Consider the following 54663-nt stretch of genomic DNA (forward strand, 5'->3'; position numbering starts at 1 on the left):
ATCCGTCATGCTAACATCCCTATAGTTCAGAACGCCCCTGAAAGGTACGTTCTTGGATCTTAGTTGCTCAAGCTCAGTCGCTGTGTAAGGTGATGGTGGAACATACTGTTGCGCTTCGCTAATTCTAGCTCATGAATCATAGAGGGTATCATCTGCAGCCAAATCTATAACTAGTCTATCCTAAGCCTGGACACCATGCAAAACCTCAGTTGGTACTGAAAATGGCATAGTATGAACCGGTACTGGCATGGCATCAGCCGGTGTTGGCATAGCATCTTAACCTCCTTGGTCATCATCAGAATCGTCTGAATCACTGCTAACTACATCATCGATCCTGTCCTCCTCCTCCTGCTCCTCTTCCCATTTGAAATTATTCACATCAAAGTCATTGCTTATACAACCTACTGCAGTTGAATGAAACTGCTCCTGCGTTAACTAACCGTCCAAATCCATATTATCCTGAGTTGCTTCCCCTTCGATCCCTAATTCTTGGTCATTGCCTCCAAAACCATCAATGGACAGGCCGTCCTGAACATCTTGCATCATGTGCCCATTCTCCACCACCACCTCAGCCATGGTCACATTGAAACCTTAGAGAACCCTAGTGTAGCGGGACCAGTGAGCAGGGTCGCGTAAGGGCATGCGGACATAGTGTGCCATAGTCTTCCCAGTATCGAACCTCCTCTTCAGTGTAAAATCACTGCCAAATTTTACATTCAAACGGACACAAAGGTCGTTGAAGTTAGGAGGTTCATCAAACCATTTCAATTCTTCTTCCATATCTTCAAACATATCATCTTCTCTCCTAACACTTTCTTCATACAAAACTCTAACACAACTATTTATCTGCAAAAGCATTTCAAGAAACTTCATCAAATCGTCGAAATCGTCGTACGTAATGTCCATAGTAATATTAATACATATTCTAACTATAACTATACTTACTAATCTAATATTAACATCTATACAATGCTAACTACAACAACTAATTAGACTAAATCCAATATATAACTAGACTCAATAACTGTACTAACTAAACTACATAACTTTACTAACTATATTAACTATACTTTAATAATTTTACTAACTTTATTAACTATACTAACTATATTAGGGGAGTACCTCGCTGCAGCGCGCTAGACCGGGCCGAAAGGCGCGGGCGCAGGCATCGGCGGGTAGCCGCCGTGCGTGGCCGGAGGGGGTGGCGCGCCGACGTGCGGGCGCGGCGGCCATGCCATGCTCGGCGGCGGGCTGGCTGGCGTGGGCAGACGTGGTCGCGGCGTTCGGCGTGCTCGGCGGCGGGCTGGCGCGGTCGAACGCGGGCGCGGCGGCCAGGCGGCCTTGCTGTGCTGCTCGGCCACTGGCGGACGTGGAACGCGGCGGGGGTTTTATTCGGCTCTGCCGCGCCATGGATCAGGGCGCGGCATTGCCACGTCAAGAGCGGTGGCGCGGCAGAGCCTGCCACGTCACCGGTCAGCGATTTCGGTCGCCGCCGCATCAACCCGCTGCCGCGCCACCATGCATGGGGCGACACAGCCATTTGGCCACACCAGGACAATAGGCACGATCAAAAGTGTTAGTTTTTTTAAAAAAAATCCGACCATGTTAGATTTAAAATTAGTTTCTAAAAAATATTAAAATTAAAAAAAAATCTCCACACGCACCTCGACCTCGTGCCCGCCGGCCCGAGCAAGCAAAGCAGGCACCGGTGCTAGCTGCGGTGCATCGTGCTCGTGCACGCGCGGCCTGTGGCCCGAGCAACTTGCTACTCACTCTACTGCATTCGGGTGCTGCGCCCGTGCGCACGGCACGGCCCGCCCCTGACCCCCTCCAACATGTGCGGACACGTTGGGGGCGGCGCTGGAGCTGCCCGTGCGTCGAGAGTCGAGACGACGAGACCCCAGCCGCCCCTCACGAGTCACGAGCGAGGCGCCGCCGATGGGCGTGCCGCGTGCACATGGGGGTCTCCCCTCCCTCTCCCGGTCACGCCGCCGGTGCACCTGCCGCCGCCCGGAACGGAGCGTGCGCGCGCGCGCGGTACAGGAGCAGAGGATCAGTGCCGTGACGCTGACCGTTGACCTGACGCGGTCTAGGGCCCACAAGTAGCGACGACGGGGTCATCCAGCCATTGAGTGCGGGTTTAGTTCATGAATTTTAGGAATTTGGCTACTGTACTATTTTCGTTTTTATTTGGTAATTAGTGTTTAATTATGGTCTAATTAGGCTTAAAACGTTCGTCTCGCAATTTTCAATCAAACTGTGTAATTATTTTTTTTTGTCTACATTTAATGCTCCATACACGTATCGCAAGATTCGATGTAACGACTACTGTAATATTTTTGAGAATTTGGTTGGAAACTAAGGCCATGTTTAGTTCTCCCATTTTTCAGAATTTGGCACTATGCAAAAAGAAGATTCTCCGTCACATCAAACTTGCGGTACATGCATGGAGTACTAAATGTTGACGAAATCAAAAACTAATTGCATAGTTTGGTTGTACTCTACGAGACGAACGTTTTGAGCCTAATTAGTCAACGATTGGACAATTATTACCAAATAAAAACAAAACGCTACAGTGAAACCCTATCGCCGAATCCGGCGGCGCCGAATCGGCCTCCAACTAAACACGGCCTAAGGCCTCGTTTAGATGCTGAAAAAATTTCAACCCGATGAATAGTACCACTTTCGTCTTATTTGACAAATATTGTCCAATCGTGAACCAACTAGGCTCAAAAGATTCATCTCGTGATTTCCAACTAAACTATGTAATTAGTTATTTTTTTTACCTACATTTAATACTCCATACAAATGGTTAAAAATTGATGTGATGGAGAGAGAGTGAAAAAACTTGAAATTTTGGTGGCATCTAAACAAGGCCTAAGCTCGAGCGGCAGCAGAAAAGAAGGCATGCAGACAACCTCAACATCGCACGTGGGGGTGGCAGCCCCATGCGCTCCCCCACCAACCGGACCTGGATCAGCCCCGGTGTGACGGATTTGACCGCGGGCGGGGCCACACCGGCGTCCGGGCCTTGCTGCCCGTGGGTCGCGGTTCACGTCGCCGGGCGGCGGCCCGGCCCGACACGTGCGCGCGGGACCCGACCGCGGCTGTTCGGCTCGCGCGCTGACGCCGGGGCGCACCGTGCGGGAGAGACAGGGACGAGGGAGCGGCCGCCGCGGCACACGAGAGCTGAGCAGGCGAGCAGCTCACATGAACGGCGACAGGTTTCACACACTCGAATCCAGCTAGCCTTTTCCGGATTCTTTTTCGGGGTGCTCGCCGGCTGGAAAATCTGCCGGTGGGTACCGAGGAGATTCAGGTGCCGGGGGCTGGAGACGCGCCTGGGATACGCACGTACGTAGCGCCGCCGTTTGGATCCATGTGCGCGTCGGCGCGTGTGAATGATGAGGATACCAATAGGAGCTCCGTGCGGGACTGCAATGTGGTCACGAACTCATGATTCGGGCGACAAGCGGCAGCAAAGAGTTGGTGGTTTTGAGTCTGTTTCTGACGACTGACCGCGCGCACACCCACGCACGCTGCTCTGCTCGCAGATGCTGCAGCCTGCAAATGACTGACTCAGAAGTCGAGCCTGCAGGATGACTGACCTCAGAAGTCGTAGGTTCTTGGAGAAGGATTGTTCGTGTTGTAGCTTGGAGTCGAGATTCTGCATGCGTCCAATGTTAATACAAGCATGGAACATCATACGACAGTCTATGATAGCCTCTCCCATGGAACATTATACTACAATGATATGATAACCTCTCCCTGATCAAATTTTGTTTGATCGTGGTGGTGATTGTTCGCTGTAGTTCGCTTCTACGACAAGAGTTAGTTTCAACAATGGTTTCCTTCTCAAACTCCAACGGCGCCCACAACATTGCCCAGCTCAAGCAATACTAACATCTCAGACATTGCAAAAGCTATGTATATTATGCTTTAATAGGGCTTTCCCTCTGTTAACAGGAGCATCACACATGCAGCAAAAGATAACAAAAACTTGCCACAAAATTTGTTCCATCAAAATTCAACAGGTGATATAAATAACCTATCGGCCACAAACTAGCAAAGCACAGGCACAAAGGAACCACGCGAAAGATTGACAAACAAATCAAGGTTCGCTTGCTGGTTCGCCGTCGCTGGTTTTTTGGCGTTTGTTTGAGGGTTCATTCTCAACGTCTTTGATCCCCTCGGGTTCTGGGGCTGTATTATCTGGCGCAGCACCGTTTCCTTCTTCGTGGCAGTCACCACCATTCAGAGCACCATTGATAGCGTCAGGGCCCAACAGAGAGATATGTTTGCTCGTGATCTTCCGGCCGGCTCTGACCTTCGGACCCCAGTGCCGTTCTGGGTTTGGAAGGAATCGTTTAATCTTCTTTGCCTGAGCCTTGCTGAGGGCGGCAACTACTCTTGAAAAATTTACCTATAAAAAAAACAAAAAAAGAAGGAAAAATGAATAAATAAATATTACCGTTTGCAGCCTGCATAGAGAAAAATACATATAAGGAACATCGTAGGCCCAATAATTATAGACCACATACTTCTAGCTTTGGCGATTTTGAAAGGATCGCTGTGCCTGGTGAATCACAGGGCTGTTCCTTAATAGGATGATTCTTCACCTGTGTTGAAGTTTGCAATCAATTTTGTACGGCAATTTTGAAGTTCATGTAGGCAAGACATCCACCAATTCATACTAGACACTAGATGCTGAGGAACAATACAAACTTACCCAGCAGCGCATGATGTCCCAAATAACATCCCAAGGGGCATCAGACTTAACGCCAAGTGGGTTAACATGGGTGCTTGAGATCTGATACCCTGCATTTAGAACTGCAGACCGAAACATAACCAAAGATGGAGATGTGCATTTAACAGTGCCAGCTATGTTATGGAGACTGAAAAACAATGGAATATCATGTAACTCCTGCATCAGAAGAATAACTCAAATGAAGTTAGAGAGTATACAAAATACTTCGTGAATTGCAAACCGTTAATAACTCTAAAAAAAGAATAGGTTGCCAAAAGACAAAAGTTAAGCTATACAGTCAAACTTTCTGCAAAATCCTCCCAAAACTTAGCTGCAATCATTCAATTTTTATCATGCACAAGGGGAATGAAAACAAGGCCCAGAAATGGTTTATTAGTTGCACTTGGGTAACCTATTGACTAGATAACCAAATTCTTGACTTAATGGCCTATACATCAAGATTGTATATCTCCGTTCCCAATTATATAGCTTATACTTTGGTTTTGTCCTAAGTCAACTTCTCTAACTGTGACAATTCTACAGAAAAATACACCATTATCTACGATGTCTAATTAGTTTATTAAATTCTCCATGACATACATATGTTTTGATAATGCATTTATTTGAACTATAGATGTTAATATATTTTTCTAACAGTCGGGTCAAGAACAAGTTAGAAGTTTAACTTAACACAAAGTCAAAGTGAACTATAATTTGGAATCCCCTACATTGTTTCTGACTTGAGCAGTAAACCATGATTAATAGGTCATCAAAACATTAACCTTGCTTTAAAACTCTTGCAAGCGTTATCTTCTAATCAAACTATATACTAAAGCATAAAAAATCTGGAGTTGGCCATACAAAATAATATTAGAAATCAATAGGCCTTTAACAGTAACGAGAATAACAATTTGATACTCCTCAGGCATCAATTCAAGGCATGAGAAGGGAAAGTCAAACTTAATTTTGAAACAACAATTCATCAAATTATATGAATGTTTAATGCATACAAAGTTGCATCAATAAATTTGTATTCAAAGTGTCTTTAGGATTATATTGATTTTATGGCAATTGAAATAAATTGCAAGAGAAATTTAAGGGTCAAAACCTACTGTGGAACACTTCTCCCGTACCAAAAACACATAACAATTGATGGAGGGGGGTAGGAGGTACCTCTGACACAGTAGTCAGAACTGAAGTAATTTTATCATATGCAGGATATCTATCCTTCATTGACTTAACACCTGTCAAAGTAGAAACTACCCAGTCTTGATCATGAATAGGAGCTGACCATATCGGCCCACCTATATTAAATTTCTTTCCACAATCACTGCATTCTTGAGGAACAACAGGTCCAATAGCAGGTGCATGCTTCACACCATTATTCTTCTGCTTATACAGGAAGAATAAACAAAAGGAAAGTTAAGAGTGTCAATATATAACAGAGAGAATGTTGTATCAAAGAGTTAAATGGTATGCAAAACATACCTTTGGAACAGTCCTCGCAAGACATTGAAGATGGAAAGAGTCACAGCCAACACACTGATATATGTAAGAAAGCTTAAGAGGTGTATTCTTTATTTCACTTGCAGAACTGCACATGGAATCCAAATACAATGCCACATTAGAAAAAAAGTACTTTAACCAAATATGGAACAAACTAGGCACTAGAGGGGGGAAACTCACGTGAATACTCGAACAAAAACACGGATATAAAAATCCATGAACACAGAGAGAACAGGCACAATATATCGCTTGTACCGATTTGCATGGCTCTGGTATAAGAAAAGAAGGGTTAAGGGCATGAGAAACTAAGATACCCAAAGAATGAAGCATGTAAAGTGCAGATTAACTTGATACATCATTTAGCAAAAGCCTGAAATGGAAGTAGTTATATATATTGCAATTTGTAAATCACCTATGTACCTCAATACTGGCAAGGAGGATCCTCAAAGCCATTTCGTGGCAATACTTGCCCTTGGTTGGGAATGAACCATACCTACAAAACATAATTGATTATTACACTATAAACTGCACAGATGGAACATTCCTTGAACACGTAGTACCAACATACTTCGAGTAACAAACTTCTCCATTGGTACCACAAAGAACTGCCATATCAGTGGCAGTGCACATTAATAAACCACCATCAGCAACAGCCTGTACAGCTGAGTCGAGAAATATAGATGGTGATCCATAAGGGTCAAGATCAACCTAAGAACAATGAGAAGAAAATATGGTGTAAAATCATATTAAATATAATTTGCAATGTTTATAAAAACAACCATTATCACTTAATATCATTTAATGCAATTATTTCATGGCATATCTGCATGTGACTTTTCAGTCCATTGACTTGTACCAAGAACAAGATTCACCCTTGCATAATAAATACCAGAAATGGTAACCCCCCACACCCCGACACACACAAGTGCATCATTCCAATCAAAAAGCTAATGTATACAGCAACGTTGAATCCATTGTGTTTTCATCTTAGAAAGAATAACGGTAACAAAATATCAGATGTAGAAATATTTTTCTAGAATGCCTTACCACATCAAATTCTTTTGGATGCATAAGCATGTGAATTCGAGCATCAACCAAGTAAGCTTCCACCTTACTAGCAGCGGAAGCGCCATTGAACTTTATGTTTCGCTTGCAATCTTCGACAGATGCTGAAGAAACAAGAACCATAGTGAATTAGTGAAATCAAGCGCGGAGGCGTCAATAGCAAAGAACATAAGAAGCAAGTTTAGTAAACTGTAGCATTACCTTTGTCATTATCCAGAGCAACTACCTTTCCTAAGCCCTCAACTTCACGGGCATACCGGAGCGATCGCAACCCAGTAGCAGCCAAAGCCTGGGAAAAAATTAGCAGTGCAATCTTACAAACCTAGATATTAATTGTGAGAAGAAAACTAGTTATTTGAAAAAAAAACTAGATATCAGTTAATGTTAATTTAGAAGTATACAGAAACTGCATTTCCATTAGGGATGAAATATGGGAAGGATATTCCAATCTGTCCATCCTTCCGAAGGATTTAAATCCGTCTGTAACCAAGCCTAGATATTCAATGTCCCTTTCAGATGGACATTCAAAGTTGGGTATATGATATGGATATGTAGTATTTTATTATTATCCGACTATCCCTTGACCAAAACTATTCGTTAGTACCTCTATCCAACAGACCTGATAATATTTGTGTCCGAATCTGAATCCGATAAAAAATAACTATCTGTATTCATATCCATATATAACTCCGCCTATGTTGTCTCAACATAGCAGGTCCCAAGCACTGGTAAAGGAGGAGGGTTGTGATAGGCGTGGCGAGCCAACGTTAAATCTAACCATTCTAATGGAGATGAAACCCGAAAGAAAACCATTGGGGCGTAACCCTCTTAGCGACGCGCCATATCGGAACCCGGGTATGGTGTTAAATGAGCAAGGGCCGGGTTGTCACCCCCGTGACGCGCCGTGTCGCGATCTGGGCACGGTGTCAAGTGAGCAAGGATCGGGTCGTCGCATCCTTAGTGGCGCGCTACATCAGCGCCTGGGTGTAGTGAAAAATGAGCAAGGGTCTTCACATCTGAGTCGACGGGTGCGAAGGGTAAGGAAGCTAGTCGAACCAACTAGGATCCGTTTAGGTAGTTGGAATATAGGGTCGCTTACAGGTAAGTTAAGAGAATTAGTTGATACCGCGACTAGGAGGCGTGTAAATATATTATGCGTTCAAGAGACTAAATAGAAGAGTCAGAAGGCGAAGGAGGTGGACAATACAGGTTTCAAGCTTTGGTACACAGGGACAGTTGCGAATAGAAATGGAGTAGGAGTTTTGATTGATAAGAGCCTCAAGAATAGTGTGGTGGGAATGAGAAGGCAAGGAGATAGGATTATCTTAGTCAAGCTTGTCATTGGTGATATGGTCTTGAACGTAATTAGTGCGTATGCCCCCTAAGTAGGCCTCGACGAGAGTGCGAAGAGACAGTTTTGAGAAGACTTAGATGGCCTGATTAAAGCTGTACCTAGTAGTGAGAAGCTTTTTATAGGAGGAGATCTTAATGGGCATGTAGGTACTACAAGCGTAGGTTTCGAGGCAGTTCATGGAGGTTTTGGGTATGGTAGTAGGAATCAGGAGGGGGAGGAAGTTCTGGACTTCGCGGTAGCTTTTGACCTGATGATAGCCAACACTTTCTTTAGAAAGAGAGAATCTCATCTAGTGACCTTCAGTAGCGGACAACACTCTAGCCAGATTGACTTTGTCCTCACAAGAAGAAAGGACAAACGAGCATTATTGGGTTGTAAGGTGATACCAGGAGAGTGTGTTGTTTCCCAACATAAGCTTTTGGTGTAAACAACATGTGGGAGAAGATGGCAACCAACATTCGGAAGGTGGCCTCAGAGGTGTGTGGAGTAACCAAAGGAAGTGGAGGCGAGGCTAAAGATACTTGGTGGTGGAACGAGGAACTCCAAAGGGCTATTAAGGAGAAGAAAGAATGCTATAGATGCTTGTACCATGACAGGAGTGTGGACAACATAGAGAAGTATAAGGTGGCAAAGAAGACTGCAAAGCGAGTTGTAAGTGTGGCAAATGGTAGAGCGTACGGGGATCTTTACCAACATTTGAGTACGAAGGAAGGAGAGAAGGACATTTATAGAATAATTAGGGTTCGTGAGAGAAAGATAAGGGACTTCAACCAAGTTAAGTACATTAAGGATAAAAGGTAGCATCTCTTGGTGGAGGATGAGATCCGACATCGATGGCAAGAGTATTTTAACAAATTGTTCAATGGTGAGAATACGGACACAACCTTTCAGTTGGATGACTCTTTTGATGACACCAATAGGCGGTTTGTGCGGAGAATCCAAGAATCTGAGGTCAGAGAGGCGTTGAAAAGGATGAAAGGAGGTAAAGCGATGGGACCGGATGGTATCCCAATCGAGGTGTGAAGATGCCTTGGGAATATAGCTATAGTATGGCTAACCAAGCTGTTAAACCATATTTTTCGATCGAACAAGATGTCTGATGAGTGAAAGAAAAGTATACTGGTACCGATCTACAAGAATACAGGGGATATTTAAAGTTGTACTAATTACCGGTGAATTAAGTTGATGAGTCATACTATGAAGCTATGGGAGAAAGTTATCGAGCATCGCTTGAGAGCAATAACGCGGGTCTCTATGAACCAATTTGGTTTCATGCCCAGAAGGTCAACCATGGAAGCCATTTTCTTAAATTAAACAAGTGATGGAGCGGTATAGGGAGAAGAAGAAGGACCTACACATGGTTTTTATTGACTTGGAGAAGGCTTGTGATAGAATACCAAGGAAAGTTATGCGGTGGGCTTTGGACAAACATAAAGTCACAATGAAGTACGTCAGGCTCATTAAGGACATGTACAACAATGTTATGACTAGAGTTCGAACAAGTGATGGAGACACGGATGACTTCCTGATTAGGATATGACTACATCAAGGGTCAACTTTGAGCTCTTGTTTGTTTGCCTTAGTAATGGATGAGGTTACAAGGGGACATTCCTTGGTGTATGCTTTTCGCGGACGATGTAGTGCTAGTTGATGAAAGCCGAACAGGAGTGAATCAGAAACTGGAGTTATGGCGGGAGACTTTGGAGTCCAAAGGTTTTAAACTCAGTAGAACTAAAACTGAGTATATGAGATGTGACTTCGGCACTACTACTCGGGAGGAGAAAGATATTAGTTTGGAAGGTCAAGTAGTGCCTAGGAAGGATACCTTTCGATATTTAGGATCAGTGCTACAGAGAGACGGGGATATTGATGAAGACGTTAGCCATAGAATCAAAGCAGGGTGGATGGAGTGGCGCCAAGCATCTGGTGTCCTATGTGACAAAAGGGTACCACATAAGCTAAAAGGCAAGTTTTATAGGACGGCGATTAGACCTGCTATGTTGTATGGTGCAGAATGTTAGCCTACGAAAAGACGACATATTCAACAGATAAGTGTCGCGGAAATGCGTATGTTGCGTTGGATTTGCGGTCATACAAGAAGGGATCAAGTTCGGAACGATGATATACGTGGTAGATTAGGGGTAGCACCAATTGAAGAAAAGCTTGTCCAACACCGGTTGAGATGGTTTGAACATGTCCAACGGAGACCTCCAGAGGCACCGGTGCGCACTGTTCGCCTAAACGGTCGTTTAGCCCATTTAAACACCGTGTAAACGCTACACGGTGGTGCGCCGTTTCCGTTTAATCACCCGTTTATCCCGTTTAATTGGCCGTTTAGCCCGTTTAATGGGACGTTTTGCCCGAATAATGGCTAAACGGTAGGTGACCGACTGTTTACCGTTTAGCGTTTAGGAAAACACTGCCGGTGCGTAGTGGAATCCTAAGCCAGGATAGTAACGTGAAGAGAGGCAGAGGAAGACCGAAGTTGACTTGGGTAGAGACAATAAAAGGAGACCTGAAATGATGGAATATACCCAAAGATTTAGCCTTAGATAGGAGTGCTTGGAAGACGGCTATTCACGTGCCTGAACTTTGATTGCTTCTGCTGGGTTTCAACTCTAGCCTACCCCAACTTGTTTGGAACTTAAAGGCTTTGTTGTTGTTGTATTCATATCCATATATATTTGTTCATATTCGATCCGTTTTCATACCTAATTTCCATACTATTATGAGAAGTCTCACCTCGAGGACAAGTGGTGGCTTAAGCTCTCTGGTTACTTTCCAGGAAGGTTTTGTTGCTTCTTTTGATAGATCTTCAATTTGATCTTCAGCTTTATTTAGCTCCTTTTCACAAACAACATCCATTTCATCTTGCTGGTCAGTTGACGCATCCTCTCCATTTTGACTGGATGTTTCACTCTCTTTGTTTTTTTCATGTGATGTATTCCTCTTGTCCACCAGCGCTTCATGTTCTTCCTTGCGCTTGGCAACAAAGGTCCTTAAAACAGCAATGGACATGTCTCTGTTGTGAACCTAATCAAAGCAGTAAACTTCAATTTTCGGAAATCTTTATGATGGTATAACTGGGAAAATATCCCTAACTTTGAAGTCATATGTGATTTTTCCTCAACGTATCAACTTTAAAACAATAACAAAATTGACTATCAACAAACAGTAACTACTTTCATTTCAGAAAAAAATGTTTCATAGCTATGTATCTGTTATGGGAAAAAAATCAGGGAGTTACAGCACAATTTAAAACTGTTATCTTCTTCATAATAAATACTGTGATGTGAAACCATTAGACTTTTTTTTTCCAGGTGCATAATCCAATACCAGAATATGACATGCAGAAGCAATCTACTGTTTCGAGTTTGCAATATATCTAAGCAATTTGAAACTTACACTGTTCCCATCCACTATGATAAGCAAATAGGTCGAATGGATAAATTCATTTAGCTGCACAATCTGGTAGAATGAGGTAAACTTGGAGTGGGCAACTTGATCACTAATTGATTTCCACAGAAACTCAGTTGACAGCAAGATAAACAAGACACATACACAAAACACAATTCACTGTTTGGTCTCTGTGTAATGGCAAGCTTAACCACTACCGGGCTATGTGAAGCACTAGTAAATGCAAATGAATTGTGATAACAATAGAACTAGATAAACTTGAAGCCTACAGACCCAATCCCACACCAATCACCACCCAACACTCAATTTGGAATCCTCCAGAATACCGCAAAGCAGCTCTACGAACGGTAAAGACAAATTATCAACTGGAAGTCAACAAGTCACTACAGTAAATCGCTACAAGCAAATTCAAAGGGTGCAGACTGTAAGCTAACGCAGATAAGGAACCGATAGAACAACACCCCAATTTTTTTAAAAAAATGGGAAAAAAAACAACAAGAAAAACGGAAGACGAACAGACCTGCACGGGATTATAGAAGACGGCGTTCTTCTTGTGCAAGAGGATCTCTGCCTCTCCCTCCTTCTTGATCTCGTAGTCCTTGAGCTTGTCTTCCACTTCCGCCATGTCTCCAAATCCAAAACCGAACCCTGACTGGCGTGCTGGTGCGGCGAGGGGCCGAGCCGCGGCCACCGAGGTGTTGAGCGCCCGAGCCTGCCCGTGCAGCGGTGTAGGGAGTTGGAGCGCCGCCGCCGATTGCCCGATTGGGTGCCGGGTCAGGAGCTCTGCTCTGCCTGCCCTAAGCCTAAGCCGCTAAGGCCTAATGGGCCTAGCCAGCCACGGCCAGACGGCCCAATACCTTGATCTGTTAGTACTACGAAAAAGTTCACGTAGGCTCCCTCAACTTTCGCGAAAGTCTATTTTTTTTCCCTAAACTCCAAAACTAGACAAAACACCTCCCTTAATTTTTAAAATCGTTCATCTTACCTCCCTAGCCCGGTTATAAACGGTTTTGAAGGCGGTTTTGTCTTTTTCCTTTTTATTTATTTCGACTTAATCTTTGAAAAATCATAGTAAATCATAGAAAAATTATAAAATGGAAAATCTAATTTTGTTGGACTCCACATGAGTAGATCTATATACTGAACATATAATATGATATGCTTTAGTATAAAGTTTTTGCTGTAGCTTTAGATCTATACTTTTCTATAATTAAATGGAATAATTCATAGCTGCAGTTTCTATGGTCCAATGGTGGTGAAAATTTTATGGTGTGCTAATTATTGTATGCTTAAACTGTAAAAAAATCATACTCATTGGATCATGTACAACTTAGTTATATATTTTGTTTACGTTTATTCTGGTTAAATATAAATAAATCTATAACTAAGCTATACATGATCCAATGAGTATGAATTTTTTACTACAGTTCAATCATACAATAATTAGTCCACCATAAAAATTTCATCACAATTAGACCATAGAAACTGTAGCTATGAATTATTCTAATTAATTACAGAAAAACATAGATCTAAAATCACAACAAAAACTTTGTACTAAAGCATACCATATTATATATTCACTGTGTAGATCTACCCATGTGGAGTCCAACAAAATTGAATTTTCCATTTTATGATTTTTTTGTGATTTACTATGATTTTTCAAAGATTCAGCCAAAATAAAAAAAAAGACAAAAGACAAAACCGCTCTCAAAACTGCTTATAACAGGGTCAGGGTGGTAAGATGAACAATTTAAAAAGTTGAGGGAGGTGTTTTGCCCGGTTTTGGAGTTCAGGGAGAAAAAGCGGACCTTCGCGAAAGTTGAGGAGGTAATGTGGGCTTTTTCCGTTAGTCCTATCCTATACTCCCGGCCATGTCTCCAAATCCAAAACTGAAACCTGAATGGCTGAATCCAACCAAGCTGGTAGCAAAGGGGGCACGGGCGGATCCAATTACACACGATTAAAAAAAATAAATTTAGTTATTAATGCATGTATACACTTGTGATTGGATCAGATCGAATACAAGCCAAATAGCTCAGTTAGGTTTCGGGTGCTAAATTTTGCACAGCATGGAGAGAAAAGAAGAGGCAGGCATACCCAGTGTGGTGGGTTCTAGTCGGCAGAAAGGACCCGACGAAAACCTGGCAGCTGGACGTAGCACGGCGGCGGTCGCCCTAAACCATAAACCCTATCAGCCTGTTCGGTTGGCTAGTTTGTATCGTTGCTGGTTCGTGAAGAAGTACTGCTGGCTGGTTTGTGTGAGAGAAATACTGTTCTGGCTGAAAATTTACGATCGTTTACGACAAGCCACAGCTAAACGAACAGGTTGTAGGTGAACTAGAGAAGAATTCTTTCGGTGCGGCTTACAGCAACTTCTCTCCGCGCGCTAGTGGGCCTACTAGGCCGATTTCTCTTTTCCTCATTTCTTTCAGATTCAGAAAAAATTCATCGGTCTTTAACTTTCACAAAAGTAAATTAAAGAAAACTATCACGAAAGTTTAATTTATCTCTCTCAATTAGAAAATAAGATATCTAGGCTTTTCCAACTTTTGAAACAGTGCAATTCACCTCCAAACGGTTTTGATCGGACTTTCACGATAATTCGGGTTAATTAGACTTTATCAAAAAATTCTCCTATTTTTTTAAAAAAAACTAAATAAATTTAAAAAAAACATTTATATAATACTAAATTATGTTATAATCTTAGAAATTTTGTTTTTACTTAGGAGAATATGTCGTAAAATCATAGTCTATGTTTTCTAGGCTAAGCACTATATTATAGAGCATGATTTTAGAAAATGCGTGAAGCCCGGCATCCGGAGCTCATCTAAGTTGCCTTCTTGCTCGATCATGTGCTCTTTCATGCCTATAAAACGACGTGGTGGAAGCAGTGCACCTCCCTAACAATGCTAGCCTTGGTGAGGTCGAGTACACGATGCAACAGCCCACACAAAGAGGGTCAAGTACATGATGCGACAACCCATGCAAGAGCGTGTCCTACTTGACGAGCCACCGCAAGACCGTGTTGACCAATAAAGTCATTCTTTATGTGAAACTAGCAAATATGTACTTGCGACACACAAGTATCTATCGAATAATATCTATGCACAATGATTGCTATGATAGAAAGACTGACTGATTACCTTAAATCAGATTCTAACTCCATAAACATGAATTCCTTTTTTATTGAAAGATGTTTTTTCTACCATTTCTTAAGGCATATCATAAAAGACTAAAATAGATCAATAGTGTCCAGGACCTTAATTAGGAGTGACTATACGAGCAAAGAACCCTAACCAATTAGCAATATCAAGAAGATTGGGCAGAAAATACTTAACCTTCGGTTGTACCATTGAAACCTTATAACCAGACACCGGAGGTGGGTGGGTGGGGGGGTCTCACCAACATCACAGGCAGAGAAATATTTGCAGCAGCTCTACTTCACCAGATGGCAGGAAGGTGTGGAAGAATTTGTGGTCTGCACAAGTTCTTGAAAAAGTTAAAGTTTTTGCCTAGAAAATTGCTAATAATGAAATTCCTATATAAGCTAACAAGTGTTAGGGACATCTCACTCAGCAGGAGACATGTGAATTGTGTGGCTTCTGGAAGGAGGATTGCTTCCATGCATGTATTCAGTGTCCACACGCAGCTGCTCTCCGTCAGGCCATGGAACAACACTGGCCTTGCCAGCAGAGGAGGATTTAGTTTTCACAGGTCCTGTTTGACTGCTTGTTCTTATCCGTCAGTATCCCATTGAGGTGATTGCAAATTTTCTTATGCTTTCATGGCGTGCCTGGAGTGTCCGAAACAGTACCCTGTGTGCTGGCCAGAAGATTTCCATTGAAGGCTCTGTTATTTTCCTAACACGATATATGGATTATTCTCTTTTGCAAATCGGACAAAAGACTACAATCTGATGGTAAAGGAAAACGTTGCCTGCTTGGTGTGGGTCAGCAGCCATGCCCAGTGGGGCACGACAAGAGCAAAAACGTTGGACACTGCATGATCCTGGTACTCTAAAAATCAATGCGGACGGGCATTATAATCCTAATTTCGGGTCAGCTGTGGTGGGAGTTGTTATCAGGGATGCGAAGGAACCTCCAGCCTATCACACCCTCTCCCTCCCCTCCAAACCCTAGCCGCCGCGCCCTCTACCTCCCCTCCAATCTCCAGTCGCGCCGCCGCCGGAGCGGTCCGCCGGCAAGGCCGCGCGGCCGGCCAGGATGGCGGCGGCGTGGCCCTCTCAGCCGGTTGTGTGGCGGCGCTGGACGACGCGGCCAGGTGGGGGGCGAGCGCGGCGGGCGCAGGGCGGTGCGGCGGTGGCGGACTTCTCCGTCATCGGTGTGCAGTCGCCGTGGCGGCGGACGGGCGGATTTGGGCCCTGCGGGCCTGGATCTGGCGTCCTCGGTCTGGGCTGGTGCTGTCCCTCTGCCGGTAGTACCCTGCTCTGTGTGGTGGTGGATCGTCGGCGGCGGCCGGCGTGCCGTTCGTCTGGCGGCGGTGGCGGCGGGTTAGGATTGGGCCCCCTGTGTCTGGATCTGATCTACGGTCAGCGCCGGGGATGCCCGTCTTCTGAGCGTCTCTGATGGTGACCTTCCGGTGAAGGCGGTCTTCCACGTTGGCCGGGCGCAGTGTCGACGGTGGTGGCGGCGGCTTGGGCGAAATCCTTGCCTGGCGTGTTACACCGGGCCGGCGGCGGTGGAACTTCTGTGCCACGCACCTTGTTGAAGGAGCTGCTGAAGCCGTTGGTCAGTCCGTCCCTTGCTGCATCCGCGGGCGTTCAATAACTGGGTGAAAACCTAGCCTGGTTTCTCCGGGCCGGCGGCGATGGCGCAGGCGCGTCGTCGAAGTTCTTGATCGCCAAGGCCGGGCAGTTTTCCCGTGTGGTTACCCTGTTCGGTGTTCAGCTCAAGGTGGAGGCGGCATTCGTTGGCGTAACAGGTCGGTGTTTGGTGGTTTACACCAAGTGCTTCGTGCTGTTGCCAAGGAAGAAGCATCCAGTCTTCAATGGTGGTCGGTGTCCAACGTTTTCAGTACCTTTATTAGGTCTGACAAACGTGTTTGGCGGCTTCGTCTTGACGTTGGTGATCTTATTCTGTGGAATTGACATCACGGTGGAAGTCAGAGGTCACGTAGGACTACTCAAGCTCCTTGTTGGGGATGTATTTTCTTCGGTCAATTTCTTTCTTTAATTTTTGATGCTGTAATAATTTGGTCTGATTCTACCCACGGTAGATGAAGCCGGATAGTTTCTATCCTTTATCTAAAAAAAAATGAGGACCATGCGAAACTAACAGCTTGGCCGCCTATTGTTTCATTCCAGGGACGCCGCCGAGAAAGCCAAAGCGGCCGCATGCCGAGAAGGAATTGCATTGGCATCAGATCACGTTGGCCTGGTACCCCAATAGTGTTCGAGACCGACTGTGCTGCAATTGCAAAGAAGTTGAAGAACCATATACAAGACCAACCTGTGGCCTGGTCTCTGATCCGCGATGCTCGTCTCGAAATGGAAGAACTTTATGGTCTTGACATTGTGAAGATCAACAGGAGCTAGAATAAAGTGGCGCATGAGTTAGCGCATTTTGCTATTAGGTCTAGTGGTAGTCAAGTCTTTCTTGCTTTTTTTTTCAGAGTTTGTTCAGTCTCTTACTTGTAATGACAGTACTTGATTCTTAATAAATTTTCCCTTTTTGAAAAAAAACAGAGAGAGAGACCAAGAACTGTAGGGCAGTGGTCCTACCGGCAACCAGGTGCTACGCTTATGCATGCATACACGGCGGTGGTTGTACAGTACAAAAGCCATCGACTCGAAGAAACCTCGTCCGCCCGCTAGCGCTACACACGTATACATGGCTTCCACGAGCATAGCAGCAAGAAAGAAAGTGCTGGATCAACCGAGATCGAGCAGATGTATACAAATCGGAGGGGTCTCCGATTCTGATCAGAGAGGTAGGATCAGTTATGTAATCATGAAAACAACATAATTACTGGATGGTTTAGAAAGGGGTAAAACTCGTAACTTCACACATAACGCAAGCCCAATATCACCTCCTGATAATCACCAGCACGGATTGTGATCAGAGGTAAGATCAGTTTTGTAATCGTGGAAACAACAGTCATTGGATGATTTAGAAAAGGGGTAAAATTGTAACTTACGTCTCCTTACCGATCTATTCCAAAACACTAGAACAGTAGAACATACAAGGAATACGCTATTTACTATTTTGCCTAGAAATGTTCTTATCTGCACACATTATTAACATACATCATGATGCCAACATTTGATGGGCAAGCTGAAAAAGATACACATATCACACATATACATTCAGGGATAGGATTCGGTGTACAAATAGACCGATAGCTCCAATAGTAGCCAAGGTTCGCCACTTTTCCTCAGCAAGCAAACGCCATTTTTGTCACAAAATTATCCACTCGATCCTACAGCATGAGGTTCGAAAAATACTGCTCAAATTCTTGATCGATGGTTAGCTTCTTCTCACCTGATTGATTGCCACACACATTACCGGATCCACTGTGTTAGTATCTAAATCAAGCAAGGAAATGCAAAAGGGAGGTGCATCGGAGTGCTTACTGTGATAGCCGGTCTGGCCTGTTGGCAAAATCTGAAAATCGTCAACGCCATTCGAGTAAAGATTTTCATCCATGATCTGAGCAGCAGAACCAAAGACATCGCCAGCCATTAGTTCGTCCTCCATTAGGTCATCACACTGTTCAAGCACATTGTATATCCTTTCCAGGTCGTCATTATGTGGTTTGAGCATCACATCCGGATGATGATGCTCTATATCGTGCATAACCCAGCTGTCAGTTTCTCTGGTGCCGCTGCTATGGGAAGAACTAAAAGCCTCTGATGAAAAATTGTTGCTCGAGCTACTGGATGCAGATGTCCGGATCTCAGACATTTTTCTCAAAGATTGTTCCTGAATTCCATTTTTTGAGTCCACTTCAATGCACCCACCAAATAGGCTTATAGTGTTCTCACAAGAGTCCAATTCTTCAGGTATGCTGACCATGTCCGTCCGGGAGGTTTTGTTCATGAAAATGCAATCATATCCTAAACTTTCTGTGGTTGCAGACTCATCATCGTGGCAAGATAACCGTTTGCGAAACTTGCATTTAAGTGGTAGCAACTTTGGATCACTCAGCTCATACTGTGATTTTCTTTTCTTATGAGGACTGTTGATGGCATAGACTTTTTCCATGCTGTTGGAACTGTAACAAACCGTAGCAAGGCACATTACAAACCAGAACTACATATTCACATAGACACAAAACAAGTAATCACCTAGGAAATGAAAACGGTCTCACTATTAAGCATCCATATTAGTCCTCATGAGACGCACTAAAGAAAGGGATAAATACGATTAAATACTAGAAATTCTCACATAAAACAAGCATCTAGCCACTAGTATGGTAGACTCTAATCATCATCAACAACAACAACAACAAAGCCTTTAAGTCCCAAACAAGTTGGGGTAGGCTAGAGTTGAAACCCATCAGAAGCAATCAAGGTTCAGGCACGTGAATAGCTGTCTTCCAAGCACTCCTATCTAAGGCTAAGTCTTTGGGTATATTCCATCCTTTCAAGTCTCCTTTTATTGCCTCAACCCAAGTCAACTTCGGTCTTCCTCTACCTCTCTTCACGTTACTATCCTGGCTTAGGATTCCACTACGCACCGGTGCCTCTGGTAGACTCTAATCATCATTGATAATAATAGCCATTGGATGGCAACACATTAAACCAATATTGAAGACACATAAATATATGATGCAGAGGAAAAACTATGAAAATGGATAAAGAGAGAGTAATTGGTAAATGATTTTATCACAACTGGATACAGACTAAAAAGTTGATGTGGGTACTGTGTTAAAAAATGCACAGGGGAGAGGAGAGGTGGTTCTCAATTCTCATCTCTGCAACTCATGGTTTTCGCGAGATAATCAAATTCAAGTTGGTGAAGATAATGATTTCGGCTGGTATTGCAGTTATTACCTTTGCAATTGCGTTTCGAATATATCATATCCTTATCTTTTTCTTCAAAAAGGGCGTACCCAGTGCAGAGAGCTCCCGCTCTGTGCGGGGTCTGGGAAAGGGTGTCAGTGGCAAGCCTTACCCTCGCCTGTGCAATGCGAGGAGACCGCGACTCGAACCCGGGACCTTCCGGTCACAGGCGGTAAGACTCTACCGCTTGCACCAGGCCCGAACAAATAAAATCCCTTGTTGAAGCCCTTGGTGTATGCTTTTCGCGGACGATGTAGTGCTAGTTGATGAAAGCCGAACATGAGTGAATCAGAAACTGGAGTTATGGCGGGAGACTTTGGAGTCCAAAGGTTTTAGACTCAGTAGAACTAAAACTGAGTATATGAGATGTGACTTCGGTACTACTATTCGGGAGGAGGAAGATATTAGTTTGGAAGGTCAAGTAGTGCCTAGGAAGGATACCTTTCGATATTTAGGATCAATGCTACAGAGAGACGGGGATATTGATGAAGATGTTAGCCATAGAATCAAAGCAGGGTGGATGAAGTGGCGGCAAGTATCTGGTGTCCTATGTGACAAAAGGGTACCACAGAAGCTAAAAGGCAAGTTTTATAGGACGGCGATTAGACCTGCTATGTTGTATAGTGCAGAATGTTGACCTACGAAAAGACGACATGTTCAACAGATAAGTGTCGCGGAAATGCGTATGTTGCGTTGGATTTGCGGTCATACAAGAAGGGATCGAGTTCGGAACGATGATATACGTGATAGATTAGGGGTAGCACCAATTGAAGAGAAGCTTGTCCAACACCGGTTGAGATGGTTTGGACATGTCCAACGGAGACCTCCAGAGGCACCGGTGCGTAGTGTAATCCTAGGCCAGGATAGTAACATGAAGAGAGGCAGAGGAAGACCGAAGTTGACTTAGGTAGAGGCAATAAAAGGAGACTTGAAAGGATGGAATATACCCAAAGACTTAGCCTTAGATAGGAGTGCTTGGAAGACAGCTATTCACGTGCCTGAACCTTGACTGCTTCTGCTAGGTTTCAACTCTAGCCTACCTCAACTTGTTTGAGACTTAAAGGCTTTGTTGTTGTTGTTGTTGTTGTTGTTGAAGCCCTTTATGAGAAGGGCGGGCCTGGTGCAAGCGGTAGAGTCTTACCGCCTGTGACCGAAAGGTCCCGGGTTCGAGTCGCGGTCTCCTCGCATTGCACAGGCGAGGGTAAGGCTTGCCACTAACACCCTTCCCCAGACCCCGCACAGAGCGGGAGCTCTCTGCACTGGGTACGCCCTTTTTTTTTTGTTGAAGCCCTTTATGATAAGCTTCCCTGGATCTGGGAAGATTCTCTTTTGATCCCACTGATAATGAGTAGGCCCAAATAATTCGATTGATCCATACCACATAGTTCTGGCAACTACGAAAGCAGCAAAAAAAAGTACCGATACTACTGGAAAGTACAGTTTCAATATTGGCCATACATAATCCTTTGTATAGATGTTGAGGCGGATGGACACTTAGATGGAATAGGCCCGCTAATATGCCCCATGACGAGGATGAAGTTTGGATGAAACTAAGCAGAGGTTCAAACTGACTCATGTTGAAGAATCAACAGATGAGTTGTGGTTAGGGGTGAAATGCCACTCGAACCCAGGGCTAGGTGGATCTCCCCAAAATACATTGAGGCACAAGTTGACTGGACATCTAGGGGTAAAGCGTTGTTTCAGTGCAAGCCGTGCGATCAATACCAAATCGAGGGATTCATTTCATTTTGAATTTCTATACGTGTAATTATTTCAGAACTTGAGTCTGATTCCATTTTTTTTATTCGTGACTTTTCCCTATTCCTTTGTATATATAGTACTTACGTCTCCTAAGATTGTAGCCCATGCATTATTAGAGTTTAAGGCAATACAAAAACCAACTGACACCTTTGGTGTCTGTATAGATTCTATAATGGATTACACAATGTTTTCATCACAATCTGATCTTGCAAACATCAATCATGATGTTCTTATCGTATCTGATCTCTGCAAGAGAAAGCATGATAAGATCTGCCTAATAGTAGTGGAGTTGGAGATGGGTCAAGCCTGAGGTGCAGAGCCATCCCTGGTGGCCAAATAGGAGGATCCAGTCAGCCAATCGGCCTATTTGTTGTTCTCTCCCATGCACTTCCTAAGTCATTTCAAGAGCTGCATATTTTTCAAGCATGGAGAATATATGAAAAGACCAATGCCATTGATTTGGTGGCACTCAGTTAGGACATGGGAAGCTTAGCAAGAGCTTACAAATGTACTCTCTTGGGACATCACTTGTTGATTATATGCTGTCACATATGGCCACTCAACCACAACATTTGGTGGGCCTGGGTAACACTAAAATATGAGTCCCGTTATTTTGATCCTTCTCATGATGGTTATATAACATTTGCTAGGACACAAGACTTCCACAGATTTTCACAAAATTGCTAATTCTCAAATAAATAGAAAAAACATTGTGTTTTAGGATTATAAGAAATAGAAAAGGTTGCTCTTTTGGCCCAGATTGTTTTCAGAGTTGCATATTAGCCACTAGAATAAACTAAATTTTTATGGTTAGATTGTGCAAGAGAATCTGCACATGCAGGAAACTTTTCAACTCCATTGGGAATCTTGTCAACCTCTAGCTAAATTTATGTGTCCCCAATCCTAATATGCACTATAAAACTCTTTGAGATATTAGCATGCATTGGTGAAGTAAATATTGAGGCAAAAATTGAAGTTAAAAAAAAACAGACACTAATGTTGTAATGGAACTTTAGTTGTTTAGTACTGTCAGGATCCATCAGATGGCCATTACCCACCTAAAGAATGAGAATGTATGATTGCAGTAGCTGTTTGTGACAAAGGGCATACGTAATACTCGACGAGTTTTAAGGTACTACTAGTATTAGACTTTCTACACCTAAAAAGGTATTATACTCTGTGATCACTATACTCCTTAAGTGCATTCAAGCAAGTCCCCTCTGGAACCTAGGGCGCTGGTTCGCTGCCCCGCTTGCCCTTCTCCAGGGCCAGGTCTGCACACCACCATGCCATTCAGATCGCGAGTGATTTGAATTAAGTTGTAACAACTATGGATTTCAGCATAAGCGCATGCTGCAAGACTGTGCGAGATTGGATCGGCAGTGGAACCATATTGGGGCAAGTATCAGATCATATACAATGACATGAGATCCTCAACTTGTTGTAGTTTATCCTTACAGCTGAGAACCACAAATCAGTAGGCACAATTTGCTAGCAATTCAATAGAGTGGACAGATCGCCTCATTTTTAATCCTACAGAAAGTGGGTGTTTGATGTATCCTGATCTAATTCCACCAAACTTCTGAGACTGTGGGTGGACGTTTTTTCTATTAATGGAAATTATGGGTGTTTCTACCTCTATTATCCAAAAGACATCCGCCTAACTAGTACTGTCTGTGATGTCATTTTCTTTTCCTCATCTTCGCTAGTGATAACTGATAAAGACTACAACAAAAATCATGCTCATCGTTTCAGGCAATGATCTTGTTCCGTTGTTCGTTTCATCACTCGGTAGACCACAAGCATTATGCAAAAGCACTTGATGTTATCTTTCTTTTCTCCCCCAAATCCTAGCTTGTAGTTCTTCCCAAACGTGAGACCATGCAAAACCAGAATATTATGCACAAAGGCGCGAATCATTTTGGTTCACCCTCATAGCTTATCGCTAGGCTATTGCAACTTTGCAAGGCAAGCTTGCAGATTCCCCAGTTCTGTAAAGAGACCCCAGTTCTGTGAAGAGATCTCACAGGATGAGAGGAATCACGCCCGGCCACTCATTCTACCTTAGGCTCTTGCCTAATCACTGCATGCAGAAGAAGAACAGGAGAGGAGAATCCTCTACGTTCCTAAACGATCGACAACAACTAATGGCAGGCAAATCGGGGTTGAGGGCGGCCGGGAGGTGGGAACGAAGGAGGGGGAGGGGGGCGGATGCGGAGGAGGAGGCCGCTGGAGACAGCCTCGCCGCCGCCATCTTCACGGTCGCGCGGAACTCTGACGGACAGCTCCGGCGGTGGGGGGCGTGCTCCCTCCTCGTAGTGACAGGAATGAGCCCAAGCTTGGCAGGCGGAATCATGCCAACGAATACATATTAGGGAAGCTGAGTGGAGAGGGTGTGTACTGACCAGCCTTTGAGGATGAGGGTGCACTGATTGGTGGAAGCTGCCTCCTCCGCGTTCGCAGCCGGCGGCGGCACCGCACACTCCCTCTCCGCCTTTGCTCCCATTCCGCAAGCCCCAACCGCGATCCGAGAGAGAAGAGCAACTGAGCAAGTGGTGGAAAGAAATGGGCGTCCATGTGATATGAAGGGATGAAAACACGGATATTTTCCGACCGAAACCGAATCGTTTTAGACGAGTCAAGATCTGTCCGTATCTGAGTCCGCATATCCAACATATATCGTATTCGTATTCGAATACTTAAATCATATATTTATAATGTTGTATCTATATCTGAATATTTAAATCGTATATTTATAAAGTTGATATACAATCGTATCCTATCCAACATAGTTGACACTATCCATATTTAAATCCAAATCCGAACAGAAATATGAAAACAAATATAATATCCGTCCGTATCCGATCCGTTTTCGTGCACAGATATGACGGAGGTCCGTCCCCAGTCGGCAATCCCATGGCGTCAGCTGCAACTGGATTCTCTATCCTCCAATCCCATTCCTCGGATTCTCTGCGGAGCAAGGCATGTTGCCTCCTCCAAAAAGTTTTTTTTTAATTGTTTTAAAACTTTAAAAAAAATTCTAGTCCTAGCTCGTCTTTTTTTCTCTCTAAAAAACTTCTCCCTGCCGCGACAGTGGTAGTCCGTCACTGACCTGCTGATGTGGCCACCCTGCCACGCCATCGCGTCGGGCGCGCGCCAACTCGCCTGACACGACAAGGGTGTATGCAAAGTAGTTTAGGTAGATCGATTATGTTTACAAACTTGTGTTTAAGGTCTACCCTCGATTTTGTACTCGTAAATCTAGTTGCCTGTCCTCTATGTGGTTAGTTTAGGACTTGTACTTAAATCAAATTGGTGATAGTTTAGTTAGTATGTTAAGGTCACATTACTTGGAATCAATTTGAATACTTGATGTAGTTTGCTCAAATGCTTTTGTAGACGAATAGTTTAGTCCGTTTGTTTCACGGAGAAAGAGTTAAAGAAGATGAGGACTTTGAAAATATTGTAGGCGTTTGCATTTGTGAAAGGAGAACTCCGTGATGCCAGAGTACTCCGATGCCGAACCTACAACCATCCTCTCAAATGCTAATGCCCACTTGGACTTGTTCTGCATTTGCTCGTTCATCCATGTCTTTGCCTCCTTGTTTAGTACCTTGTCAAGTTCTTTCTTTCTCTCTTCAAATTGATGCTCTGTCGGTGCTATACAAAGAGCCTTTACCTTATCTAAAACTTTCTTCGCTGGAAATTAGCTCTCATGCACCATCTATATTTTTTTTTTGAATTACACGAGTACAGACATAGACGCTCAACATGTACGTACACTCACCCCCTATAAACACATGTACGCAAACCTTACCCCTATGAGCGCATCCGAAAGACTGTGCCGACACATCTCAAGATTAACGAAGTCACTACAGGTGCCTCGCTGTCGACGGGAACGTCGCCTATCACTGAACAACGCCATTAAATCCTGTAATAAATCCAGGAAAATACGAACACCCGTGTTAAGTCGAGGACTTAAAACCAACTAAGCTAGGCTCAGTTCGCATGCACCATCTATGTTGTAAAGGTGGAAACCCATCAAGATCTTCTTTGACAGCATTTAGTAGTCCATGGTGCCGATCCAAGATCATACATATACTGCGAGACCTACCAAGCACATTTTTTCGTAGAAGCTGCATGAACCAGGACCATGTATTGTTGGTTTGTCCCTCTGCCAATGAAAATGCTAGTGGCACTGTCTGCTCCTCCGGGTCAACAGCTGCCGCCATCGTCAATATCCCCCTCTTGCCGGTAAGGAAAGTGGCATCCGTAAGTATCATTGGGCGACAACACTGCAAAGATTGTTCCGGCGCAAACCAAAACACACACTGCAGGACATGTGCTTTCTCAACAGTAGAGGAAAGAAAGTACTTCACTCATGTGAATGGGAACCATTTTAGGCAGGGGTTGTAATAAACCATTGCACACAATTTCCTCGGCACCTGTTGTTGTATGCTTCCATCTAACTGTTGTTGTAGGCTTCCTTCCTTCTAACTACTCCAATGCATCTCCGGTGGTTGCTTCCCACGCCACACTTTTCCGTACTCGGACCGATAACAGATGAAGCCAAATATGGACTCAATAAACAGCGCCATGGAAATGTCGCAGCATCCACGAGGCCCATTATGCGACGGGAAATGTAACTTGCCGTGCACTGAGAATGTTCTTGCCTGATTTCTCTCATAAACTGGGTTAATTTTATTTCATCTTAACGAAAGACAGAGCTCTTGCCATTGTGTTAAAAAAAAAGAAACCAAGCATACTAAGAAAGGACGGGGAAGAAGATTATCGTCGACCTTTTTATGCATCAAAATCAGAGAATGAGAGAAATGAACATTAGTTGTACAAGAACTCAGCGCACTGGACAGCTGGTTCCACACTCGGTTTTGTTAGGATAGACAGGGATTAGACCACATCCTTACATTGCAAGAAATCACTCCAAACCGTCACCTCCAAAACAGCGTTCCACGGATTATGTTAGCAGCTACTACTAGTTACCTATGACCTACACCTAGGCAGCTACTTACACCATGTAAGAAGCATCCTCTTCACCGTTGCCTGTGGCATGCCACCCATCACTCACCTGGTGCTTGCAGATTGGGCATGTACCTTGTTGGCGCAGCCATGGGTCGATGCAGTTTACATGAAACTGTAAAACAAAAGAGAAAGTAAGAAATCTTGCAGTGGACTGTTCCCTCATCAGGACACATCACATTAGCACTTTTTTTTTTCCAAAGAGCTCTGCCTTGCATTGAAGGGAGAAAACAGAACACGAAGTTTTACCAAGGGTAGCTCCAACACTGTTTGAAGAGCTAGGTCATAAAATATTTTTATTGAATACACAGAAGAGATAATGATAAGTTAAAGAGCTAAGCTCAAACACTTCTTTTGTATGTTGTGTTACTCTATTTTTATCTTTTTTTTTCTTTAAGTTCATATGAGCTAGCAAGTTGACTCTATTGTTAAGAGTGCTCTAAGGGGTAGACACGCCTCAATAGGCTAAAAGACAACCCAAGCCCTTGAGATAGACAAACCACAAAGAATCAGAAACAAAATGCACATGAAGGCCTCTAACACTAGTTTTGAAAAGCACATTGTCGTTGTTCAAAGTCCTGTTTTGTGCGTAGCACAATCGATACAGGCGTGGAGCAATCATTTTGGAAAATCCGCCGATTTCTTTCTTTCCACAAATTCCACATGATGTAGATGCATAACCCGTTGAAGTGTCATCTTTTATCTTCTTTCCAAAATCCCACCAATTTTTAATGTTAGTGCAATTTGCAACCTGTACATGCAGAGGTAAAGAGCAATGCCCCCACACTAGCACCCTCCTCCAGACATCAACCGCGAAGGGTCATAACAGACACATATGGAGGCCCGTCTCCTGTTCCCCATGACAAAGGGCACAAGAAGTTTGATGTGGCCATCCCCTCTTTGCTAGATTATCTACTGTTAGGATTTTATCTTGGATTAGGGTCCATGCGAAGAACTTGCATTTGTTTTCTGTCACTGCATCACATTAGCACTATATTGGACATATCTTCGAAGCGTTGATTTTCATGTATGCACTTGTAACAACATCAGTCCTCCATAGGACAACACAAGCTGACTGCTGACATGCGCCTGCACTGCATACACAGGCCTCAAAAGCTAGGCCATGCTTACGGGCAAGGTTATAGCAGGTCTTGTACAATAGTCTCTTAGGTTCCTACCAACCTTCAAATATAGGAAGCCAATGGCGTGGCGAGACAGAGTGGGGGAATCGAGATCACACCTCTATTGCCCCTTAATCCTATTTCACTTGTGATTCCTGGTCTATATTGTTGTTTAGAAACATGTGATTCCTGATATTATAATCAGGCGTGGGTAAAAATATGACAAATTAGAACTCTATGGGGCAAAGAATGAGAAAGCAAAGGAAGTTATTGATGTGTCAAGTAACCAGTCAAATTTAAGTTTGCTTCAAAAAATTCACAGAATTTCAGATCTGAGTGTAAAGAATATAAACTACAATGACACACTCCCTACTTTCTGTTCTGCAGAATCAACAACATAGCACCTCACACTGGTGCATACTCCCTCCAGTAGTCCAGTCAGAAACAAGTGGTGGTTTGATTTTAAATTCTGGTTACACATTACTTGTTATATTCTAAGTGTGGATATTTGAAAATTATTTGGGTAGTTTTGTCTCGGAAGTTTCATAAACTATTTTTTTTCTATGTTCTATAAATATTTTGTAGCAAGAAGTATCATTCAAAGTTGCACTTTGGAGAATGTGTCCAATAAGTCACTTATCTATGAAGGGGTAGCATGAAGCAAGTGGTCAACCAAGTGCAAGATGTAAACTGTAGAGTAAGATATGATATATGCAAACAATAACAGTTAAAAAAACTTTTATCTTAAGTATGTCACAATATCACAGCATTCATCCACAAAATGTGTTAAGTGGACCAGTTAATCCTGTTGGTACATCAAACATGATTCTGGTTTCACGGCGTTGTTTTAGGATGTTAGCTAACATGTCAAGTTACCATATCAAACTAGAGCTAAAAGGTGCTGCCAGGATCATTTCAGAAAGGAAACAAAACCGAGATCATCTGCTGTTTCCATACAAGGAAAACCAAGGGCAAGATAATGAGCATGATTACCTGATGCAAGCATGGTAGGCTTCTCAACAGATCACCCACCGCGACTTGCTCTAAGCAAACACTACATGTTAGTTCATCCTCTGGAGTTTTGCTGGTTCCATCTGCTTTTAGACCATCCTGCTTTTTCTGCAAGGCAGAATCGAGTTATCATCGTGGCCCAAAGTCTGAACCATGCATGTGCTACTGCACAGACGCTGATGGTGATCAGTGATCACAGCAGCTATGTGATTCTAAACACTAGCTGTTACATCAAATAAGAAAGTGTAAACTAGAAAATCCTCGACTCAAAATATCATATAAATCCCAAAGCTAACCAGAAAACAACCAATAACTTCAATAAATGAGGGCTGAACCAAAAGTGTATTGCCCAGTTATACAGATATGTAAAATACATATATGTTAATCTTATCTTTACAATGGAATATTATAAGAATATCATTGCATATGCATACGAATGACAACTGTGACGTCACAAATAACATGACTTTTTAACAGCCTACATGATTGAATATAAATAAGATACTTTTCAAGCGACCACACCTTGAGAAACAAGTCAGTATTTATCAATTACCTCATTGCCAGACCCAGTTGAAGAAACCGATAGCTGAGATGGCCCATCACTATTGAAAAACATTCGTTAGAAACACATCATAGAGACAAATTACTCCATGTCTCCATTTCAGAATTAAATGTTTGGTCATGTGTTGATGATGGGAGATACTGGAACCAACTTGACATGGCCATATGAACAAATCAACCCAAAGGATAATTCGCCTTACCTTTTTCGGGCAGGGGCATTCCCCTGCTGCGCCTGAACTTTATATTTGAATACAGGAAGAGAATTTATTTCTTCTTCACTCATAGAAGGAGCATGCGGGCTATTGTCAGCATCCAATGCTCTCAGAGTGTCATAGTCTGAAACAAAATGATTTCCATGGCGCTAAGTTTTCAGGAAACACTATAAACCATCAAATGAGTCGAATGGAATGTATTGGCACACCTAAATCGTCAAATTCACGATCAAGAAGAGCCAGTTGAAGTCTAAGGCTCTGTAACCGTCCTCTCGTAGCAAGGGCAATGGTTGGCGGTACATGCACACGCAGCTCAGTGTGGCCAAGAAAACTGTTGGCAGCTGCAGCATGAGCAAGCTGCTGGCACGTGGCATACATTCTAAGGCTCGTGGCCATTAGGAAGACTCCCAAGACAAGCCAAACCTACAAGAGAAGAAAATATTGCGCAATCCGACAAATACGTAGTTATTAAACTGTTCCACAATTGCATGGTTTGTACGAATAAGAAACCAACTTTAATCGACTCATGGACACCTCGCACACAGCATGAAAACTTACCAAAAGATTGGGAGACATCTGGTGTGAGTTCAGTACCATGAACAAAACAAGAACTGCCCAAGAAAAAACACAATGTTAACCAAAAGAATAATCTTTAGCAGCTCAACAGTATTGGTAATAGACAGGCGAACGGATTACCAGTTAGAAGAAAAGCCAAGGAATTGCTATTCACCGGCCTGCTCCCTGCATGAATTCGCTACACGCAAGTACATATACGAATGGGATCAGACATCAGGACAAGGAAACCGGCTTAAGCTACACTACCACCAGTTACATGTTAGCAGAAATGCGTGATCGGTTGAGCAGACAGACACTCACCATGGCGCGGCGCTCGGGGGCAAACCCCGGGAAGCCACCGGCCTCGATGTCGGCCCTGCTCCCTCGGAACACGAAGCTCATGGTGCCCACCAAACGCTGCCACCGCCACTCTAAGGCGCAAGATTGGCTCCAAACTCCAAAGCCCCGCGCAGCAACGAATTTGCCCGTGAACCTGAGGCACCGATAAATATAAATGAAATAAGCGCCGGAGAGCGACGCCCCAACCGAAATCCCAGCTAGAAACTCCGTCAGGCCAAGCGATCCGGTCGCGCCGTCGCGGGAAGCGAAATGCCGGGATAAACCCTGAAGCTTCCGGAAGCTTCGCCCAGCGCACGGCTTGGGCGCTGACCGGACCGAATCGGAAACCAGACGAGGAAGGCGAGGGGGAGTTCGAGGAGGGCGCGCACCTGATCGAAGGCGAGATACCTCCCGCCGCGGCGTCGAGCCAACGATTCGCTCGCTGGCGGAGGACGAGAGCAGCAGCGCCTGCAGCCTGCAGATGGGGAAAAGAGAGGGGGGGCTGCAGGACTGCAGGAGCTAGAAAGGCTTCTGCGGTTTCGAGTTCGTGCGCCGCGGTGCCGGGCACCCTGTGGAGAGTGCGTGGCATTATCCGTGCCGTCCGTTTCGTGATGGACGGCGCACTTGGATCACGATAGCTAAAATTGAATACCACCATCCTTAAATTTATCCAAAGTTATAGAAAAATACTAACCTTTGTGATATAAAATAAATATTATTAGAATAATTATGAAATATAATTTCACAATAAGTTGATTCAAATATATTAATATGAACACTATTGCACTGTTAATTTGGTCAGATTTAAACTACTTTAACGAGCATGAATATCATAGCTACATTATTGTCATAAATAACTAGCCCATTCCTAGCAAATTTCATGTCAATTCTTTTTTCCCCAACAGATAAAAAGCTCCAGTAATAGATGCACCGACTATTTTAGAGTACGCACATCAAGATTTGTTATGAAGTTGTTCCACGCTGAAGTTTGTGGAGTAGAGTAAGTAAAACAGTCCTAAACATGCCCTTAGATCATGGGAGCTGAAAATGAATAGTGTCCTCTAAATTTCAATAGAGCATACACTATCCCAGGCGCATGAGATAAGTTTTATAAGAAGAAACCTAAACGACCAAGAACAAAACAGTTGCTGAAAATAGCAAATGTATAGTTTTATTTGTGGATGAAATTGTGCTATTCATGTCGCATTCAAACTTTTAACATGTAAAAAATGTGTAGTTAAAGTTTGGAACATTGGACTTTATATAGCTCGAAAACATTCGCTTACTCCTATTTGTGACCGGAGTGAATATAAATTCATAATAATAACTATGTCTATATCAGCTTGTCACGGACTTGTATACCTCATCGCATAATATAGAGTATCCTATAAATGTCTATGCAGCCTCAGGCCCGACAGCCCGACACAAAACCCTCAAATTTGGCCCGGCCCAAGCACAGCCCGGCCCCGTGGTGTGCGGGCCCAGGCTAGCCCGGCCCGGTAGAGCAGGCCGTGCCTGGGCCTTACCCCAGGCACGGCGTGCCAGCCCGACCTTTAGGCTATGGCCCGGAAGCGGCCTGGCCTCCCCACCTCCCCTCCCCACGTCTCAACACCAACGGCCCAGCGGCCCAGCCCAGCAGGCTCCCCCCTCGTATATAAACGAGCGGATGTGTCGGGTATCGATATTAGGGATACCCAAAGTAAGAAAGTTAGCGCCCACGCTAATTTTTCCGGATGGCTCGAGGCATATTAAAATGTCTCGCCCGACCACAAGGCCGCGGGCTTCGTCTCGTCCGACCTCGAGGCCATGGGCTCTGTCTCGTCCGACCTCTTGGGTGCGGTCTCCATCTCGCCCGACCCCAAGGACACAGGTTCCGTCTCGCCCAAGGCTGTGGGCTCCGTCTCGCCCGACCTCGAGGCCATGTGCTCTGTCTTGCCCGACCTCGAGGCCACGGGCTTCGTCTCGCCTGACCCCTTGGGTGCGGGCTCCATCTCGCCTGACCCCAAGGACGCAGTTTCCGTCCCGCCCAAGGTCGCGGGCTCCGTCTCGCCCGACCTCGAGGACGCGGGTTCCGTCTCGTCCGACGGGGACCCATACTGCCGCCAACCACTCCAGGTCCAAGCATATGGCCTAGGTCAAAACTCTGACGTTAGGAAAGAGGCTGGCATGCTTCGATGTAACCCGTGGCCATGACACGCCATACCTGGAGATTTACATCAAGAACAGTGTCGGGTGTGCCGATGCTATTCTGCCTAATCCTCGTACGGACGCTAACAGGCGCGTTAGTTCACCACGATGTCCGTCGGGATGGGGTAGAACGCCATGATCGGCAAATGATGCCTGCACATGATGCTAGTGACAAATAGGGCAGCGACATGGAGCCATCCCTGTTGACATCTACAGGATCGGCGGGACCCGCATGAAGGAGAAGAAGGACCCGATAGCCCTGGAAACATTCTTCTCTCTCGTTCTTCTCCTTTTCCTCCTCTATAACCCGCGCTTTCCCTTTGCCTATAAAAGGAGAAGCAGGGCACCCCATGAAAGGGGATCTGAACATAAGAGCACGACATGAGCACACGGCTGAATGGCAAGCGAGCTCTCAACACCCGTTCACTCCTTCCACCAGAGACTTGGGATCCTCTCCCTCTCTCGCCTGTTTGTAACCCCTACTATAAACCAAGTGCCGGTAACACGAGCAGCAGCAAACTGGACGTAGGGATATTCCCCCCGAACCAGTATAAACCCTTGTGTCCTCCAAGCACATCATCCGAGCCAGACGTGCAAATACAAATTTACTCATCGATGGTCCGAAAACACCGACAGGATGCAGCGCCCTCCCCGTCCCCTCACCCCGAACCCTAATCCATTTCACTCCACCCACCACGTCGCTCTCTTATCTCGCACTCTCACCTCTCCGACTCCTCTACTGGCGACTAGTGTCTGTCCTCCTCGACTCCGGTTCCGGTGACCTCGATCCGCCTGTCGTCGGTGAGCCACTCTCTTCTCCTCCTCCCTCTCTGCCTCTCCCATCTCCCTCTCGCTCGCTCCCATCTAGATCTCAGTGATTATGTGAGTTCAGGGTTCGTGTCACTATTTGTCCCTCTTCCTCCGCTCGCCGTCCTTGCTAACCGATGTGTCGTCTTCATTGGGTGACCCTCGTCTTCTCCGGCACCGGGCTCTAGTTGCACAGGTAAAACCCTAACCCTAACCCTCCTCTTCTTCCATTGATCTATTATGATCTGATCTTTTCATCCTCCTCCATCTCTTTGCGTAGGTCGGTAGCCGATGCGTCGTCCTCTAGCTATGGCATAGAGCGACCAAGGCGGCCCCACGCACCGTTGAGGAACAATGCTGGAGAGCCGTCCGCCATGGTGGCTGCTGATGATGAGGATGACTTTGATTTACATCTCTGGTGATGATGAGGATCACTGCATATGAGGATGACTTTGATTTACATCTCTGGTGACGTGACCAAAAACTAACCTTTCTAGTACTTTCTATAATGGCTAGAGATATTATGTATGTTCCTATTTCTACTATCTCTTCATAATCATATTTCAGATTGACAGGAAGGATAATTGAAGAGCGGCGACAACGCTTGTTACCTGAAACTATGGAGATGCTGGCTTGCATAAAGAATTAGGGAGTTAGGAGAAAAAAGGTTGCAGCATGCTGTTGACAACCAAGAGTTGGAAGACTCCTTCGAGAATCTCTATCTTGATGAAGATGCATCTGGGGCTGCTTCTGCTGGCACATCTGGGGCTAGCATATCTGCATCTGCATCTGCATCTATGGCTTCTGCTGGTACTTAGTGTTTGTGTGAGACTTGAGAGTTATGAGAGTGTGAGACTTGAGACTTGAGAGTGATCCTGCAAGCCATACATGTAAAAAATAATAGGCATAGGGAAGAATCTTTGGAGGCCCAAGATGATCTAGTGTTGCTAGTCCTTCCCCTACCTCTGCCCCCACTCCATCTCTATCTGCTGCGGATGCTGCTTGTGAGCTCTCAGCTTATCTTGACAGTGACAATGTCACTTCATACGAGGATAACTTTGATTTACTTCTCTGGTGGCGTGGCCATAAACTAACCTTTCTAGTACTTTCTATAATGGCTAGAGATATTATGTCTGTTCATGTTTTTACTGTTTCTTTAGAATCATATTTTAGCTTGGCAGGAAGGATAATTGAAGAGCGGCGACGACGCTTGTTACCTAAAACTGTGGAGATGCTGGCTTGCATAAAGAATTAGGAGTTATGAGAAAAAAGGTTGTAGCATGATGTTGACAACCAAGAGTTGGAAGACTCCTTCGAGAATCTCTATCTTGATGAAGATGCATCTAGGGTTGCTTCTACTAGCACATCTGGGGCTGGCACATCGGTATCTGCATCTGTGGCTTCTGCTTGTACTTAGTGTCTGTGTGAGACTTGAGAGTTGTGAGAGTGTGAGACTTGAGACTTGAGAGTGATCCTGCAAGCCATACAGGTAAAAAATAACAGGCATGGGGAAGAATCTTTGGAGGCCCCGGATCATCTAGTGTTGTTGGTCCTTCCCCTGCCTCTGCCCCCACTCCATCTCTATCTGCTTCTAATGCTGCTTGTGAGCTCTTAGCTTATCTGGACTGTGACAATGTCACTGCATATGAGGATGACTTTGATTTACTTCTCTGGTGGCGTGACCACAAACTAACCTTTCTAGTACTTTCTATAATGGTTAGAGATATTATGTATGTTCATGTTTCTAATGTTTCTTTAGAATCATATTTCAGCTTGATAGGAAGGATAATTGAAGAGCGGTGATGACGCTTGTTACCTGAAACTGTGGACATGCTGGTTTGCATAAAGAATTAGGAGTTAGGAGAAAAAAAGGTTGCAGCATGCTGTTGACAATTAAGAGTTGGAAGACTCCTTCGAAAATCTCTATCTTGATGAAGATGCATATGGGGCTGCTTCTGCTAGCACATCTGGGGCTGGCACATCTGCATCTACATCTGTGGCTTCTGCTGGTACTTAGTGTGTGTGTGACTTGAGAGTTATGAGAGTGTGAGACTTGAGAGTGATCTGTTATCTGTATCTGAGACATTTGAACAATGATGGAAGACTTAATTAAGAGTTGTGCTGCACTCCTTTTCTCTTTCTAGGGTTTCTCACAAGGGTGAGTTACCTAGAAAGATTTTAAAAGAGGCAACATTGCATAAACAACTCATTTATCTTAATTGTCTTGTCTGCTTTGGTGCTTTTGGTTAGAAGTTATAACTTAGAATCTGTGATAAGTTTGGAATGTTATATTTGTGATTGTGAATGAGTTCGGCTAATGGCTTGTGAATGAGTGTGAATGAATCTGTGCAACTATGAAAATTGAGAAGAGTGTGATGAGAGCAATATTTTGAGGTGTGTTAAGGTCAACGAGCCGTAGACTGGCACAGCACGATTTTCGACCCGTAGTACCGTGCTTGGGCTGAAAGCCCGACACGAGGCCCGTGAAAGCACGGCACGAAAGACTCGGCGTGCCATGCCGACCTGACCCCTGCAGGCCGTGCCTCGCCCGTGCCCGTGCCGGATCGAGCCGGCCGAATGGACAACTATTGTATCCATAACTATGTGTATATCAGCTTGTCACCTGACTTGTACACTTAGATCGCGTGATAATACAAAGTTGACCACAGCAGCAGGTGATCGGAGAGACCATCTCTAATACCTGGTCTCTACCAACGATTTCGTGCCCTGCTGCTGTGTGCCATCAATGCTACAGACGCCTATGCTCGGGCGCCGAGGCGCTGGGTGGCGAGGTCGCAGCGCGCGGCCGCAAAGCCAACGCGGCTATTCTGGAGGTCGTACTCCACCCAGACGTTCTGCTGGTGATGGTGTCCGATCACGTACGCCGACACGCCCGCCATGTCCGAGTTCCCGAACGTCAGGCACCACACCGCCTCGGCGCCGCCTTCACCGCGACGCTCGCCGGGCACCCTGTACAGGAGCTTCTCCCCGCCGACCGCCACCTCCGCGCCGCGGAGGACGAGGCCCACCTCCGGGAGCAGCTGGCTCGCCGCGGCCACCCGCGCCTCCGACGCGCGGAAGCACGCGTCGAACGCGCCCTGGAACACGAAGTCGGGCTCGCCGAGCGGGGCCAGGAGCGCGGTCGTCTGGTTCAGGAACTCGCCCTTGAGCGGCGCGTAGGCGTCGGCGAGGAGGAACGTGAACTGCGTGCCCGAGTCCACCATAGGTCTGGCCCGCGCCCGTGTGATCCGGCGCGAGCACGGACTTGGGGATGGGGAGCAGCGCGGTGCCCACGCGGATGCCCTCCAGCTGCACGGAGTAGGCCACCCGGTCGAAGTACGGCAGCGGCTGCGAGATCTCTATCAGCGGCGTGTAGTTTAGCTGCGGCGCCGACAGGGCGGCGCCGTCGCCGCCGAGGACGAGGAGGACCGGGCCCGTCCCCTGGGGCAATGCAGTAGGCGAAGCGCAGGGTGCCAGTCTGCGTCACGAAGGACAGGCTGCCCCGGTTCATGCCGAGGAGGCCCATCGCCGCCTCCGAGGAGTTGGCGGCGGCGGCGTTGCCGTTGGCAGTGGCGGAAGACGAGTAGGAGGTGATGCAACCGAAGAGCGCGCGAACTGGCGGCGTACCGCCGAGGAGGAACGTGTCGGCAGCCAGGACGCCGTCGGCAGACGAGGCGTCGGCGTAGGAGAGGGACACGCGGCAGGAGTTGGACGGCGGCCCGGCGCAGAACGGCGGGACGGGGAGGTCGCGCCCGCGCCACTGGCACTCGGGCGACGAGCAATGGGCGGCGGCGTACGTTGACGACGCCGACCCGTTGAACGCTGCCGGGGCCCGTGGTGGTGCGGACGCGGACGGCACGCGGCTCCCGTTGCAGAGCAGCCAGGAGAGCTCGCTGCCGGTGTCGAGCACCATCGTGACGTTCTGCGGCGGCGCGCCCACGGCCACCGGCACGGTCAGCCTGACGTCGTGGCGGAACCGGAGCCTGTTCGCCGCCGGTGACCGTGTAGGCGCCACCACCAGCTGCTGCGCCCTCAGCGGGAGAACTGTCCCCACGAACCTGGCATCTCTGCACGCCGCCTCCGCCCCGTGGGCAAGGAGATAGAGGCAGAGGAGAAGGATCGGCTCCATGGCATGCAGTCACTCTCCGTCTTCTACTCTCACCGCTGACTGGCCGTCACTCACTGGCTCCGGTCCGGTCCTCCTCCTTCCTACTACTAATGTCAGCGTCTCTTTTCCACCGGCATTCGTACGAATCACGTGTCAGTGCTTTTCGTCTGATTCGGTGTATCCGCAGCAAGCATTGTGTCACATCTCGCATTCTCGCTTCGTCACAACAGCCTCGAGTGCTCGTTTCGACGTTTCCTCTGTGCTCGCATTCACAGCCTCTATTCTCCCATCCGATTTGCGATGCAGCGGGCGGTCCGCGACCTCAGTCATCAATACAAGTAATATAACCTCATGGACACGGCTGTCCGTCCAGGTGGCGCTGCTGGAGCTTTTTTAGAGATAGGCTCCTGGACCTGGGGGCTGGGGCTCCCGCGCTCCCGATTTGCCGTCCATCATCGGGGAGTTTTGGAGGCGAACGAGTGGCTTTCAGTTTCAGGGCAGCTGCCTCGCCATGATCTCTCGTTAGATTTGTCGAAAAGACCCTTGGTATTCGGTGTAGCGCGCGCCAGTTCATCCTGCCCGCGGTTGAGAAACCCGTGGTCGACAGCTGGAGAGTGGACACCTACCAATACAGTGACTGCAATCACAGCCACAGGAAACTTATCTTCCTGTGCTCCCCCTACCTCCGTGTTCGGCTGCTGAGAAAATCTACTATTGCCCAGCGGGTTATATGCATCGTACGTCCTTGAACTTATCTTGTGGTGCCATTTAGACCCACAAACTCTCTAATCGTACTTCTGGCATTCTAATATTGTTTAGGTATGTCACTTAGATCCATAACTCATCGGATCCAGGTTTTTACCGACGTGGCGGGGTCAGAGCGCACGTGAGCCGCGCGTGGGCCTGGTTTGGAACGTCCAAATTAGCAGAGAGGCCCCAGTTCTTGGAGTTCGGGCAGCGGCGTCGGCTTGGAGTTCGGGCCATGCTCGGGGAGGTGTCGCCGGAGGAACAACACCTCCGCATAGAGAATGCGCGGCTCAAGGACGAGCTGGACCGCGTCTGCGCCCTCGCCAGCAAGTTCCTCGGCTGCCTGGCCTCGAGCTCGGCGTCGGCACCAACGGCGTGTTCTGGCTCGGCCCCCTCGGCGCGTCCGCGCTGCAGCCCCTCCCCGACCTAATGGGCGCCGGCGGCCTGCCGGGCTTCATGGGTTCGGCGGCGGCCTTGTGCCTGCCCGTGGGCATCGGCGCCCTCGACGGCGCGATGCACGGCGCGGCCGACGGCATCGACCGCACCGTCCTCCTCGAGCTGGGGCTCGCCACAATGGAGGAGCTCATGAAAGTGGCGCAGATGGACGAGACGCTCTGGCTCTGTAGCCCCGACGGCGGCGGCGACCTGGAGACGCTCAACTTCGACGAGTACCACTGGGCGTTCGCCAGGGTGTTCGGGCCGAGCCCCGCTGGCTACGTCTCCGAGGCTACCCGCGAGGCCGGCATCGCCATAACCAGCAGCGTGGACCTCGTAGACAGCCTCATGTACGTGGTACGCACCTGAGGAGCCATCTGCTCCATGTTAATGGCCTATACTACGTACGTGTTGTTCCATTCCTGCGCCGCTGCCACTGGCACGATCCAGCTGGTGAGTCATCCCATTCGTCTCGTGCTGCCATATGCTCTCGCACGCACACGCCTATACTAGTAATATACTATACGGCTGCTCAATCGCGTACGCGACGTGACGACGTACGTACGTGCTCCTAGGATCGATGCATGCAGATGCACGCGGAGCTGCAGGTGTTGTCAGCCGCTGGTGCCGATCCGTGAGGTGCTCTTCCTTCGGTTCTGCAAGCAGCACGGCGAGAGGGCTGTGGGCCGTGGTCGACGTCTCGGTGGACGCCATCCTCCTCCCCGACGGCGGCAACCACCATAGCCACCACCACCACGCGCAGAACGGTGGTGGCGCCGCCGGGTACATGGGCTGCCGCCTGCTCCCCACTGGCAGCATTGTGCAGGACATGAACAACGCCTACTCCAAGGTACGTACTCCACCCCGGCCCGGGCCGTTACCATGTGGCGTCTATAGTGCGCGAGTTACGCCAGCATTTAGAGCGGCCCGCGGCCCAGTATTTTATGCTGCCCCGACGTGTGCGCGTAGTACGTGGGCGAGCGAGTCCGCGCGGCGCCACTGCTGCGTCCTGCGCACGCACCAATCGATGCTCCCAGGAGCGGCAGGTCAATGCTCTCCAGACGTGTGCGAGGCAGTTTGGTTTCCGTGCCGTCTGCGGAGTGCGGAGGCTCAGACGCGGTGGCCGCCGTCTGACCCGCAGCGAGCTTGACCTGTAGCAGTAGCCTAGGGCATCACATGACCAGTTTTGAAACATTTGGATGCTTCCGCTACTGTACGTGCGTCGAAATGCTATCTCGGGCGCAGATGCGGGCCAGCTCGTCCTTGAGACGGCGGCGGCAGCGGCGGCGGCTTGGAGTTCGGGCAGAGAGATAGACATAAAAGGGATGAGGTGAAGGAAGGGGAAATGGAGGATATGAAAAGAACTGGGGGGCAGTCTTTGCTAATTTGGACGCCCCAAATCAGGCTCACGCGCGGCTCACGTGCGCTTTGACCCCGCCACGTCGGCAAAAACCTTAATCCGATGAGTTATGGACCTAAGTGGCATACTTAAATAACATTAGAGTGCCAGAAATATGATTATAAAGTTTGTGGACCTAAGTGGTAGCACGAGACAAGTTCGAGGGTCTACGATCCATATACCTCTTTCCAGTTTCTCACAGCAGCTGTGGGCTGTGGCCTGTGGCCTGTGGCCTGTGGCGGACTGGCGGTGAGGCCAAGGGGGCTCGCGGGCGCTGCCTGGTGATCCCGGAAGCCACGCGATCGTGATGACTTCATGAGCCAGATTGCAGACGGTGATAGTGACTGCCGGTGCTCTGAGCTGCATCGCATGTGACGTGCTCTGCCTCTGCTTGACCCGGGCATCATGCGAGAATGACGCAGCACTTTTACGAACGAACAATTGGACCTGCAGGCTGCCGGCGGCTTTTTTACCTTTACCAAATTCCGATACGTTAAGGGAAAGCAACAGGCACTATGGCAAGCACGGTACGACACAAACATGTGGGCCAATTGAGAGTTCTGACGTGAAATGTGCGGACATGAGAAGCTACTGAGTGGTATACTACTGGTATCATGAGAAAAGCCACGCAGAGAGGACATGTTCCCATTCATTCACACCTTTTCGTCGCCGGTGCTTGTGAAATTTGGCCAGATGGACTCGGACAGGCAGATTCCAAGTAGTAGCAAAATGCTATTCATGCATCATTCTACTGTACAGGCGTGGGAGCGTGGCTCGCCCGGTACATCGCACTCAGTCAAAACGCTGCAACTATCACCAGAATCAGAATCTACACACGAGACGCTGGGTTCGTCGTATTCAGTTTTGTTCTCGCAAATGATTAGCTTCTGCCGCTTGAGACATGTGTTTTTTTATTCGAGTACAAGCTCTAGTATCTAAACTTACGCATCGACCCACACCACACGCACGCACACACACCAACAACTGGAATTAGGCCCCATTTAGATCCAAATTTTTTTGGGTTTTGGGTACTGTAGCACTTTCGTTTGTATTTGATAATTAGTGTCTAATTATGGACTAATTAGGTTTGAAAGTTTTGTCTCGCGATTTCTCACCCAACTGTACAATTAGTTTTTTTTCCGTCTACATTTAATACTCCATGCATATGCCATGAGATTTGATGTGACGGGTACTACGTAAAAAATTTTGGCTTTTGGGAACTAAACGGGGCCTTATTTTAGGACCTGCTCCGGTGACAAACGGAGTCGATCCCAGGATCGAACTCGCGTCCGGTGGTTGGCACACCAGCGAACAAACCGTCCGAGCTAGCGCTCGGTCTCGCTGGAGACATGTGTTGACCCGACACGAATGGCTATTCCGCTTCTTTTCAGTAGAAGCGATCATCATGCACACACATGGCACACCAATCATGCACAACTGAAGGCTGGTGCCAGACTGCCGGGGGGAATAAGATACCGTCGCTTGTGCAAACTTCTGCTCCACGGAGCACACATGGATCTGCACGGCAGGAACACTCATATCCAAGCATAGCATTCTTTAAGTTGTAATTGTTCAATCCTGCAGCATTGTTTGGAGACAACTACACCAATGAAGCACTCAATCTTGGAACCAACAAAGTGGAGTAGGCTTTCGGAAAACATGGAGCCTCACCACAGCAGTAAGGACGCCGCAGGACCATTGCTTCAGAAGCAACTATTATAACGCAAACCATTGGATCGAGTGCACTATATTATGCGGTTTAACAGCCGTCAAATTTCCGAAAGGAGCACCGAAACATGGGCCCAAAACTGAGTCCATTGCACAGAAACATGGAGCTGGAAGAAAGTTCATCTCTTAGCTTATCAAAAATATTCTTGCCGGGAAGGTATACAGAACATCTGAGTACTTCAGCACTCTGTGTGATACAAATTTGGCACATAAACGAAAAGAAGGCAATCTTTACCAATGCCTCTTAAAAGTCAGGAATGGGAATAAGGCATCGCACAGTGAGCAGTTAGAGTTAGGATGCTCATTCGGCAGCAGTCCTTTTCGTCGAGCACTCAGAGTGATGCGCGAGAACACTGAAAGTTCTCCACGACCAGGACCACCACCAATAGATTCCAATGCACTAAGCCATCCTGCCAAATGTTTCCCTGATAGTTAAGCCAGCCTAGGTACCTAACAGAAGGTCCTTACCTCGAGTGAAGATGAGCACCCATGATGGTTGAGAAAGGCAAGGCGATTTGCTCACTGTAGGATGGGCTCAGATGGGTCCGGTCCTTGACCTGATAGCTGTCATCCAATCTCGGTCACCATGGCCAAGACAGAATAAATGGAAGGTTGCACGAACAGTGGGCTGTTGAATCAACCGACATTCAGAGAAGTTGATTGCTCAACAACCAAGATAACACATTGTCTTAATACAGATAACAAAACTGCCAAGTTAGGGCGTAACTGAGTTTGCCATAAAATGCTAGTGGATGGACAATTCGATAATGATGCATAAGCAAAAACTGGTAGGGTAATGTTCCTACTGGCGGATGCCCCCGCATCGCCATACACTGTACTGTTGTACTGTGAAAGCCTAAAAAAAATGACCATCACCCTTGTCAGCTGGACTGCTGGAGAGCCCTGCGAAAGGTAAGCAGATCACAAGGACCACTGAAATTCTTCATTGTCAACCTGCAGGCATGAGAAGCATGGGGGGTAATCATCATGAAAAGCATACAGCAGTCCGGAAAATATGCCATTAGCAACAGATATACTTTCATAGACTAACATTTCTGGAACAATTAAGCTGGAAGAAAGCAGCAAGACAAAGAATCATGGTGCAAAGGGTAAAACAAACAGCTGAGAAGTTAAAAAAAGAATATCAGTCACTGGATCTGGGTGATTACTCAGGGGAAACAATAAAGGAAGGAAAGCTAAACAACTAGTTGTCAGCTTATTACAAGTATATCAAAAAATAATACATGACAACCCCAACAAGAGGGAATGATAAGGACATAAACTAAAGGAAGGAAACAATAAAGGAAGGAAAGTTAAACTAATTGGTGTGTGAGCAGTGACCTATGACAAGTATATCCAAAAATAATACATGACAACCCCGGCAAGAGGGAATGATAAGGACATAAACTAAACATCAACAAGCTTCACTAACAGCAAGTGAATCGTTGTCATGGACTATGATCCAAAGTTAAGAAATGAGAACAATCTCTTGTTTTTACGGTGAAGATATTCAATTGGTGTTTAGTTTTTTTCCCCACCAGCAGACAACAGAACCCTGCATCGATGCTGTTTCAGCATTCATATTGTTACCGAAAAGATGTTAAAGAAGCAAACAACAAGGACATGCACAAGCATGACATAGCAAGTTTTTCCGAGGCTAAATGGTAATAAAGGTAATCAAGTGAGCAAAGCAAAGATTACAATATAGAGAATTTTATGCAGTTTCTCAGATATCCTTCTGCTTTTAAGTAACTCCCTAAACTGCCACATATTCATATCAGAGTAGAGGCACTATAAAACAATAAAGCAGGCATGAGGTGATCAAGACGAAAAATGAAGCTTTTTTCCCCTTCACAAGTACAACATAAAGCCATGAACATATAGGGCTTGAGTTGTGATGAGTTTCTAGATTGAAACCACAACTGGAGCAAAAGCAATAGCTATGCTAATTAATAGAACACAAATATCATTTTCCACCCTTGACATTGATGAGGTAATCAAACACATGCCTCCTGACAAAGCCCCAGGCCCCGATGGTTTCAATGGACTCTTTATGAAAAAATGCTGGAACATTATAAAAGAAGACATATACACTTTGTGTTTTGATTTCTTCAATGGCAATCTGAGTCTAGAAGCCATCAACAATTCATTCATCACACTGATTCCTAAAGTGCACAATCCTAAAAGTGTTAATGATTTCAGGCCCATTTCTCTTCTAAGTGGGGTCATCAAAATCATCACAAAGCTCTTGGCTAATAGGCTGCAAGAAAAAATAATACCGCTGATTCATACCAATCAATATAGTTTTATAAAAAGCAGAACAATACAAGATTGTTTGGCCTAGGCTTATGAATACATATATCAGTGTCAACACTCCAAAAAAGAGCTTATTATCCTGAAATTGGACTTTACAAAAGCTTTTGATACAATTGAACATAACACAATCTTGTTGATGATGAGGAGCTTGGGGTTCCCAGAAATTTGGATTAACTGGATTGAGAGGATTCTGATCTCTGGTTCTTCCTCGATTCTTCTGAATGGTGTGACAGGTAATCATTTCTATTGTCGCCGAGGGGTTAGGCAAGGTGACCCCTTGTCACCACTTCTTTTTGTGCTTGCTGCAGACCTTCTACAGTGCATTGTGAAATGACCTAGGATGCCGCCTAGAGAGGGGGCGAATAGACGTTTCTGAAAATTAACACCTTTAAATACGGAAGCGATTAGTAATGGGAGTTTCCAAAATGGAAACTCCAAATAAGAGTAATACCACCCCTCATAAGTTAGCCACATAGTATGTAAAAGATATTAAATAAATCTAGAGAGACAGACACCTGCAACCAAAGAGTTAAATCAAAATACAATTAAGTTTTGCACAGGCACCAATACCGGACGTGTCCGGTATACACGTGTTCAATGGAATGGTCACAAACTTGCTTCTTTCAATTTCAATTTTTAATCCATGCTGCAGGTACCTACTAGAAATGATATGATATACAGAGAACCTGCAGAAGAGCTAGAGCAACACAAATATCAAAAGAAATATGAATTGAGACACGATATTTGTTTTATCGAAGTTCGGACTCGGTTGAGTCCTACTCTCCGTTGAGGGGGCTGCGGGCGACCCAGCGAAGGTCAGCCCTAGAGGGTACCACGAAGGTCACTCTAGCCAGAGTCTTTTCCAACTCCTTTTTCTCCTTCCACTAGTTGATTTCTTCCCTTGCGGCGGCGGAATCGACCGTTACAAACTTTCCGAGGCACACCATAATCTCTTGGGTGCTCTCCGACGACGCCTAACCGTCTAGGACAGAAGAGTCCAGGAGTAACAAATCCAAATCAACTATGCCATGTGCTCTCACGGCAACTTCTACCTTCCTGACCCATGCAGGAAGGCTTTAGCTAGTCAATTATGTCCTCTCTTCGCTGCCCACCTATGCCATGTGTACCTTGGAGGTGCCGGTGGCAGTCATTGAGTATATTGATAGAGCAAGACGTCACTGTCTTTGGTGAGGTTCAAACTCCAATGCAAAGATGAAACCACTGGTGGCCTGGAGTAAATGTTCAAAGCCAAAAAGAAAAGGACGATTGGGAATTATCAATCTTAGGAGTCAAAACAAGACTCTTCTTTTGAAGCATCTGGACAAATTTTATAATAGGAAGGATATCTCATGGGTGAAGCTGATCTGAAATGCACATTATTCCCAGGGTTAGGTGCCACATGCTTCGACAGATAAGGGCTCCTTTTGGTGGAAGGATGTCCTAAAATTATGTGACATGTTAAGAGGAATTGCGAAGTGCACTTTTAGATATGGTTCCACGGTGCTTTTCTGGTCCGACCTTTGGAACGACAACATCCTGAAATCCAAATTCCCAAGGCTCTATTCCTTTGCCACGAATAAGAACATCCCAGTCCCCAGGTTTTTGTCTAATAACACTGGAGGCCCAAATTCTCTTGCCCTGAGCAGGCCTTCCAAGAATTCCAAAGTCTCCAAGAATTAATTCAAGATCTACAGGTCGATCAGAATTCAAAGGATTCCTGGGAATACATTTGGGGAAGCAAGAACTACTCCTCATCAAAGTGCTACAACTTTCCTTACAAGAATATACAACCCCCATCCCCTTTTCTCTGGATTTGGAACTCCAGATGATGCAACAAACTTAGAGTTTTTTTGTGGCTCCTCTTGATGAACAGACTAAACACAAGGAACATTCTGAGAAGGAAAAAACACAAGCTTCAGGAAAACAACTACAATTGTGTTCTATGCAGCAACAACGTTGAAGAAACTGTTTTTCATTTGTTCTTTAGCTGCCCCTTTAGCCAAGCCCGCTGGCAACACCTTGGTATAAATTGGGACTGCACAATGAATTTCTTCCGGATGATGCAGCAAGCTAAGGTCCAACATAACAATCCCTTTTTTATGGAGACCTTCATCATTGCCACCTGGCAGATTTGGAAGCAGAGAAACAACTTTATATTTGACAGAGGCCGGTCGTACTTTGATTCTTGAAAAAGCTCTTTCTATGAAGAAGTTAGATTACAGACCCATAGATTCAGTTCTGTTAAGAGCTCTGTCTTCCTTTCTCGTACAACTGCTCTAGTTTAGCTCTGTTGCCCACCTCGGGCTTGCTTCCCTTTTTATTTCCTCTTGTTTAGAGTTGTTGTTGCTCTTTTCGTTTTATAAAAAGTTTACAGTGGGGGCTTCCCCTGCTGTATTTTCCGCTCAAAAAAAAAGAACACAAATAGCAAGGATGCAGAACTTATATCATCATTGCAAATTCACCTTGTTACTTATTTGAAAGCATGCACAGAAGAAAGATAAGCAAAAATTTCACAGTTAGGCCAACTACTGCGTATGCTGTATAACTCAAACAAGATGGCGGGCTACAAGGATGGACGTAGACAAATATATGCCTACTACAAGATGGTGCAGTTCATCATTTCTGCCAGAGATGAAAATGTAGAACATGACACCCAGCACTTTAATTTCCACGTATCAATAATAGAAGCACTAAACAGTAATTAAAGAAAGATGATAGGAAAAATTTCTTTATAAAATAGCAGCTAGTGTACCACTAGAGCAAAGCTGCAACCAAATTTGTAGGATCCATCTGGACATGTGTTGTGAAGCGTAGGCAAGTGCAGTGGTGAGAGCTGTCTCACTGAGTCACCAGATCGCAAGTTCAAAACAGCCTCTCCGCAGATTTTACGGGAGGAAGGCTTGCCTCGGTTTTTCACTTCCCCAGACCTCACTCATGTGGGAGCCTATTCAAGGAAAATTCATCTAATTTAAACTGCTTTCCTATATTCAGACACTTTGAATAAATTCTTATATTGCCCTTACACCATGTGCACCACCCCAAACATGACCCTGCACTAGTTGAACACACTGAAAAGACCAGTCTACTATTGTGACATTTTTTAGACATAGAAAATATATTTGAGCTGGCACATTTAAAATAGCATGGGGAGTGGGGACTAGAGGTTTCCTTTTCTAGGAGAGGAAACAAAAACATCAAAACTGCAGGAGAAAATGGACAGAAAATTGAAGACAACAGTCCTGACCACTTACTAGTTAGCGATAGGAGCACAAGCTAGGGTAAACTATGACCATTAAGCATAAACATGTGCTCGGCTGGCAGCTGTTATGACTGATCCATGACATGAATACTTAAAATTGAAACAATGAAGGGATGTGGCTAGATGCACAGAAGTAATACAATAGATTTTGGGGATTTTTAATGTCAATATAGGATATAACAGAATGGGAATTCATGTTCAACCAATCCAGTATGTACACAAACAGTAGGGATGCGAATACAACAATTGTTCTCTCTACCTACAATATTGACAAAGATTGATTTCCTCAAAACATTCATTGCTATTCCTTTCTTGAAGGTTTGCACTTGTGTGTTTGACCTAATTTGGTTGTAAAGCTTACTCCAAGATGTTTCTCATAGCCATCTCTTAATAATTCTCAAACGAGACAAAGGAAGGGGGAGTGCCAGGCCTTCATTTACATCAAAAGCCCCAAGAAATTATAATCTGGGTTCCATTCTTACACTAGCCCTAGTTCTTCAGTGCTATCAATTGAAAACTTGTTACCAAGGAAAACTGTGCTCAGCCACTACGGGACTGCGACGAACTCGCTGGCTGACCAAAACAGCCAAATAGATTCCTAAGTAGGCGGCGAATCCGACCTTCACCACCATCCACTTGGCCATCTCCCTCTGGCCATGTCACCCGCCTTGGCCCAACCCCGTTACTGAAGCCGCCATCCAGCTCCGTGTAGACGACCGGGAGCTGCTCTCTAGGCCCACCGGCGAACCTCCCTACGGCAAATCCACCGCGTGGAAGTCGCCATATGGTGAGCCCAGCATCCGCCTCCGCATCTGGGGTGGCTGCGGCCGGAAGCTCTTGGCGGCAGACGGGGCAGGAGTTGCGGAGCGAGAGCCAGGGAAGGATGCAATCCTGGTGGTAGACGTGCTTGCACGGCATCTCCCGGCCAGCGGCGCCAGGCTCAAAGGCCTCCTGGCACACGGCACAGTGAGCACCACCTCCGGCGACCGTCACCGACGGCATGGACTCCACCGCGGCCTTCGACGCCGGCGGACGCGGAGCCGCCGCCTCCAGCCGCGAGAACTGGTCGAGCAGGCGGTGGAAACCGGACCCCATGAGGAGGTGCTGGACGTCGCGGGGCAGCGGACGCAGCCCTTCGCCCGCGCCGTCGTCGTAGTAGAGCTCGAACCCGGAAAGCGATCCGCCGCGGAGCACGATGACCGGGTTCATCGTCCCGCGCCGGCCGCTCCCGCCGCCGCCCCGCGGCGGCGGCAGCGTAAACTGCTCCAGGAAGCCGCCGTCGCACTCCGGGCAGACGACAGTGGACGGAGATACCCTCACGAAGCGGCTGCAGCTGTAGCACCAGTAGGACACCGGAGACGACTCCATCCCCGAAATCGAAGACCCCGACCAAATCAAGCCGGAAAACTCTCGCGCTCACTCCAGCCGCAAATCGAAGACGGCGGACAGACTCAGATCCAGGAGATTTCGGGGAGCGAGGCGCCGAAATCCCCAAATCGAGCTCCGCCGGCTTCGAATCGGGGGTTCGGGGGAGGGGAGACGACGGGACGGGAGGGGAGGGGAGGGGAGGGAAATTGTGGGGGTGGGTGAGTGGGTGGGGCGGTTTTATGTGGGACGGCGTCTGCCGGAGCTGTGACGTCGCGTCTGACGGAGACTGCACGTGGATCGCGGCGATTGGGAAGGTTACGCCGTTAGCTCGCTGCCGTTGGTGACGTTGACTGGTCTGCCGGCCGGGGAAGTCAAGGGGAAGGCGGGGAGTATACATGTCCATGCAGCACCTTTTTTTTCTCGGCCCAAGCATGGCACGGCCCGAGGTTATGCGGGCCCAGACCGGCATGGCCCTATGAGACGTGCCTAGTCCGCACCCTAGGCACGTGGGCTGGCACGGCATGGTCCGATAAATAACACCGGTCCGGTACCAGGCCCGCTACTAGGCTAAAAGGCCAAAATCATTACAGCCCAACATAACTCCCAACCCTAAGTCATCGGCCATCCATCGCTCCTTCCCACCCGCGCCGCATTCTTCCTTTCCCCTCTCATGACTCACGCTCACGCACTCGGCACCTAGCGCCGCTTCCCACTCCGCCGTCTCCCGTGGGTTCTCCTCGAGACCTCGACTTGAGCTGCTAGACAGCCGCAAGGACGCCGGCGTGGACCGCTGCACCGGCCTCGACTCCCTCGAGCGCGGAGGCCCCGAGGGCACGACCACGGGGCACCACCACACCGACCGCAAGGACGCCGCCCTCGAACGCGCAGCGGACGCCACGAGGGTGTTACCGACCTCGAGCACACCCACATGAAGGCGCCACTGCGGGCACCGGCCTTGGCTCGACCTCCGCCTGCCTCCGTCCTTCCTTCCCCTTCCCCCTGCTGAAAACCTAGAAGCGGGCCTTGGGCTAGGCACGGCCTGCTAAGCTGGGCATGCTTTACGGGCCGGCCCCTTCGGGCCGTGCCCGTGTTGTGCCGAGCCTGGCTGACCCGTTGGCCATCTACAGTGGGGAGCCCAGGATGGGTGGATCGGTGGCGGCCGGGTGGGTTTAGCAAACCGCCGCGCGTGGATGGAAGGACGGAAGAAGGGAGGCTGGCGGTTTTGACTTGCGCGTTGAGAGGCGTCAGGTTTAAATTTAGAGAGAATTATGTATTTGGCACTAAAACAAATCGATCTTTCATATTTGGCACTAGAAAATTTGAACTTCCTTATTTAGCATCGAGTTGAATTTTTCTTTCGTAAATGGCACTGCCATCAATTTAGACCAGTAACGGTGTCAAGTGGATAGCAAAATGACATAAATGCCCTTGATTGTAGCAAAAGTCCATGGTGCTAAATAGAAAAAAATAAATAGACATGTTGTCAAGTAAGAAAATCATAAATATCATAAATATACTTTGAACTAAAATATGGATTTTTGATAATTGAAGACTGCAAATAAATAATTAATAAATTTTAAATTGGTAATAGCAGGTACAGATTATGCCCCTCACTCTTTCTTTCATCTCGGCCACAGATCAAGGATGCATGGCTCAGGATGGCTGCTGGGTGAAATACGCAACTTATATTTTCAAAGTATTTATCTTTTAGTTTTCTAAAAGAAAAGGAGAGTATATGCCGTGATGACCGTACATCCTGGCTCAAGACATGGCTCGGCCGGCGTTTGACGACGAGCGCACGTGGCCGGCGGAGCACGTGGCCGGGGCAATGTGCGGAGCTCGCGACCGGGGAGCTCGCGGCCTAGGCGCGCGGCGCGCGGAGCACGCGGTCTTCGCGGAGCTCGCCCGGCGTGCTGTTGCTGCTGCTGCTCACCATCGACTGTCATCGCGAAGCTCGCCCGACGTGCTGCTGCTGCTGCTTGCCATTGGCGGCGCACGGAGCTCGCGGCCTGGGCGGCGCGCCGAGGACGCAGTCGGCGCGAAGCGGGTGAACTGGGCGGCGCACGGAGCACGCGGACATCGTGGAGTGGGCGAGCTAGCGAGCCGCCGCGGCGACGGCCACATGGCCATGCGGGCAAGCAGCACGTTGGTCTGGGAGCTCCGACGTCATGTGGGCGAGCAGCAGCAGCACGCCGGCCGCGTCCTCCGCACGCCGCCCAGGCCACGAGCTGCTGCTGCGCGCAGGAGAGGCCGCGTTTTGCGCATCACAGCCACCGCTCGCCCCACGCCTAGAGCCACATGATCGGCGTCGCGTCGAGCTCCAGCGCCATCGCGTCATCTCTGGACAGAGAAGCTGCTCGACGACGTCCTCCTCACCGAGACGCACGCTACGCATGAACGGTCATCGCGGAGCTCGCCCTGTCGCGTCCCCCATGTCGCGGCCTGGCACTAGCGTCGGCGGGCGAGACCGCCCCACCGCGCCCCTCGCGCTGCGAGCTGGGGCCAGCGTTGGTGGGCGAGGGACTCCCAGCGCGTCCCCCGTGCCTCGATCTGCCGAGTCCGGCGCGAGCTTCGCCATGCGTCGGGGCACACAAGGCACGGCGACGAACACACAGGACACGGCATCGGGGCACACAGAGCACGCATGAGGGCCGCCCTTGCCGCTACCACCCATACCGCCACGCCTGTGCTTGTGTGCTGTGCGCTGCAGGAAGGACGCGCCCCCTTCAGACCGCTGCCGGTCGCCACCGTTGACGAGCACGCAGGAGCCACGGGCGCGGACCCGCTCGGCCAGGCGCGGCCACGAGGAGGTGTGGTGCCAGGTGTGGCCACAAGGGAGCACCGGTGCCTCCGCGGCGAGGCAAGACGTGGCCAGGAGGGAGCACCAGCGCTGCGACAGGGCCCGCAATCTGGGCGGTTCTGCCTCCCGCCGAGCAGTCGAGCACGGACTGCTCCATGCCCAACAACAGTGCGGCGTCTCAGGCCCTAGGGAACAACGCGCGGACGCACCGATGGCCAGCTCGCCTGAGACCTCGAGCACGTCGTCCTACTTGATAGTCTGGCCCTGCACATATAGGTCCTCACCCTGCGGCCTCCTCGGGCCTCGGCTGCCCCCGGCTCCTGTCGATCTCCAATATCCACCACTTAGCACGTACGGGTGCTAGCTAGTGAGTGCCTCGTGCTTGACAACTGGAGCAGTGGCGCGCGGGCCAAGCAGAGCGGAGGTGCGAGCCCCGGTGCTAGTCTGTGCGAACGGTGGCGCGGCGCATGTGCGTGGGTCGACGTGTGCGCGTTCGCCCAGAGGGCGGCGGGCCGAACGGTGGCGCAGAGCGTACGTCCAGCCGCGAGGAGCAGCAAGCTATGGTGGAGCACCTCACCGGCGGCCTGCACGCTTGCCTCGCGAGTCCGCGAGCTCCTGGGCAGGAGACGAGCCGCCGGGGGCATTTTGGTACTTCAAAAGAAACATGATGGGTCAAACGTAGTCAACTGACGGATGGATGTTTTAAATGGACGGTAGTGTCATTTACGGAAGAAAATTTTAACTCGATGCCAAATAAGAAAGTTCAAAATTTTTAGTGCTAAATAAAGAAGACTGATTTGTTCAAGTGCCAAATACATAATTACCCCTTAAATTTATCATGGTTTTGGTTTGACGCCGGCCACCAGTTTAAAACCGAGAAACAGTACGACTACATGGTGCAGGATCCTCTTGAACTTCCAGAGTATAAATTAATTAAACTTGTTGATCGCAACCGATATTAACATGACATAAACAAAAGGATGGACAATGATACATGACTATTCTTTGGATGTGAGTCGACTATCAAATCAGCATGGCTTCATATGATTTTTATGGTTAAATATGAAACAGTTTGACTTGGAAAAAACTGTACTGATATTTTTTGATAGAGATGTATCACGTTGTTGCTTAAGATATTATTAACTAGCAAATACCCCACACGTTGCCGCGGGTCAAACGAAGGCACTGTTTCGTTCAGTACTGGATTTTGTTCTGTATATTTGCTGTTTGAGGCACTATTAAAATATGTATGAAGACAATAGGATAAGTACCTATTTTATAATAAGTACACAAATAAGACCTTGTCATCTGGTATCATTCAATTGTAATTCTGGCAAGTTTCATAGAAGGAAAATAGATCTTACTGGGAAGCGTTGTCATTTTAAGGGATGCCAAATGTGTAAAGATAAGCATATAACAAACATGTATTCAGTGTATTCAGCCAATACAAAATACAAATAAATCTTAGGCAGAGATGGAGACTGGCATGCTACAGTCAATACAAAGACGTTCACTCTGAGTATTCAGTGTCGTAGCCACTGGGACATCCACTTCGAGTCTTCCAACAGCTTGACAGACTAAGGTACTTCCATTTGCTAAAATAGCAGCACGTACAGTCTAAAAAGTACAATAACTGAGTACACTAAATCTTTTTTTTTGAACGCAATGGCAGAAGCTCTGCATTTCAATTAAGATAGGAAAGAAAGTTTATGTAGAAGCAAAGACAAACGAGATTAAGGTTTCATCCCCCCCCTTCCCCATACACCTGTGAGCTAAACGTACTCAAGAGCTCTATTCCTTTGGTGTATGTCTTCCTTTATCCTTGCGGCTACCTGCGGCACCGTTTGTATCAAGTTGTCAAAAATTCTTCTATTTCTCTCCTTCCATATATTCCAGAAGGTGTAGATAACTACCCCGTTGAGCCGCCTCCGCTCAGATCTTGGCACTTTTGCCGCCGCGTGTTCCCACCATGACTTGATGTGGGTGGGGTTTACCTGGAGTTGCTGTTGCAGTTGAGTGAAGTTTTCCCACGATAAGATTTGATCCCAAACCGCCTTGGCAAAAGGGCAACAAAGGCATAAGTGGAGGCTTGTTTCTAAGGGCCCGTTGCACATGACACATTGTTGTTGGTGCGTCCACCCTCTCTTTTGTAGGTTACGAGCCGTTAGAATTTTATCTTGCACTAAGATCTAGGCGAAGATCTTGCATCTGTTCTCCACATGCGCTTTCCAAATCAAGTCCGTACGGAAGGGGGTTAGTGAACCTCTGAATTGGATTTTGTATGCCGAGCGGGCGGAGAAATTTCCATCATTCGTCCAACGCCAGGTGATGGTGTCCTGGACGCCCTGCTGTAGGTGCACATCCTGTATTCGTATCCAGAGGGATACAAACTCCTCTATGTGGGTAGCCAAGGTGATTTTCGTCCCCAGTTTACGCATCCAATTGTTGTTCCGTTGCTCTTTTTGCACCGTTTGGTTAGTCCTTGAGACTAGCCGAAACAAGTTCGGGGCTAGATACTTAGGAGCCTATCCATGGAGCCAACTGTGATGCCAAAACTTTGTCTTTGCACCATCTCCCAAAGATATATTGATTGAGGAGTTGAAGAGGAGGCGGTCATCATCAGAACACGGGAGCTCCGAACCGCTCCAAGGCTTGGAATCGTCCACCCATTCTTGCCAAATCCATCGCAACCGGAGAGCTCGCCCAAATCTCTCCAGGTCAAGGACGTCTAAACCCCAAGGTCTTTTGGTCTGGTAACTGTTTGCCAGTTAACTAGGCAGTGTCCGCCGTTTGCTTTCTC

General features: G+C 47.0%; 4 protein-coding genes and 2 pseudogenes across 4 annotated transcripts; 1 reads left to right on the forward strand and 5 right to left on the reverse strand.

Annotated features, from left to right (window-relative positions):
* Positions 1 to 3914: 3914 nt before the first annotated feature.
* LOC136501758 (tRNA (guanine(26)-N(2))-dimethyltransferase 1-like) lies at positions 3915 to 12910 on the reverse strand. The gene is made up of 12 exons (XM_066497298.1): positions 12610 to 12910; positions 11415 to 11705; positions 7520 to 7607; positions 7301 to 7422; positions 6822 to 6961; positions 6674 to 6746; positions 6434 to 6522; positions 6236 to 6341; positions 5921 to 6136; positions 4730 to 4924; positions 4542 to 4619; positions 3915 to 4423 (listed from the first exon to the last, which is right to left on the reverse strand). The coding sequence occupies exons 1-12, from the start codon at positions 12712 to 12714 to the stop codon at positions 4112 to 4114; spliced, it is 1815 nt and encodes a 604-aa protein (XP_066353395.1). The 5' UTR covers positions 12715 to 12910; the 3' UTR covers positions 3915 to 4111.
* A 5490-nt stretch (positions 12911 to 18400) lies between these two features.
* LOC136501768 (uncharacterized) lies at positions 18401 to 24436 on the reverse strand. Its single transcript, XM_066497307.1, has 3 exons — positions 24279 to 24436; positions 18682 to 19322; positions 18401 to 18589 (listed from the first exon to the last, which is right to left on the reverse strand). Exons 1-3 carry the CDS (start codon positions 24377 to 24379, stop codon positions 18528 to 18530), a joined length of 804 nt encoding a protein of 267 aa, XP_066353404.1. The 5' UTR covers positions 24380 to 24436; the 3' UTR covers positions 18401 to 18527.
* A 2205-nt stretch (positions 24437 to 26641) lies between these two features.
* LOC136501778 (E3 ubiquitin-protein ligase SDIR1-like) lies at positions 26642 to 31232 on the reverse strand. Its single transcript, XM_066497316.1, has 9 exons — positions 31099 to 31232; positions 30692 to 30863; positions 30512 to 30569; positions 30374 to 30426; positions 30025 to 30238; positions 29804 to 29939; positions 29596 to 29644; positions 29025 to 29150; positions 26642 to 27025 (listed from the first exon to the last, which is right to left on the reverse strand). Exons 2-9 carry the CDS (start codon positions 30770 to 30772, stop codon positions 26900 to 26902), a joined length of 843 nt encoding a protein of 280 aa, XP_066353413.1. The 5' UTR covers positions 30773 to 30863; positions 31099 to 31232; the 3' UTR covers positions 26642 to 26899.
* A 5119-nt stretch (positions 31233 to 36351) lies between these two features.
* LOC136501790 (aspartic proteinase PCS1-like) lies at positions 36352 to 37934 on the reverse strand (annotated as a pseudogene).
* Positions 37935 to 38800: 866 nt separating this feature from the next.
* LOC136467029 (homeobox-leucine zipper protein ROC6-like) lies at positions 38801 to 42114 on the forward strand (annotated as a pseudogene).
* A 5754-nt stretch (positions 42115 to 47868) lies between these two features.
* Positions 47869 to 49253, reverse strand: LOC136501797 (E3 ubiquitin-protein ligase RDUF2-like). The gene has a single exon (XM_066497335.1). The coding sequence runs from the start codon at positions 49061 to 49063 to the stop codon at positions 48236 to 48238; it is 828 nt and encodes a 275-aa protein (XP_066353432.1). The 5' UTR covers positions 49064 to 49253; the 3' UTR covers positions 47869 to 48235.
* Between the last annotated feature and the right edge of the window lie 5410 nt (positions 49254 to 54663).

Source organism: Miscanthus floridulus, chromosome 1 (assembly GCF_019320115.1).
Source record: "Miscanthus floridulus cultivar M001 chromosome 1, ASM1932011v1, whole genome shotgun sequence".
Lineage (NCBI taxonomy): Eukaryota > Viridiplantae > Streptophyta > Magnoliopsida > Poales > Poaceae > Miscanthus > Miscanthus floridulus.

Coding starts and splice junctions, on each gene's coding strand:
- LOC136501758 (XM_066497298.1), bottom strand. CDS start 12,714: ATGGCGGAAGTGGAAGACAAGCTCAAGGACTACGAGATCAAGAAGGAG. Junction 6,342..6,433: donor GTTTTTGTTCGAGTATTCAC/GTGAGTTTCCCC, acceptor TTCCATGTGCAG/TTCTGCAAGTGAAATAAAGA. Junction 4,424..4,541: donor CAAAATCGCCAAAGCTAGAA/GTATGTGGTCTA, acceptor TTTTTTTTATAG/GTAAATTTTTCAAGAGTAGT.
- LOC136501768 (XM_066497307.1), bottom strand. CDS start 24,379: ATGGGAGCAAAGGCGGAGAGGGAGTGTGCGGTGCCGCCGCCGGCTGCG. Junction 19,323..24,278: donor ACCCTCATCCTCAAAGGCTG/GTCAGTACACAC, acceptor GGTTTGTTACAG/TTCCAACAGCATGGAAAAAG. Junction 18,590..18,681: donor AGGCCAGACCGGCTATCACA/GTAAGCACTCCG, acceptor GCAATCAATCAG/GTGAGAAGAAGCTAACCATC.
- LOC136501778 (XM_066497316.1), bottom strand. CDS start 30,772: ATGAGCTTCGTGTTCCGAGGGAGCAGGGCCGACATCGAGGCCGGTGGC. Junction 30,239..30,373: donor AGATGTCTCCCAATCTTTTG/GTAAGTTTTCAT, acceptor CTTCTCTTGTAG/GTTTGGCTTGTCTTGGGAGT. Junction 29,940..30,024: donor TCGTGAATTTGACGATTTAG/GTGTGCCAATAC, acceptor ATTTTGTTTCAG/ACTATGACACTCTGAGAGCA.
- LOC136501797 (XM_066497335.1), bottom strand. CDS start 49,063: ATGGAGTCGTCTCCGGTGTCCTACTGGTGCTACAGCTGCAGCCGCTTC.